Source organism: Manacus vitellinus, unplaced genomic scaffold, assembly GCF_001715985.3.
Source record: "Manacus vitellinus isolate BGI_N305 unplaced genomic scaffold, ASM171598v3 scaffold_40_pilon, whole genome shotgun sequence".
Taxonomy (NCBI): domain Eukaryota; kingdom Metazoa; phylum Chordata; class Aves; order Passeriformes; family Pipridae; genus Manacus; species Manacus vitellinus.
The window spans coordinates 6,451,925-6,524,013 of record NW_021940541.1 but is presented as its reverse complement, the minus strand read 5'-3'; the positions used below and the strand labels follow the sequence as shown (position 1 = coordinate 6,524,013).

Sequence of the window (72,089 nt, the reverse complement as noted above, 5' to 3'; positions counted from 1 at the left end):
CCCCAGCCTGAAAGACAGTGGCTTTGGTTCAGTTCCCTTCCTCATTACAGCTTTCTGCAGGATTTGTGGCAAATGGCCAAAGCCATCACCTGCCAAAGGATGCAAGCACAAAAAGGAAGAACAGAGTGAAATGCAGGCACTCAGGTACAGCACTGTGACTCCTCAGGTCACATATGCACTTACATTTTCAACAGCAAAACCCCCTCAAAGCCTATAGCCCAGCCCCACCACCCTCTGAGGGCTCAGTGCCCAGCTCTAACATTATCCTAAACATGGGTGGCATTGCCTCCAGCACTGAGCAGCCACCAACAGCTCCTGCAGCTTTATGGGATCAAATACCATCATCACTGCACTAGAGAGCTCAGACTGTGCCTCCTGCCTTCACCCCCCTGTCCTTTGTGTGCTTTCTGCAGTGCTGGCAAAGCCTCAGCCACACCAATGGAGTGTCCTTGTGGCCAGCACTGTGACAGCCAGTGGCAAAAGCATCTTCCTGGGAAGCAGATGGTTTGGACCCCAACACAGTCATGCAGAACAGGACAGAGAACCTGAATTTCCTATGGCTTGGCCAAGGCCTCTAGTCACTAACGTGCTTTTTATCCTCCTCACATTCCTCTTTCCCTTCATTAAAACAAAATTTAAAAAAGGCCAGTATCACTTCCATTTTTAAAAGAAACTACAGAAGCATTTTAATTACAGAGAAGAGTCTAGCTGAGTGGAGTCTACACCTTACTTTGGCCCAATAAATTAAAATACCAGCTTAAATATTTCCTACTGTCCTTAAATTCACTTGCATCAATGTATGGTCTGCAGTGTATTGCAAAAAAACTTTTCCACATGTCAGTGAGTGTAAAAACCTCTATAAGCACATATGAAGTGTGTGGTAACACCAAAGTGGATCTAGAGAAACAGAAGTGGTGTCATTTTCATGCAACAGACTGCATTTATTCACTGGATTATCAAAACCTTTGTTCCCTTTGCTGTAACAAAGGCTCCACAATTGGAGTGCACCCACGGGACCACTGTTTACAAGATTCATTCAGAGATGCATCAACACTTCGAGTCCTGGTACAGGAGAACATGGTAGGACATTCACAGTCCATAAACCCTCACAGAACAACTGCCAAACCCTACAATATCTTGCTTTCAGAAGAACAATTCCCTCCTTTATACATCAAACAGCAATTTTCTCAACTGCAGTAATTGTGTATGTGATGATAAATTCGGATGGAAATCTGCCCAACAGTTTCTCAGGAAATGTAACGCAAAGAACTTCTCTAAACTTACTGGTGCACCTTTTTCAATATTCATGTATTATTTAAATACTTAAATAAACTTTCATTTCTTTGGAAAAACTGGGTACCTGTGTGCTCTTGACACTGGCACAGGTCTTTCTCTCCCAGGATTAGTCTCACTGTAGTTTGCAGGATTTACCATGACTACTTATAATCACTGGTTGAAAAACTGACAGGCCGAGGGATTTTTCCCAAGAAAAGCACTTTCTAGGGCTTAAGAAAGAGATATCTTGGTAATGGAGTTCAGAAAGGGAAGGCACATCACGCAGAGGAAGGTCATTGTTGCTGCAGTGTGACAGATCTGGTCCATATCCATTTATGGTGACTGGATGGAAATCCGTGACCTCACTGAGTGTGGGACTGACCCCCAACCACTGCAGACCCCAAACACAACGAGATCTCACTGTGGGGGCTTCCAGATCGACCCATTTGGGATAATACACTTCACAAAACCCAGACTGTGAAACTTGGGAGTTCTTCCCAACTCCAGCAGCTCCAAGGAAGCAGAGCAGCTGCAGCTGGAACTCTGTTTGGTGTGAGCCCTTACCAGACCTTGCAGTACCACAGTAAATCCTCCAGTTTTTAATCACTGCACACTAAGTGCCCTAAGTCTTCCTTAGAAAAAAAAAAAAGCTAAATCCATCAAACCCAAATAATAAAGTCCATTTCAAAAGATTTGTTATTTTCTTTTTGGTTTTGCTTTTTTTGTGTGTGAAAATATGCCTTTCTGAACCAGGAGTTTTGCTTCAGCCCAGTGACTTGGGATTTCAAAGGTAAGGTACAAGTTCCAGCCTAACCCTGTATCACTTTACTTTAGGGCACTAGTTCTGATTAGTAATTAGTTCATCCTTAAAAAAAAGCTGGAAAATAATCAAACAGAAATCGAAAAATGGAAGAGATGTTATTTTCTCCTTTCTGTCTGTGTATAACAATACAGTGTAAGAGGGAGAAATTTATCATCTCTAAAATTATGAAGGATAAGGATGAATGTAAGTAAATCCATTCAATTTTCTAATTAAATACAATATTCCCTTTGTTTAGTAACTGAATTTAGATGAATTTATATTGTTTTCTTATGTATCTAGCCTACTCAAGATAATTTATTTCAGTAGCATCAAGATTAATTCCTAGATTTTTATCCATTGGAATTATAATTTCTATACAAATGAGGATACAACCATAATCCAACCCACAATAAATGCAAATAGAAACAAATCTATACAAGATCTTAAATAATAGATACAAGATAAAGTGTGGCCTATATGTAAGCAAATTTAAGACAAAGTTATGGCAGCCTTAAAGTTGTTCTCCTTGCTTATTAATATTAGTTAAATTAAATATTTATATTTGGGCTTAAATCAGCTTTGAATCTTGGTTTTATTGCAAACCTCTAATGGCACATCTCCATTCTTACCAGAGGATTGGGTTGGAGAAACCTCAGTCCTCCAGAGTGCAAAGCTCCCAGTCTTTCATTTCTGTACCTGTTGCAGAATTTCCCATTTCACCTCCTTAAACTCATTAGCTCTCACACCTTCCCTGTGCCACACAGACCTTGCTATCAATATCTGTACTTCAAATTTGGAGGCTGGTTCATAGAAATTCAATAATGTTATTCTGATATAGTTTTTATCTGACTGGGATGTTTGCCAGTTTAAGGAGTGCACTGCTAAACTCCAGAGCTTTATGGGTACCAGACCATGATTGTCCAACTTGCTTCTTGGATTTACTCATCCACTTTGGTTCAAACACACGTTATTTCAGTCCTATCAGCTCAGTTCCCTTTACTTCCTCTGACCTCTGGGTAAACACCAATGTTGTGGGAACCTCAAAACATTTTAAATTATTCCCCAAACTATTCTAATTTTGATCTCTCTAATATCAGTAGGTAAAACAATAGAGTGATTATCCCATGTTGTATTCTACAACTAAATCTATTTATAGGACCTAGGTAGTTTTTCCCTATGAGAACTTTATTTGACAGAATATTTAGATACAATTTTATCCTTTTTACAAGCTGGCCCTTTCTAACATGACCCCTGAAGAACACATAATTATACACTATTACAGTAATTTTCTATAAAGCTTGTGATTGTCCTTATTGCTACAATAATAATTTTGCTGCTAATATTGCTTGAGTATTTTTTATCATAACAAAACCATAAATCCCAATATTACTTGTTATTATAGTCCATATTAGTTTTTATTAAAGTTTGCTTTTCGATTTCTAGAAGCAGGAGTCACTTTTAACAACAGCACAGAGGCAATACTTACTTTTACACATCTCTGGGAGGTTCTGAGTTCGAATCCATTATTATCAGATCAGTCAGCTGACTAGAAGATGACCTAATCCCATTCCCATTGCTGACAAACATAGTCCTGTTAACATAAATAGGGCAATGTAGAAGAATTGTGGATTACAAGGGGCTTTTACTTGTTTGTTTTTACATCTCCAAAGATGTTACCCAGCGTAATTCTGCATTTTGAGATACAAAAACACAAGAGCTGGTTACATTCCTGTGAAGAAACTGTTTAATTACCCAGATTTCCTGGAAAGGTGATGTTGCCTGAAGGTGTTGGAAGCTGGACTAGAAGATCCAATCTGAGGACCCTTCCAACCTGAATTATTCCAGGATAGACATCCCATCCCAGTGAGTCACCAGGCATCTTTAAAATTAACTGGGAGTTTCTTTCCCCCTAGTGCTTCGGGTGTGGAGAAATAATTCAGCTTTGTTAGTTAGACTTGCTAATGCCCTTCTTGCACACACTGTTTCTGCTAGAATGGACATAAAAACCACAGGATGCTTAAATTCAACTTGTTCTCCTCTCTAAGGCTGTGTCATTCTCTTCTCAGTGGCAGCTTTTCCTGCTGCCTCCCCAGCCAGTCCCCCAGTCCAGAGGGATACACAGGTAGGAGAGGAAAGTGCTTCCAGCGTGGCAGATCCTGGAGGGGAAGGAAAAGCTTAAACCAGGAGTTCACCTGCCAGCTGTGGGAGGCAGAGGAGATGTCTTGGGGGCTAAACAACACCTGAAGATGAGAGCAGACCCTGGAGGGTGGCAGGAGGAGTCAGGGTTTGAATTTACTTCCCTTGCCAATGACTCCATGGAATTTCAGCAGTATTTCCAAATGCATCCACTCACCTTGCATCAGGAAGGGGAGGCTGTTTGGCTCAGTAGGACTCACAGAGATGCACAGGACACTCCTCCCGGGTGCCTTGGCCCTGTTCAGGAGGAAGCATCACTGTCAAAAACATTTGAACAATTACTGCAGTAAATTTGTCTGGTTTGAAACTCAGTCTCTGGGCTGCTTGAAGGAGAAATGCTCTGCAAAAGCAACACGTGGGGGTTTCTCCTCATACTTAAAGAAGATATTTACAATAACTTACTATTTGTTCAAATGGTGAAAATCCCTTTTAATTACATATATTTTCTGAAAAACTTCATGGTTACAATGGTTTTATGAGTCATTTATTAGAAAAGATTGAGGTTTTTAAGAGGATCCAGCTGTAACTTGCCCTGAGCACTGTACAAATTCTTTAGTAAGTGCTTTTTTTGTGTCTGAGTGATTGAAAAAAATACCCAGTAGTTTTGTTTATCAATGCAAAAACTTGTTTAAACATATTCAGAATTGTGTTTCTGGTTTTATTGAACATAATCTCTCTGTTTCTCTTATTAAGAATGCTTTCATACAAATGATCAAAATGATGAAACCTTACACCTCAGATTCACAGAGAATTTGAGAAAATGTAACAGTGGTAACTTTTGATGTTTTCTGAAGTAGGAAGACTACAAAATATCTCTATCTGTGTTTTGGCTTGGGGATAAGTACTTTAAAAGCGTAGCACATGATGTTCTTTTGCCCAGAAAAAGAGAAGTAAAACAGACTTTTTTGGCAAAACAATTATCCTAACTTCCACACAAATCATCCAAGCAAACCGAGTCTGATCCCTTCACTGCAGCCTTGCTGGGAGTCAACATTTGGCACCACTGCATGCTTGTGCTTTCCAATTACTGGAAGGAAAAGATAAAGAAAAAATGAAGGAAAGTTAAGATCTTATAAAAAACCACCTAGCTGTGATGGTGCTTGGTTTAAATATCAAGAACATAAACAGTAAAATCTGCTCTGCTTTCCTGGGTCACTTGCTGTGCCTCAACTGATTTTTTTGTGGATTCAGAGGTGTTGTTTAAATGTTCTACCTGTGCAGAGCAATAAAATGCAACGAGGTGCCCAATATCTCCAAAGCCTTGTGCTGGGTCTGCTGCCTTCACTGGCTAAACATCCCTGGAATGACAGTTTTCCTTCTGAGTTACCTAAAACCCACAAACACTGCCAGAATTGCATCATTCTCTGTCAAGATAAAGGGAGAAACAAAAGAAAACCCCTCCTGAAATTCCTGATATTTTTACCCAGGCAACCTCCCAGATCCCAAAGGAGACTCGAGGCTGTAACTCAACACATGATTTTGCATAATTGGACTCATCTTAAATTGCAGTCTTCTAGTGTTGCCAACCCTGGAGTCTGACCTTGGCTTTAATTTTTAAAAGTTTACTTTGCTGAAGCTTCTCCTTCTCAGCTTCAGTGATATTGAAAACAATGAGAGAGCAGCTAATAACTGCAAAGTGGGCAAACAACAGAGCAATCATCCAACTTTTCTGTACTTGGATACCATTTTAAACACAAGTGATATTAGGAACAGAGCATGATTTAAATGTGCTTTGACACGGGAGATGATACCGGGGAAGATAAATGTTTTAAATCAAACTCTATTTAAGATAAGCAGAGCATACAAAGTAGCTACTTGACTCTTGATTTAAAAGCACAGTTATTCAGATACAGGCTTAAATATACAGAACTGTATCTGGAAAATAATTTCAATGAGCTATTATATTAGTAATGAAAATACAACGTGTTTGGGCAGGATGCCATTTTACTTGTTATTATTCTACAACTAATTTTTACAACTTGCCAAAGTGCATGCTCTATACTTATTTGAAGCCAAATTTTAAGTACAGGTGCACCAGTAGGTAAGAAAGTATTTCAATAGCTGAAGAAAAAGCTTATATCCAGAACTGAAGCTGTGCAATCAATGTCTTCAATGCTTAGCTGTGTGCCAGAAGAAAAAGACTCAGAAAGAAAGAGACTGATGCTATTGCCAACTCCCCAAAATCCTGGGCTACAAACACTTCACTTTTTGTGCAACTTTAATATCAGACAAGCCAAAATATTTAATTCCCAAGGACCAGGATTTATATTTAGCCCTAATTTTTCCTCTATGTCAGCAAAGCAAATTGCTGCTTTGAAAACAGGTGGGATAAGGGTCCACTGCCCTGGATCTAAGATAGTCATTAAAACAAGGGCAGACTGGGACTAGCTGTTAATATTGGGATTTAGTAGCCTTTTAAGCTCATTTTGACCTGGTATAATGCCAAATTTTTGCATTAATTTCAAAGTTTGAAAAAAATAATTACACTTACTAGGAATTTGACAACTTGATACTTAGTAAGGGTCTGGAGACAAATAAAAAAATAAATTTGAACAGGACTGAGCCTCCTGAGTTTTGCTGCTCATGAGAAGTGGTCTGAGAAAAAGAGATTCATGTTTCTTAGCAGATATGCTGCCAGCTTTTCTCACAGGAAGCACCAGGCAGAGTAAACTCCAGGGCCACATCAAAATGAACACATTTTGGGAAGCAGGGAGGGGCAGTTTTCCAGTAGTCACAATAATTAATCTCCAGCAGTTGAGAGGGTTGATAGATGAGGTATTAGGAAGGAATTCTCTCCTGTGAGGGTGGGGAGGCCCTGGCACAGGTTGCCCAGAAAAGCTGTGGCTGCTCCATCCCTGGGAGTGTCCAAGGCCAGGTTGGATGGGACTTGGAGCCACCTGGGCTAGTGGAAAGTTGGAACAAAGTGATCTTTGAGGTCCCTTCCAACCCAAACCTTCTGTGTTTCTGTGACACAAGCTGATCTAACACACAGTGGTGCCATTAGGGACAGCAGGAAAAGGGTGACAATAACCCACATGTCATGTGAGATCTGCCACTGTGCAAACTGCAAGGGCTGAGAACTGACTGCTCCAAGGTTCTCAGGCTGTCCAAGCACCAGTCCTGGGTCAGCAACGAGAAAAGGATGAAATGCTGCAAATTTCAGGATGTGATGATCTTATCACTCAGTATCTTTGAAAGTGCTCTCATGAGAGCTCATTGCCTTCTCAGAAAAAGCACCACTTTGTATCTGGGCTGCAGTCAGGGGTTATTTCAGCTGGCCAGTAACACTTCCCAAGCTGGAATGTCAGCTGCTCCGTGTGGGGATTTATGGAGGGAAGTGTTGTCCCAGGACATGGCCAGAAGCACTCCTGGCAGAGCACCAACTTTCACTGAAAGATTTTAATTGTAAAAATAACTCCACCAGCCTGACATCCCCCCTTTATAACTGCATCGCTCTTTGCTTCTGTGTCAGTCTGAACAAACCACCAACTCTGTTACCCTTTAGTCAGATTAAAATCCACGATTTTTCTTTCCAAGACAAGTCGAAGGTAGAATCAAATAAAGAAGTTAAAAAATTTAATATTTTGTGTATCTCCCATTGCCCTTTGGGTAACAAATAAATAAATAAATAAATAAATAAATAAATAAAATCAAGAGCTTGTACTTCAAGCAATTTACTCTGGAGGGCAATTTGTGTGCTTTTTTCCAGGCACTAGGAAAACCTGATAAATCTGCTGCTGTTTGTGTTCAGAGCCTCTCACACACTCCTGACGTGTGATGCTCACCACGGCCAGGCAGTTATTGCCTCCTGGAAGGAAGCAGTTATTGCTTCTCCTGTCTGCCACTGGAAAACTCAACAAGCTCATTCTGCACCTTTTATATTCTGAGAGAGCTGCTGTTCCCTTCTCCTGCTACCTCATGTATTAGCATTTGATCAACATTAACACAGCCACTGTCTAAAAGCTGTTTTACTTCCTCTCCTTCTAAAATTCCTGTTTCTCTTTACAACTCCCAATTGCTAGAGACCATCACCGCTGGATGGTTTTCTCCAGCTATTTCTGAACAACTTAAAACCTTGTGAGTTTGAGAGATCCTGTGATTGTGAGAGAGGCTTTGGTTTTTCACAGAACTCTCTTTTCTCCAATGCCAGCTTTTTTTAACACCCCCTCAACCACAAGGTACAGCCATCCCCTCAGTTACAGCAGCTGCCTTCTGCAAGTCTACACGTTCCTCTGAAGGATTCAGGGAAAAACGTGGCCTCTTTATTCAGGTGAACTGCCTAAAACTAATGAAACGAAGCTGAATGTCCTCACAGTTTTAAGTGAGATGAGGAGGACACTGAGTGTATTTAACAGAACATATCCTCAAACTTGGCAACTTTTCAAACAACTTAATGATGCCCCACATGACGTGATCAACAAATGTCACCTTTTAGTCTGAATGCTCTTTGACTAACACACTTGTGTGCAGTGAGCCCCAACAGGAACTGCAAAGGTCTGTGAGCCTGCAGCCCCAGAACACGCTGACCAACCCCCCTGATTGATCTGCACTTGGAAATTCATCTGCTTATTGGCTTCCTCTCCCCTCAGACTGAAGGGACTGTCTGCTCTCAGAGGGACACACACCTTATTCAAGAAATCCCTTCTCCCCTCGGCGTTCCTTTCGCTGTGGTTTGCTCTGTTTAGAGTGTGGCTTTGAGTCCTCCTCCCAAAGTTCAGGATAGTTTCCCAGTGAGCTCTTCAGAAACTGGCTTTGGTGCCGGCTTTGGCAGTCGGCTCCCGGCACATATTTCATTTGTTACTTTAGACGTAATTCCCTTCCAGAGCAGCCCAAGAGCAAAGCAGAGGAACAGCCTCCAAATATGGTGAGAGCAGAGCCATCTCTGGAGCAGTTCGACACGTCGGCGTGCGTAAGAATGAAGGGAACTGGAACGAGCTCTAAATCATGCTCGAAATAGACTGTGCTGAAATGTTCAGAACTCAGAACCACACAGAAAACCCTGAGACAGATAAAAGAACAGCTCTGACCCTGTTAGCAAATAGAACTGTCGTCATCAGCTCCAGCAATAAAAAGCTGCTTAAACCCTCTGAAATCATGTCCAATGAAACAAAGGTTAAGCCCAAGTCCTTAATTCAGTATTTGGTTTAGAGAGAGCCAGTAAAGTTTATACCATGAAACACAAAGGATGAGGTTTTTTCCAAAGCAATTATACCAGAAAGTTACAATAAAAATACTTACCAGAAAAAATACAGATTAAGTATCCACCAGCTGAATCTTAATTCAGATCACACAATTCTTTTGGTTTTAATTAGGATTATTTTATTTCTCCCCACTATTGACGGATGTTCCTTTCATCAGTCTCTCAGCTTCAAATTCACACTATTTCACAGTATTCTGTGTGAGGATTATGAGGCCAATTACACGAGGGTCTCAAATAGCAGTAACATTAATCAAGTGAAATGTTACATGTGTTGTAGCCAAATATAATCTGGCCACCAACAATAAAATTTACACAAGTTTTTTTAATGTGAAAAATATAAGAAAACAGGAAGTTTTCCATATCTGACCCTGGAAACACGTGAACCTGGTATTCACATGCAATACACTTCACAAACACAAAAAAGCCAAGAGCACATCTCACACAGCAGGAACATCTTTTAACTCGGTCCTTACAAGCAGCACCCAGCACCTGCTGCAAACTGATTCCTATTCTCCTGTCCCCCAGCTATAAAGAAATCAGGCAGATTTGATGCCAGGCTGTTGGATAAAGGAGTGCCTGAGGCTGCACAGCCACAGCTCTCTGCACTGCACTTCAACTCAAAGGTTTGGACAACTTCTTAGGAAGACTTTACTTCTCCCAGAGCTCACTTTTGACTTTTACAAAACACAGAAGAGTGTATCAGATACTTTGGATTTGTGTACTTTGGAAAAGAATAATTTGGAATCACACAATTGCAATTTAAAATATGTAACTGTGGTAGCTTTTGAATCATAACTATAAAATATTGGAGCACGTATCCATAAAGGAATTAAAGCTATAAATTGCATGAACACTTCAAATTGTTTCTTGCTTTAGATGTTTAATTATTTAGTTTAAAATAGCATGTAAAAACTCCTTAAAAATAGCATATTTAAAAATGCTTATCCAAATGCAATTGCTATGCACAAGGCAAGACTTTTCGTTTAAAAAAAACCCTGACATTTTGTATTTTGTGCTTCAGTGTTCCTTAAAAATAAGCACTAAGTAATCTACAATTAGCAAAATATAAGCATGTTTAAGCTATGAATTATAAGCTAATGAAATAAGCTGCTTTAATGGGAAAACATTTTATTAGGAAATGGAAAATACTCATAGACTGAGAGTCAGCAGTTGCTTCCAAAGGATGCCATTAAGCTGCCATTATTTTGGCAAAGCTCTGGTCTCAAAGAGGCAGATTTTCTTTCTATATTGTAGAAGTCCTTGGCAAATTACATAATATTCATTAAATTTAAATGGAGACCCTTGATGTCTCCTGTAAAGATGTCCCGGGGAGTCAATTTTCAAGGAATTCATAATGTAAGCAGCAAGTTATCGGAGAAGGAGACGTTCACCACCTAAGAAGGCCCCAAATGAATGATTTAGAGAAGGAGGTGATGTGACACACTGTGGTGACTCCCGAGACAGACACCTGCCTCAAGGAACAGCAGAGCAATCTGGCCAGCCACGTGCTGCAAACCCCAATTTCCTCAGACACTTCCTGACTTTCCTAGGACAGTGGTTTGCTTAATCCCTGAAATCAATACTAATGTCAGGGGGGCTATAAAAGCAGAAGTGACAGGTGGCTGAAGCCTTATGCTCCTGCCTGACACCTGCCCCACATCCCTGGCACTTTGGGAACTCCCCCTTCTGCTAAAGAACCACCTTTGGGGGGGTTTCACCCTGACACTGATCTTGCTGGGAAAGGATGCTGGGTTAACTCTTCCTGTTACAAAAAGAACCTGGCACATGCCAGGCAAATAGATCCCCTAAAACCAGACTCCCAGCCCTACTAACTTCTTGTTGATGGTGGTTTTTATGGTTCTCAACAGTGGAATCTCCCCAGTGCTGCTTCTACTCACTCCCTGTATGTCACACAGCAGACACTGTTCAGGCTGAAACAACAAAACATCCCACAAAGTTTTCCCCCTTTTTAATATTCAGCTTCATTTAAATGTTGCATGCCCCTAAAACCTTCATAAGCAGCTTACTTTTGAAGTATAAACATGTCAGTGTTTAGCCACATAGGGTACTTTTCTGTCCTAAATCATCATCCATTTATCAGACTGATCTACATTACTAAATGCTGTTAAAACACATTATAAATACATTGCAATAATCCCCATGTAATAGCCACTGGCTTCCAGCACTGAATATACTGATATTTATATAAGCATTACACAATCAATGCCCCACAGTCTCCAGGTTGGGCTGGACTCAGTGTGGCAGCCTTCTGTTGTCATTACTCAATAAGTACAGACAAGAGAAAACAGCTCACTTTAGCAGATAGTCTTATTCCCATCTCTCATAAAATGGCACTATTACAAAACAATCCAGCAAAATAATCCAACATTTAATTCATTAATGCAGAATAAGAGATGAGATTTGTTTTTCATCATCATTATTTATAACTTTACAAGCATGCCCAGTGTTACACAAAAGGGCAATGTATCCCAAGTGAGCTGCAGTCAGAACTTGCACAACACTCCCAAAAAAACAAATTAAACAACTTAAAATATGGAAATGAAATCCTGATTTTCAGAGTAAATATTTATGGCTCCATAAGAAATATTTTTATAAATGTGACTGGAGAGAGAATTGTCTTTAATGACACATCTTAATTTCAAGAGTTTTTTAACTGCTAAACTGTATTTAAAATATCCTTGAAAACCTTTATTAGGGGAAGGGAACACATCCCTGGGAAATTCAAGGCTCCAAGTAACCAGGTGAACTATTCACAGAGTTCTTGTCTCGAGCCAGGACTATTCTCCATACCTGCTTTACCAGCCAGAAAACCTACTTTTGTCGGGGACAGACTTTGCTGGTTTGCTGCTTCACAGAAGAGGAAAAGAAGACAGGCAAAAGCCTATTTTTTCAGGGAAAAGTGTGTTGAAAAACTTGTGGGTACACTGAAAAAAATACCTATGGGGCAGGGCAGGGGTGGAGGATGGTTGAGTTTTCCGTCATTCTGGTTGGGTTTTTTCTGTCAGTATGAAGAGAAATACGTGTCATGTTTTCCATATCAAAATTTGAAGTGCTTGTCCTCATGCTAAATGCAGTTCTGGTCTGCAGAGCCAAAGATCTCCTGGTAATATTTACACACCCAGGGAATCACAGGAATAGTGCATTTAAAAGGATTGCAGACACAGTATGAAAAAAGATAATACAGATTAGTACATTTAAGAATATGGAGTTTTTTTAGTGGCTACCCTGCAAACATCTGGGATATTCATTTGGAGCTGTCCTTAAGGAAACACCCCTCTCTGTGGTCTGAGAGCCTTAACAGCATGGCTCTTACACACTTAAACACAGCTTAGGACTCACATGCTTTGCATAACACAGATTAATATCACAATTCAAGAAATACTGTGGTAGTGCATTGTGGTGCTTTATTAGTGTTAGACATGCAATATTTATTTAATGAACAAAAATTAAAATATTAAGATAACATTTTAATCAAATTAAAAGGATCTGAACTTGCAATAATGAAACAAAAATAAAGTTTTTCATGCATTCTAAGTTTATAGTTCTCATAAGTGCATATAGTTATGATTCTGTACCATTATTAAATGTAGACAAACTACCATTGATTGCACGAGACAAAATAAACCCTTAAGTCATAAGTAATGTTTTTATCTTTCACAGACTTGCTATAGAACCTGGATCTTCAGCTTTTTATAGTACATTGTAATACAGGACATCTGGAAGCTTCTGAGATGACCAGGAATGGCTCTACCACTTGTAACATACAGTGGCTTCTTCAACACAGAAATTAAAACAGACACAGCGAATGCCCCCCGTGCTTTAGGAGACCTCAAACCCTTCATAGACACACTAAAGTGCTACCTGTTGCATATTAAGTACTTCCAGTGACTGTATCTCCATTTTTAAGCTACAGATCCCTGAAAACAGGGTTTCCTACTGAAAGTGCTGACAGCCCCTTACATCCAGCATCCTCAACACAGCAGCACTAGAATCCTTCACCAAGTACTTCAAGGAGAGCAAGCTGGTCACCCTGCTTTACACATCACCCCTGGGAAAGCCTCTACCAACCCTACAGCAGCAATGGGGACAGAAAGAGCACAAAGCATGAGCTTACTTTACACAGCTGATGCAGGACAACAATCTTTCTTTAAAGCTGGAGGTGTAAATAACCCTCCAGTGCAGCAGTAAACACATTAAGACAGCAGTTCTGCTCCTGTCAAGATGCACCAAGGAAAGGGCATCCTGGGCAGAAAGAAATGCAGACCAGGAGCTAATGAGCATGATTTTCATTAGGTCCCCAAATCATGAAACCTTTCTAAATGCAAGGCAACATTTTTCACAGCTGGAAAACTACAAATAGTTCTTGACACAGAGCCAACAGCAATAAATGTAGTTGTGGATAATCTAGGGAGAATGCTACATTCATTAGTAGGTGGAAAACCAAGCTAAACATAAAATACAGCAGCAAGGGGTAACATACATAAATATAAAACAACCTTCTTGAATGGCAAAAAGTTTAAATTTCTTGCTTACAACAATAAAGTATGGCCTTCATATTTGTCCTTTAAAGTAACCAAAACACATGGCTATGAGCAGAGCTGTTTCAAAGGATAATTTCAAAGTATAGTGCATGCATGGATGAACTCCTATGCTAATTTTTGAGAGAAAATATCAAAATAATATGGAGATGCTCAAAATTTTCATTCCTACATTTTAAAGGGCAAGAAAAACTGACTATAAGTAGCAAGTTATTATGGTTTTAAAATGATGTGTAAGAAAGTTGACAATTTTACTCTATGGGAGAAACAGAACTTTCTTTGTTTTCAACATATAAATTACTCTGTATGAAATCTTTTATTTTGAAAGCTGCATGATTCAAAAAACACATGTAGGGTGAAGACGCTTTTCAAAAATAATCTCAAAATATAGAAACTAAACAGAAAATGTGTATATAATCTTTCAAGAATTCCTCCAAAAGCAGCCTATATCTTTACCTAAAAGAACTCCACAAAAATATTTTCATAGTTGTAAATGTCCCATTCTGCCTCCCTAAATAACTTTACCTTTTCCTAAATTGCATTTGTCATTCTCCCCTCTTTCTGTCAGAAACAAAAGGTGCTTTTATTCAACATGCAGATCAGATACAGACTAGGTAGTACATTGAAAGCTTCACTAAATTTCTTCACTAATGCACAAAAATTGATCTTTTCGCTACCTTTAATCTGCTTATCGTTCTTGGTATGCAAATATGTCAAATGATCTGCTTTTAGTCAATTATGCAGTTTGATATTCTACATTTACATTCTAAAAGGAGTGATTTCAGAGGTGCTAAATATAGTAGAGTTTCATTTTAATAATTATAAGTTGGCTTGCACGTGAGAAGTCATTGGAGCACATTCTGTGGTTAGTTTACTCGTTAATCCCCACTGGGGTGTCTGATTTAAGCAGAGTAGATACTAGAGATGGTCTCATACCAGTTAGCTGAAAATGACTGTGGAATTCCAAACAATTGCACAACACTTCCCCATCAACATGAGAAAACCACTTGCCAAGCATTTGAAAATGTTTGAGAATTTTTATGGAAATACTGAGTAACTGAAATACATCTTGGTGTAATTAGGAAATGAAACTCTAATTGAGTGCAAAACCTAAGTTCCAACAGCAAACGTACCATAACCCAGCACAGAACCTTTGGCACTTGGAGTACATTACAACAAATTTACAGTCATTTGGATCTTCAGTGGGTCCAAAAGAACATTCATGTGGTTTATGAGGTCCCCAGCTTGATAAATCCTCAGGCTGACAAAGTGCCTGATGTGTGAGCAGGTCTCTGCTCCACCAACTCTGAGTGCAGAGCTCTGCATGTGGGCAGGGCTGGGAACACTCAGGCTGCACACATTTCAGGGACAGCACTAGGGGGGTGGGAGGTAGCTGCTAAAGAAAAGAAGAAAATAAAGGAGAAAAAGCCCCAAACAGGTAAATGAAATCTGAGAACATTTGTACAAAGAAGCTTTTTTCCTAACAGGAATAATTCTGTGCTGCCATACAATACTAATGGCATCAAAGGCATTCAGATACAACTTTTTCACTTATGGTTATTCAAGATATTACCAATTTTTGCAGTTTTAAAAATAAAAGTATATTTAAGTCTTTTACAACAACAACAAAAAATTGGAATTTAATTTCAAGCTTTTTTGCCACCTCATCAACAATCATTTCATGGTGCTGTAAGAAAATAAAAAACAGATCAAGTAAAGAAAAAGAAAAGGAAAAGACAGTTTTCTTAAACCCAGATCTAAAATATTCTCTGCACTTTTTTGTTAATATTATCTTACTGTTTCACAGCAAGAGACAATCCAACCGAGATTCTTATTAAGGAAATTAAAATTAAAATCTCCTTCTGATAATATTTTGAGGATTCTTCTCCTCAAAGTATTTCCCCATTACATGTACATCACTATATTTTGCCAATTCATTGAATAACAGATACCATTTTCATATGTCATTCCATAAACAATTATTAAATGATCAGGAAGATATTTACTACATTCTTCTTTCATTTGCCTCAATGAAAAGTGACTTTTAGAACTATTTACATGGATGCAGATATTTTAATGAAAGGTCTAAGTACTCTATATGTGTTTAAGCAACATGGCCTATTTCTAAAGGCATATACTTCATTGTCATAAGATTTAAAAAGTTAAGACATATATAATGTAAAACTCAACTTTACATTGAGTCAGTTCTACATTTTTGAATTATCGTGTCTATTTAAGTCAGCCTCTCCATTTCTGCTACATTTTCATTGCAGTAGACTTTGACTGGACAAAAGTATTCGTATTTTTATTCCATACTTCTCTCCAGTCCTACCTCTGACTCTATTAACACTGTTCAAAGGACTTTAACACATAAAAAGGCATGCAGCAACTTCATACAAAAAGATCCTCAAAACAACCTTATGTCATGAGCTCACCACCAAAGTTCACTCATTACACACAAAATTCAGCATTTATGTGTAAAATAACTGTTTCCAGCATATGCCAGTACAGAAGTGGCACAGGTTCTTTTACATTGTTATAGAAGAAGCACATTGTATAGAATACAGCATTTACTCTGCAAAGATTGTGCATCACTGTTAGCCTTTACACTCCACTGCAATAAACCACACTTAGCTTTAGCAGAATACTACTACACTGGCCTGATAACAGTGGTCTTGGTGGCATGCTGTAATAAAAGAATAGATACATTGCCTAATACCAATAATCATTCAAGAAAACACCCATAACAGCACAGGCTTCCCAGCTGAAACTGCCACATGGGGAACACTATGTATATAAACTCATGGACATATTTAATGTGTATTATTAACTCTATTTTAAGTATTCGGTACCTAAAGGTGTTTTCAAAAAGAAAAAAAAAAGTTCCTCAGGTAATTTAACAGAGTATAACTTTTGGCGGTCCCTGCTAGTGTTTGGAGTACAAAAAACAAAAGAAAAACCCCACGCCACTGCCCCTTCTCCCTGGAAGGCGATTCCTGGAATTTCTTAGGAGAAAAGGAATGAAGAGAAGCCACAATCTTGAAGTGTGATTTCCTTCCACTACAGCATTCAGCGGGAGTACCCCCAGGTCCCGCTGGCTCAGCTTTTGGAAAACTTGCCAGCTTTGCGGGAAGGTTCGTATGGCACCCGGAGTATGCTGGGGGTCTCCTCCATCACTCGCACCAGAAGGTTGTCGATGTAGTCCTCCAGCTCCCGGATGTGGCTGTCCTTCTTCTTCAGCTGCTCTTTGTGTCTCACCAGCTCCTGCAGAACCTCCTCGTAGGTGAGGTTCCGGTATCCAGCAGTGGCATCGAAAGGGTTTCCTTCCTGCAGGGAAGGTTTGAAAAAACAGCAGATTTCATTAAATACTTCAGCAAATTGATGGGTTGTTGTTTTTCATACATTTCTCATGTGCAGCTCTTTGTAGAAGCAGCTCCTTTCAGACAACACACCTCCATTTGCTCCAGATCTTTTCCCTGCCATACCCCACTGGAGCAGACACCAGAGACAGGCTGCACAGCTCAATGGATGAATCCCACACTGTCATCTCAGAAAAATATTCTTCTCAGCGAGGTGTACACACAGTTAATGACCATATGAGCAGCAACCACAAGAATGGCAGGTCCATTTTGGGAAACCAACTCTGTGGTAACCTTTATTACTGAAGAACAAGAGAAGGGCCCTGAGAATTCCAGTCCTGCTGTAACTTCCCCGAGTTCTCGCTTCGGGAGCACATCACAGCAAAGCACTTACTCAGCCCTAAATGGCATCAGCCCTCATCTGTCTTTCATATTCTATTTTTAGTCATCAGTGGTTCTCCAGGCCTTGGCTTCTGAATCACGTAATAAAACTTCCAATTTTAAATTTCAGGTGAAGGTAAAAGGCTGCATCTTATTTTCACTGGAGCACCGAAACCAGAAATGTGTGCTTACAAAAGACCTTGCTTGCTCCTTGCTTACCATAAAGCAGGAGGGGCCCAGAATTAAGCAGCAGGGAACATTATTTCTGTAATGATTTCTGATGACTCAGTAAGTGCAGGTATTAGCAGAGATGGACAAGTCAGTCCTCTTAACAAAGGGCAACATGTGATCCAAACCACTATAAACTTGAATGTCTTATTCTGTGTCAAGAATGAGTTGTGACCTTACGTAACCAGACAATGAACAATTTTGAAATGTAGAACTGAAAAAAGATTGTGAGAGCTGGTTTACAGAAGTATTAGCACTGCTAGACATGCTAAGCAGCAAGTTTGGTCTCATCCAGAAATGGAAACATTTAGAAGATATGGAACCTAAAAAGCCCTGCAGCTCTAACCGGGCAGAAGAACACAAGACAGTTTTTATTTACAGTAGAAGCATTAAAAAATATAAAGCTTGCACAGCTAAGAAGCACAGTGCATAATAAAGTCATATCCATTCCTTTTCCATGCTCCACTCCCTTTCCTGCCATACAGCTCCATATTTGCACACTGGCATATGTCAAACCATTCAAACACGCAGATGGCCAAAGTTTTCAAATACACCCAATTAAAAGTGATGGTGCTCTGCAAATAGGCTGAAGTGCAACAGATCAGCCTCTCTCCATCAATTATATTCTAGCAACAGTTCTCAAAAATATGTGCTTCTAAAGGTTTTTCCCTCCATTTAATTCATATCACGTTTATGTACATGTATTCAGTATTTCAAACTTACCAAGTTACAGGACTGTAAGTAATCAGTAGCTCCCACTTTATTAAAATTGTTCACCTGATGAAATTTATAAATTCGTTAGGAATTGACTTCCAACAAGTATAGAAGAGAAAAATCACCTTTTGGCCATATTTTTAACAGATTTTCTTCTACAAGAAGCATGCGAAATTTTCTCCTCAGGTTACTAAATTTTTGTACACATTGGAAAAGATATCATTAACACTTACATGTCTGAAATACAAAGTTTGCCTAATTTTTTGATTTGGCAAAGGAGCAGGAATTAAGATGCAATGATGTCTTTAATTATTCTATCAAGTTTACTTGAAAAGTTTGTGTAATACATATGTTTTAAAGATATTAATGCTCCATGCACATCTTTTGGGGAGAATAACTTATCACATTAATTATGCAAAAAAATTCTATTTAAAGTACAGTAGTACCTAGAAATAAATAATTGTTCAAATTAAGAAGGTTTTAAACATTCAATGTGAGCCAATAGATGATATTTAAATGTATAAGGAACACCTATGTCCTTAAAAAAAAAAAATTTTAATGCAAAACATTAATCTTATAATGAATTATTAAGAAAAAAAAAGGATTCTAAAGAACAAGATATGCAAGTTATTGTCTCATCTACAAAGTGCTGTTGGGGTACACACTGCCAGGCAGAGGAAATGGCATTAGATAAAATGAAGGCCAGGCAATCTCTGATCATCTCTTCATTGTTCTAATGAGGAATTCTGCTCTGGGAATATCATCTAAGTTACTTTCACATCTTTTGTCCTACTTACTTCATCTTCCTTTCAGTTCTTAATTAGGCCTTAAAGAGCTCACGCTGCCCTTTCAACTGGCTACTGCTCCCATTTAAACACTGCTTTCACAGACAGGTGTTGGCATCACAGTGGAAGACATACAAACATAATTACTAAATAATATGCACAAGGAAGAAAAATAATAACTTGGTGAGGGCTATTACTGCAGAACCTAATAATAAATTACTTCAAACACCTTAGAAAGCAATCTTGAATATTTTTTAAAAATCAAATGGTTTCATTCAAAACTATGGTTGAGATATAATTTCTTCCCCACCTCATTTGTATTTTGTATTAAATGAGTGCCACCTCATAATCCTGCAACTGACATTTAGGATAGCTGGTATTCCAAAGGAAAAATCATCAAGGATTTCTTTTATCACCTTTAAATCCTTTAAATAAAACAATTCACATCTTATTTCTTAAAAGAATTCAACTGATGCTTTTACCAGCAATAAATTACGTGATTTGCAGTCGTACATTTGCAAGCACATAGAAACTGTAATTATGGTTACTTTACAGACAATGGCTGCTAAGTCAAATCAATTTTTTTGATGTCGCTTTTTGTCAGAGATTAAGTAACTGCCTGGTAGAATTCAGTTTACTATCTGATCAAAGGCAGCCTTCAAATACTCTGACATCTCCCACCAGTAACTCACATTATAAAAACTTGGGCATTTACAATAACATCAATTGTTATGACAAATCATTTACATAAACCAGTGAAAAACAAACAGTACAAAGCCATATTTGCTTGTGAACCTTGTTTTCTATATATTTTAAAGATTGAAAACAAACCCACTTATAAAGATTTCATCTATTCAGAGAACAAACCCCAGTAAGACCACATTTTCCTTCAAACAAAGACATTGCCTATGCCTTTTTTCTTTGTACACAATTTATTCTTGGTACTTTGAGAACGAAGAGCATTTGGAATAATATCTTTTAGTATTTCTATTTTTTAATGCTTTCTGAGAGGCTGTTCATGTATTATGTGTATTATTAATCCTATCATATATCAGCTCATTATTTCCATTTTGATTTGCCATCTACAGACTGTCCTCAAGTCTCTGATCAAAGTGACAGTAAATTCCTGTTTGGTCAATCAACACACCACTGCTTAATGCAGAGTTCCTCACCTGACTATTACTTCTCTAGATTAGTCACCTAAAGCACCCCCAAAGAAACAGTTTTGTTCCTGTTTTTCCTACTTTTTGTGCAAAGACCTAAATTTTTCCTTCCTCATCATCACATCACAGGTACACTGTGTATTGAGTGTAAAATTCTTCTTTATTCCCAAATTTCCATTAAGTCTGTGATTTTCTAATTAGATTTTCAGGGTATGTCAAAAGAGAAAGAAAAAATTCTAACATTTCCACATAGGAGGTTAAAAAAGAATATAAGGTTATATTGTGTCAAACACCATTTAGTTGGCATTTACTGATGTCTTTCCATAACATTCATAACTCACCGATTTTTTCCTGAGATCCTCAATGCCAGAAGGATTCATATGAAAACTGTGAGGAAAAAAACCCCAAACAAACAAATATTAGTAGTGCACACTTATTTGACCAAAACATCTACTAGAAGACAGTACTGAATTACATATATAGCTATAAAATATTTAATATGATTTATGTTCTTGATTTGTTGAACTCAGGAAGAGAAAATATTCAAAATGAAAGGAAATTTTAATGTACTCCTTGTTCAAAATTTTTTGTATTTTTCAAGTTCTTTTTGTCATAAAATCTGAATAAATAATTAAGAAATGCTAGAAAGGCTATCAGGAATTGGGCTCCCCTGTCTCTCCTCTTGTATCTAGACTTAGCTTAAGGTTCTAAGCAAAAAGTGATACTTTAAATGAAATATCCCAGAAACAGGTCCCTGGGATGAGACTGTTGAAAAACAACCACCAAACCCTGCAGACTAACATGTATTCCCAGCTTTCATGGCAGCTCCTAGAGGAGAAAGGTCCCATGGAAATTCCAGTGAGATCACCAGCTTAAGTCAGAGCTGAAAAGCAACCCTCTGTCAGCAACACCTAAAACTGAGTAAATAATCAGTTCTTTTTATCCTACATATCCAAAAAGCAAAGCTATTTCCTGGGGTTGTTGATACTGATAAAAGCAGCCACTGTCTAAGTGTCAGGGTTAAGAAACTGTCCACTGGTCTCTCAGGTTGGTGTCATTATTAGCAAGTATCTTCAAAAATGAGTGTTGCTATGTTCTGATGGACTTGCTGCAGAAAGTTTGGACAGAAAACATGCTCTGAAAGTGTGTTCAAAATCTGGATATGGCTCACAAACACTATTAACTTGGTAGCAACAGAGCAGACATCATTCTTTCACCTCACAGAATCTACTATTTCGTTAGACTGCATGTACTGGTTGTGAGGGTGATATTTATTGACTGAGAGTAACAAAAATATGTCCAGACTTTTTTAAAATAAATTTTAAAGATGGGTTAAAGTACAGAACGTGAATTTTGTGACTGCTCATCACTCTTTGTTATCTGAATTTATAAGCCATATATTTCACAGTGTAGAAGTGGAAGGGACAAAAATTTACAAACTGAAACGATGTCAAATATAAAACATGATTTGTTTCTGTAAAGAATTTTTGTTTATATTATGACTTCCTTTTTTTTTTTTTTTTTTTTACATTTCTTTTATTCTGTACAATACTTTTCATTTCCAAAGCAGGCAGTCTTTTGCTCATACAGAAATCCCGTGAACCATGTGCTGGGCTGAGGGCTCAGACAGGGACTGGATTACAAGAACAGTCGCAACCAGAAATCAAGAGGTGTCTGACGAGTCAAGTCGTGGCTAATTCCCATTGTACCTGTTTGTACCAGTGCTCCCCAGCAGTCTGCCTCCTTTGCTGGAGCCCAGTTGTGAATGAGGGGCCTCTTTCCCGGGGTATTGTCTCAAGCCCAAAGGCAGGGCCCTCCCTCCCAGCCCTCCTTTCAGCCCCTCACCGAGGTGTCAAACCGGGATGAACTCCCTCCATTGAGGGCTGCCTTCCCTGATCCCAGCACAAAGCACTGCCCGAGCTGAACTGCACTGAATTAGCCTGCTGAAAACCAAGAATGTCTCTATTTAACCAAGTGTGGCGTTAATTTGGGATATCTTTCTTTGGGGACTGTTTCCTCATGTTAGACAAGATATACAATAATACGGCCTGACTGCTCAACTGAGTGACTTTCTGAAAGGTCAAAAAAGCAAGATCTTTCACTGCCTTGAATGACTTTATAGTTTCTGTGAAATAAGTCCTAGGACTCTTTTGCATAGCAGCAGCTTAAAAGGAAAGCATTGGTTCTGATTATGAAAAGGTACTGTTTGAAAATTACAAATATAAATCACTGGCAATATGGACTAAATTTCTTTTTTAAGCAGTAAAAAGCCTGCAATCATTTCTGTAACATTGTGGACATCACAACTGCAGTTACAAGAGAGCACATCTGCGTATTTTACATGAAGAAATTTGAATACGCTTGCAAAAAATGAAAAACTATTAAAATATTCCCCAATAAAACCCCCAAACCCCATGAATACTCTTACTCATATTTTAAAGAGATATGTGGAAAATATAACGCTTCTCAAGGAAGAAACAGGTGCTGAGATTGCACAGAACATTTTTTTAAATCAAAGTGTCTGTTCAGTAAGGTGGGAGCTCGTTGGCCTCGCTGAGCCCTGTGGGGTTTCCTGCCAGTGCTCCCTGCCTGAGGTGAGTGTGAGCAGATGCAGACTCCCACCACTGCACCCATATTTCACTGTCCCCTCAAAAGAAATCACTGCAAAATTACGAATGCATTTAAGTTGGGGGAGTTGTCTGCTTGGTGCACTGAAATTAATGAGAGTGTTTATTTTTTAATTTCAATTTCATCATAATAATACACCCCTGAAGTTACCATTCTCACTCGATTACTGGCAATAATTACAGAAAACATGTCTCTAGGACTACAGCCCACATGCTGTACAACCATCACAAGCCTCCTTCAAGCAGCCATTATCTTAACTTCCCAAGAGCATTCTGAAATCACTGATCTAAGCAACTATAAAAAACAACATCAGTTTTCCCTGTGTTACAGTCCTAGTTCATAGTGATAGTACCAGTTATAGTCCCATTCCTCTTTTTTCCCCCACGGGTTGATAAACTGGTGGGGAACCTCTGCTATGGAAGAAGTTCATATGTTCACAGCTTGGGAAAAAGTATCTTTTTGTTTTTGGGGTTCTTCTGAGTGCAGCTTAATGTGAATGGGGATTGTAAAAATCTAGCATTGCAGGATTCCGTCATTATTTTTTCTCAATTATGCCCAAACTAAATTTGCTCAGTTTACAAGTAAAATAATGTTTCTTTCCCAAGAAATAGCCTTTCTGCCAACTCACTCTGAGAACTGCAGTCAGCCTGGCTTTCCCTGGCTCATCCCCTGTAACCCTGTGTGTAACTCCAGGTGTTGGTACATCCAACACCTCCTCCCTGGACATACCTGCTAACCCACACACACTGACTGAACTACTCCTCTTCCAGCTCCCTGAATAGAGATCATCCACCCTCTTGCTCCTGTAGCCTTCCTCAAGGAATCAAGTAATTTTCCACCCTTCCACCTGCCCAGACAGAGCACTGAACTCCCCCTCTCCCCCCGGGGAGTCTCATGTGCCCCAAGGTGATGGCCCAGGCCCCTGAACCATTTTTAACACAATAAACTTTCATACACTTGGATCACCCTCGAGACAACCAGAAACTACTAAAAGGGATGTAAATCCCACGGGCACAGATTAAACATCAGCTCCAGTGGGATCATGGAAGTGACAGCAACCAAGCAAGACACCCAACTTCTACACCAGCCTTACCCCACTACAGGTAGAACAGACTTCTCCAGTCTAGTACAGCAATTAGTCCCATCTCATTCATTTGGGAAATCCATTAATTTCCTTAGCAGTTATTTTATAACACATATTTTTACCAGATTAAATCATATCCATTATTTTATTGCTTTGGATATAACTTTTTCTTTACATTTTTTCCCCGAATAGTAAAGTTTGTTTGAATTTCTAGGGTTTTATTAGTTTGGATGTCAATTTTAGCCCATCTGAGATGAGAATCCTTTCCTATCACCATGTTCCTGAGGGGTGAAAGCAATGAGAAATAAAAATAGTATAAGCTAATAATGGAGACAGACATAGTGCAGTGCTGATTCTGTAGAGTGTTTTGGATTACTCTTTCATAACCATAGCAAGCATATTGTTTTATACTTTATTGCTGTTTTCCCTATTTAAATACATTTCATTAGAATTACATGAAACTTTACTTTTTTTTTAATAACACCTATTTTTACTGGTAGTTAAATACTCACACTGCCTGTTGATAATTTACAGTTTGTATAGAAACTGCAACTCAGTGGAGTTGAGTTTGGGATGTATCACAAGTTCAGGTTTATGAGTGCAGCTTGTAATTTTGTCTTTTGAAGTTTAATGGTAGTTAAAAATTCAAACATTAGGTCTAGTGGTTGCTTAAATATTTAGCTTCTGAATGCCTAGAGATTAAAACAATCTTTATGAAATCTTTCCTATAACTGAATCAAACATTTTAGTGCCTGAACCATTTACTCTGACAACATAATGAATGGGAATCAGACTCCTAAATTATGCTCCATGGAAAGTGTATTTTCTTAAGGAGCAAAAGCTTTTTACTTATCTTTTTCTATTCCTATTAGTTATGTGATCGTTGCACTGTATACTATTAGAAATTAAAATTAGGATATTTACATTAATCATCACTATTCAAAGTATTGAAATCTATGTTAATACTCTGTAAAATACCCATAATAAGCCCAGGTTTCAGGTTTTTTCCTTTAATATGGAATGTCTGCACACAGGTAATTAACAAAGCTCTACCATATTCATTTTCCATTAGAGTTGAAATATGTTCCTATTCCTACTTCTTGGTCTTTGGACTGATTCTTAACTACAGTGCCTATGTATTTTTCTTTGGATTCTCACAACATATATCAAACCCTTAAATTATTAGGATGGCATTTAAGTTATTACCAATGCACTAAAAAAAAAAACCAAACCAAAAGAAACGAATAAAATCAGCTACAGTTAATGAAATTCAGAAACTTAGCCTTCCACAGAATATTGTTGGCCTGCTGTGCCTGGCACTGCAGACCTCACTTTATATTCTGAGATGGAATGACTGTCATGTCTGGCAGCCAAGTAAGTACAGAATAAGCATATTACCACTTATTTTGCAATTAGATTCTGGGGAACATCACTTCACAGACTGCACTCCATAAATTGTTCTGCTGTCAAGCCACGTTCCATGGCCTTTTGGAGCTTGTGTCCAGAGGAACACAAGAAGAGTATCAGGTTTTGTTGCTGTCACTCTGTTTTCTTAATATTCCTATAAAGCCTGATGCCAAGAGTGAAGAAAACGGACTGAAAAACCTGAACTCTGCTTACTTTTCTTGCAAATCATTTGTTTTCAAGCTACATGTTCTTTCCATAGACTCCTTTGGAAACGGTCTGTTCAGGAGCACACTGCTGCCCTTCAAAGGGGGCAGAAGGTTCCACGAGATGAAGAAGTTCCATGAGATAAAGAAGTCCCACGAGACGAAGTTCCAGTCTCAGAACACAACGCTCCATCCTGGCCCTGAACAACACACCCTTCAGGGGAGCAGCCTCTTCTCTTGGGGCTCACATGTATTTCAAATTTACAGCAGCAAAAACACAATGCAGCTACACAGAAGCACAAAAACTTTCAGTTAAATCAACTCGAAGAATTTAACAGAATTTTGCCTTTGTTCTGAAAACACACATGGACTGGGATCCACAACAGGCTGGTGACCAAATCTGAGCTGTCTGGCACTGCTGCCTGCATGAGCCCTACCAGAATGCTGGACTTCTCCTGCCAAAAAACAAGTAGTATTTTAAAACAATAACACTTGCACACTGCTGGACACATTACTAGTGCAAATTCATTTGTTATTCAGGACTCACAAGACATTCTAAAATTAAAAGTGATCTCATAAAGTGTACTCAGCTGACTTATAATTACAGTTTCAGGAAACAAGCAACAACAGTTTTACATTAAAAGTTATTATTTTTAAATACATAAAAATTCTTTCTTTTACGAAGCAGTTGTGCTATGGTTAAAAAAGCTAATGAAATTTTATTCTCTAGAGACCACTAAAGAACTGTCATACTAAAAGTTGTGCCAGCATCTTCACTAGAAGACACTATTATTGGAGATCTGTAAGTCAACAAAAAGAAAAAAAAAACAAAAACAAAAAACCAAACAACCCTAAAGTAAAATTTTATACTGAAACTTCCAGAACCATTTTTAAATTATTAAAAAAATAGAACTAATTTTTAGCTCTTATAATGAAACAGAAAAAAAAATTGCCCATCATCTCTACACTTATTAATAAACTGAGTATAACTATTAGATTATTCTTTTGTAAAATAAGATAGAACAGGCCATGCATTTTCCCTTGGGAAAGATAATGTGGCTCATGTGTGCTCTCAAAAAAGATTTCATATGCCTTAATGTGCACCAACAGACAGTGAAAGCTTGAAAAAATCTCTTCATGCAGCCAGCAGGATGAACTTTCCTAGGAGTATTCCCAAAACAGTCAACTAATTAGGAGTGATTTCTGATGAAGACTCTGAAAAGTCAAGATTAATACTAAGTATTTCTACAATATCTCTGCAAGAATTGATTGCTCCAACTCCCCTTAGTAATGCCCCAAATGCTGTGCCCATTGCTTTGTAGGAGCTCTGCAAAAGATTTCATTATTCTCTCATCACATGCAGTGATCTTTCTAAACCAGATGGTAACAGACCTGGCAGGACAGACCAAGAATCCCTGCATGGCTTCTGCTTGCTTTGTAATATCCCTTTACCTCTCATGTACCAGCAAGGTATTTCTTTTGTTGAAATAATACTCTACTGACAGCTTTACCATGCTGAATTAACAAATATTAACAGTCTACAGTACAGTTAAAGCACTGGCATCGTCCATCAATATTTTACCTTGACTAGAGATCAGACTGACTAAAGTCTAGTCTAACTTCCACAGAGAACTGAAAAAAATATACTCATTTCAAGAAAAGCAATGCAGAAGTGCATTGCTCTTAAAATAAGACATGCTACCACTGACAGAGGAAACAAAATTCTGAAAATAGCATAATTCACCTGATGTTGTTTTTTGACCAACAGAGACATAAATATGCCAAAATGTCAGAACAGACTTTATTACTCCAGTAAGCACAGTAATAAACTCGTGAGAGAAGAACATTTCCCAAAAAGGCATGTGAAAATTAGAAATAGTGAACTGTACTGTACACTGGATGATCTATTTGGCAAATAAATATACAACCATTACAACCCTGTGCTCTGATCAGGCAACTTTTGGGGGTCATTCCAATGGAGCTGTGGCCAGTAACTACATAGGATTGAACCCATTTAACAGTCACTTCTCTTTGATGATGTTGGAGTTATTGCACTAATAACTGACCTTCAGTGTGGTTTAAGGGAACAGGTTTTACTTTACAGTTGAGTAGGGACAGGTACCTGCTAATTCAGCTCAAGCAGTGACCCAGGCAGGGGAACACCACGGTTTGGCAAAGCTTCTGTGGCTGGCTGACCATCACACACACAAAATGTGAATGTCTGTGGAAATGGAGCAGACACCAGCTGTTCTTTAAACTCAACAGGATCCAAACACACTGCTCTTACCAAGAGCCCCGTGTTTTCATGGCACCTCATTTGTTTTTTAACCAGCCTAATAATGAACTTGTCCCAGTGCAGCGACATTGCTGATTTCAAATATTCCTCCATGAGGAAGAATGAAACTGTTTGGCACAGGTGCCACTGGAGAGGCAGGCAGCTCCAACAGCCACATGTGAGGAGAGCACAGGGCTGAAGAAAATAACCACATTCACAAATGACAAAGCAGAAACAGTTTAAGGGTTGGGTTGCTGGTTTTTTTCTTTTTGAGCTGCAAATTTTAAAAAACGCTCAAGCAGTAAGAGAACACAGAAAAAAATATTAAGTAGTATTTTTATAATTTATGCTCCAATTGACCAGGGACTGTTATAAGTATGAGCATGGTTCATAATTGTTACAGTGAATCCCAGCAAGACAGAGGTTTCTTTCTCCTCCACTATCCCATCTTCCACACTGGTTAGAATGTAACATCCTACTGTCAGAACTTGAGATAAACTGCAATTTGTACGTAGGCACAAGCTTTATCTTCTTTTCTCTGAAGTTTAACAGAAGTCATATTTTAGAAGGGGTTTTTTAATGCTTCTCCCTATATGTGCATACATATATATGTATATACAGACACACACTTACCTTGTTTGTATATGTGTATGTATTTTATATACATAATTATGTATAACATTATATACAATGTTTAGTAGAAAGCTCCCAAACACCTATCAATCCAGTTTCCCAGATCTGCAATTGGATCAGACGAGTAACAACCTGTCAGCTTTAAATATTGGCCTGTTTGTCTCCCTGTGTCCAGTGCCTAAGATCTCATTAATTACCTAAACTCTCTTTCTGTAGGTCTTGTTAATTACCCGTCTCCTGTCTCAGAGGACCTTGTTAATAACTTGTACAATCTCTCTAAAAAGGTCCTAATAACACATTAAAATTAAAGATGCTTTTCTTTTAGCACTTGTCAAGTGGTGTAAATTGAGAAATTTGCACATCAGTTTATTAGCCTGTAGTGTGGTGTCATGTATTTTCCTAAACAAAAACAATTTCAGAAAAATGATGCACCAGGTTTGGTTATGGCACAAAACAACCTTCAGTTTCTTTAACTGTGTTCAATACAAAATCCACGTGGCTTCTGACTGCAAATTAACCTCTTGAGAGCCATGACAATAGCAGTGATTGTAAGAACAAATTCAATTTAAGGCAATATTAGGTCAAAGTTTCAAAGCAGTGGATTAAGAAGTAGGAAGACAAAGCTGTCCTTGGTAAATGCTGGCCTGAAGAACACTGGACATATTGTTTGCTTAAAAATTCTTCACTGGCTGTATGATATAAAACCTCTGGAACCAACAGATTTTGTAATATTTGCTAAAATAGCATTTTTTGTTTCACTATGAGACTCCTGCATTTTTAAATTGTCAGGAAGTCAGCTCATAAATATCTGTATTACGCCTACACCCAACAATATAACCCCTCAATCTTAACACTTATGTAATACTGCAATACAATACCTATAAAAATGTTAAAAAATACTAATTTATCCACTCAGCATTTCCAGGGGGTAACAAAATATCATCCCCATTTTACAGATCTAGGTGATTTTGCCAAAGCCAAAGAAAAAGCCTTTGCCAGGTCAGAGATTAATAGAAATCAGAGGTCCATATTTTGTGATTTCCTGATAACTAGTATTATATACAAAGCAAGCAGGTTTTCTTTTGCTTTTCCAAAATACTTCTTAAACCTCCTTGAAAGAAAAATAATAAATAATAGTAACAAAAATAAATAATGATTTTCAAATAATCCTGAGACACTTGCTTTTAGAAAAAAATAAATCCCGTAACTGTTGCTGAACCACTTCTACATTTTCTGTATCATCAGCTGAGAAACACGTGGCAGATTTACTAATGAAAAGAATGAAGATTAGTACATCAGAGTAATTAGTGACAGAGCATGCATACGCTCAGCTAGAAGGAAGGATGGGCTGGGTGAAGGGCTATTCAGCAGCTCTGTCTGCAGCTCACCCGCCCAGCACTGATGTTCTCCACAATTTACTGCTCAGTAACTTACCAACCACAGTTCATTAGGATGGACTTTGGTAATTAGGACCCGACCCAAAGCCCCCCAAAGTCACTGCAGAGCCTCCCACCAAGTTCCCAGGCACAGCCCCATCACTGCTGAGAGGTCACACCCACACCACACACGGGGGGAGCTGGTTTGGGTCAGGGGGTTTTCTTTGGAGGAAGAGTTGTTGTGGTTTGTTTATTGTCGTTTTTTTTTTTCCTTCCACTTTGCTTTATCTCCAGCCTGGTCCCCCAGACTGGCTGTCCTTCTGTGGTTACAGTGTGCTCCTGGGACCCACCTTCCAGCTGAATTTCGTCAGACAGGAGCCCAGCTCACAGCCCCAGGACTGTTCCATCCCTCACACCAAGGCTGAGCTAACTGGGTTAATTGGGAGATCCAAGTGCCGAGCAAACACCTCCCCACAGCAGAACACTCATCTGGGACACACCTTAATAACAACACACTGCCTGATTCGCTTGCAGAAATGGGATCCATCCAAAAGAGCTTAATAGCATGTTGAGTAAATAAAAACCAACTCAGGGTCTAAATTCCCTGTCCATGCTTTCTGCATACTGAATTCATTACCCAGCCTCATGTATTTTGTGCCCACAGATTCATGCAATTCTTTCTTACAGTATTACTAGTTCAAAAAAATTAAAAATGGGACTCTCTTCGACAAATCCTCCACAGATAAAAGGTAAACTCAAACTGTAAACTTATTAAATATGCACATTTTGTATTAGTTTCTACTTCAAAAGAAAATAATTGTACAAGATACATTTGAAAGAAAGTAAACTAAGTCTAAAAGGTTTGCACAGAACATAATAATGGAACACATAAAAATCAAGAGCTTCTAACTCAACTTATTGCACGCTAGATACTATTCCATAATAGCTGCCTGATAGAAAAGGTCAAAACGTTTATTTTTTTTCTTTTTGAAAATAAAATAATATCTATTTGTTTTATCAAAAGTTTATGTTTACATAAAAGTCAAGAACTAGTAAAAGAGACTCTCATACAAAGAGGGAAACAAATGACTGGAGTCCTTCTGAATGGGCACTCTGATGAGCTTTTTAATTACAAAATAAAGAAAAAGAAGTCCATCATGATTACCATTAAAGATTTATATTTATCAAGATTTGCTGCATTCAAGAACTTCAAAAGATTTCACTGCTTATATCTAGCATCTGCCTGAATACAGTGTTTCATTTTAAAAAAATTAAATGCTATGTAGTTTTAATTGTTATTTAAATTATTTCTCTTTAAAGCAGCTTATTTAAACGGAAGTTTAACTTCTGACAAACCAAGCTACAACCTAACCTTCCTCTAATCCAGAGAAAGCCTTTATTAAATAACTAATATTCCAGGACTGCCTGTAAACATGTTATTGCAGACACTAGGAACTGACCTGACTCACAGAAGACACTAAGAAGATAATTCATTGAAGTCTGTGTGAGCTTCTAACAACTGAATCTTTTCTACAGCAGTTCCAGTTCAGTCCATTTATGTAATTAACATCCACCATTACTTTTGTTAAGAAAATTACTCTAAGGTTAAATCAGGAGTGCATGCATTCTAACTATGAATAAAACTGAGTTCAGATACAATAAGATCACCCTGTTCTAAAATCTTAAAGAATAAGATAACAAAAAACAAGTTTTTATTTCTTTTTAAGAAACTACTCCCATGTCATTAATTAAGGAATTAATACACAGGAGAAGGAAAATTTGTTAGAACATGTTTTCCATTTAAAACAGTGATTTATTTTCCAATCTTAAGATTACAGTTTGGAGCATTTTAATTTTAAATGCATTTTCTACCAAATTTAAGTCCTTAAATAGAAATTAATCATTACCTTGAAAAAACAAGGACATTAATATACAATATACCATTAAAAAAAATGCAAATGAATAAAAGTTAATTATTTAACTTCTTAAACATTTATCTATTGGGAACAGTATATGTGAGGGTGTGTGGACAGAGAGACAGAGAGTGTATCTTCCTCACTAGTAAACAAAGGCCAGAAAGAAATCTAACTGTGGGTTACACTTTTTTTTTTCTTAAGGACAACAGGTAAAGTGTTGATAGACAAAGATTAAAGTGGATTATTTAAATCAAAGTTTCTTATCAGCCCTGGGGACTTAATTCATTCTGCTCAACCCCTAAACTGCTGCCTTGTGCAAGGATTTCCATCCACAGAAAGCCAAAGGAATTCAAGAGAGGTGGGTGGCCATGTGGATGTCCCCAATTAGAAATAAAATGGTATTTAATTCTTGTACTCTAACATATAGAACCTAAATACTCTTTTTTCCCCTCACACAGTGACATCCACAGGACTTGTTTTCACTACTCACATTTTCTTTGCTCTTTTATTTATTTCATTTTATTCTTCCCTTAGATTTGAAATTTTTCCCTCTAAAAGCCTGACTTTGGGCAATGCAATAATTAGCAGTAAGTGTTCAGTGAAAGCAGAAGACTTTCAGGAAGGAAGAAGCCATTCTGAAGCACAAACAAGGTCTTCCACAGATGCAAGTACCCAAGAACATTCACAGTACATATAAAATAAATAGTAATAAAAACAGTAATAAATAGTAATAAAAAGGTCACTTCAAAATGAAGAAAATGATATAAAAAGTTTATAACTTTTACTCAGAAACAGACAAGCAATGATATAAAGGCATATGAAGCACAAAGATGGTGTTCCTCAACACTTCACATTTTCATTTATATCACATGTTGAAGATATCAGACTGAAGCCTACCTTGAAGATGGCAACATGCTTGTGGGCTTGAAGTTCGTCACAAAGGGATTAGTTGGCTCATAATCAAAACTCTCCTGATGAGCTTCCCCGACCACCCCGGGCGATTTCAGGTCAGTGGAACTGTCTGATCCCCCATTGCTGAGTTTATCTGACCTCTTGCCATCTTTTTTTCCAGTCACTCTCTCAAAAAGACTAACTTTCTCCTTTTTCTCTTTCTTCAGTTCTCTCCTGATTTCCCCGGGTTTGGAGAACAGACTTATGTTCTGATCCCACGTTGCTGGGCTCTCTTCAAACGGGTTCTTCTGTCTTGGCAGTGTGGCAAATTTTTGGGGTAACGAAGCACTCACATTGGTAAATGGGTCATTTTGTGCTTCAAGTGCAGCTTCATCAACCGTGCTGTCAAGCTGGTTCATTTTAGAAGTATCAACACTTAATGTCCTTCTGTGTGGAGATTTTAGACTCCCTGCAAACAATCTGTCATTAGTATATTATCAATAGACACAGTACCACAGTTTATGACATGCAGAAAACCCAGTTTAGCTCAGATCTAGGACCTCTGCAAGGGAGTGTCAGTTCAAAATTCTGATGAGTAACTAAGCTATTTAAAAAAAAAATAAATTAACAGCTTGGCTTTGTGGTTCAGAAATGTTTATAGATAGATACTACAGGAAATTTTTGTTTCCTGTGTGAAAACTAAGTTCTACAGAAAAGACAGCTATGACTAGTGAGCCATTCCAGAAAGAGATAGTAGTCTGTTGCTGCATAATAACTTTGAACACAGCAAAGTATTTTCAGTTCTTTGTATAAATCACATTTAAAAATTGGTGATAGTTTTCAACTTTTTAATTAAACTTTTTTCTCACAAGGTGCTATTTTGCCTATAGTCCCAGAATGCAATGCTTCACTACAATATACTCTCGAATGAGAACATAAGAAAAGCTAAATTATCATATATTTTCACAAAATAAGTAATTTCTTATGCTCAGAAGTAGGAATGATGAGCTACCACCAACTAAAGGAAGTAAAAAAAACTAGGTCAGCAATATTTATTTACTTTTTGGCCTTGTATTGCTTCATGAACTGAAGAAACAGATTTTGAATGCCCTACTAGCAGGGAACTGTGTTTGTAGTGGCCATGAGTTTTACTCACCCCCTTCATCCACGGAGCCAAAGGACTCCAGCTGGCGCCTGAAGAGGTGGGAGTAGCCAACGGTGCCGGATTTCACCCTCTCGGAGGAGACGTGCGGGCCCGTCAGATCCGACATCGAGTGAGCTGAGGACAACCTCTGAGGTCCCAAAAGGAAAGGTTTTTTTGGTTTGGATTTCATCTGTACTTCCCCACTACCCAGCTCTATGTTTGCATCAGGTATGTGAGTACTTGGGATGATTGCAGAGGATGTGTCCGAAAACGTCCCATCGTTTTTCCGACCCTTCATTTTGTCTTTTAGTTTAGCAAAAGGGGATTTGGTTTTGTCCTTCATTGACAAATCAAACATACTTGCTGTCATGTTATTCCTCATAAACTGAATATTGACCTTTATTTCTCCTCTGTCTTTAGTTCTCTTCCCTTGTCTGGACTCTAGAGGAAACCACCTTAAAGGAGAAAAAGAGCAAATTCAGTTGTGTTTTCTGGAGGTTACTCATTAAACTCTGGTTAGTGGGTTAATGCATCGGGTCAGTATAATCTGAAAGATGAAAACCCAAATCCTGTATCAAAGATTCAATTATTCCTGTACTGAAAAGCTTCTTTGTTTATATTCGTTTTTGCAACAGAAAATAACTAAGCAAGTAGGGAGCTCTTCACAGTGTTCACCTGCTTTGAAAACCAACAGCAAACCCTGGAAGCTTACTAAACTTCATCAAAGCTAATGGGCTCACATCTGCTTGTGAAGGAGAATTTGTACCTCATGTGAATGATAAATACAGCTACATTTTATTTTGCTATTTTAAAGAACACTTGATAGCTTTCAAGTGCTCTATATTTATCAGTGATGTGTATTAATGTACATTAATATAACGTATATTAATGTGGCAACTCCCTAATCTGGTAACCTTTTCTCCTTTGGTTTTGCTCAGGTTTACACACTAGCAAACATTTTCCCCTCTACCCCTTCCTTCTGACCGCTGGTTAAGATTTGTGTCAACTGCATGAGCAAAGAGATGTCTGAGACCTCTGAACAGCCAACTACCATTTCAGTTCTGCAACTGCATCCCCAGGGATGCTGACAGCAACTCCAGGAGCATGAGGTGCAGAGCTGTGAGCACAGAGGTGCATCTACAGCCATCCTCTCCTTTGCAGGTCACCAGCAGGATTAACTTCAGAAATATTTCCACAGGCTTTGGAACTGTGATGTAAATCCCCACTCCTTGAAAAGAGATCAAAGGTGTGATCATCTGCTTCAAAAAGCCAAGTGTGCTTCCTTGCCAGGTCCAACTAAAGCTTTATCATTATCCAAGTGTCTTATTCATCCCCTATTGTGCTCCATTGTCCCATGGAAGCATCTGCAGAATTTTGGCTCAGTCTTCCCTCCACAGCTTCACCCAAATGAATGACCCAGATGATCCCTTCTCCACAACCATCACCAACAGCCCTTCCCTATTTCAAAAGGGGCACGAGGGCACATTTCAGATCCAGCAGCTCCAAAGGAATGCTCTAAACCCACTGCCAGCAGAATTGTATGCACACAGATTAACAGAGCAGCTCATCACCATGAGGAAGTAACTCCTGAATTGGAGACCAAGAAATTAAATTGCCTATCGGCACAGATGCAAAACTGATTGCAGAGTTATTCATACATTATTCAGTCCTGTCAAATACAGAAAACAAGGTCAGGAAAGGAGAAAAATAACCCTCCATTTCCTTTCAGATTTCATAAATATTTTTAAAGGTGACAGCTGAAACCAAATTTTCAGGCAGAGATACTGTTATTTGAGTTGAGAAAATACTTCTAAAAATGACACACTAAAGAAATAACATGAGGATAGAGAGTATTAAGCCTTTTTTTGTTGCTTTGTGATGTCCACAAGATTTTATGTTTCATACTGAACCAGAATAATTAAGATATATCAGACCTCCTCTGTCCTGGCACTGAACAACATGAATCCAGACCAGTAGACCCAGAAGTTCAAACCAGTAGGAGGATAATTAAACCTTTAGGAAGAAAGTTTTTCTTCTGTTGTGAGGTAACTTCATTTATGTATTTTAAATGAAATGCAAAACCTGAAATATGTGTCTGAAGAAGATGGATCGTTTTTCCTTTTAGTTAATAACGTTTCACTTCTTTGGTAACTGATTCCAGAAACACTCTAAGTCATCTATAGACTCATTACAGAAAACACACACAACAGAACCACAAGGAAGTTTTTTGTGCTATATAATACTGCAAAAATGGGAAGACAAGACAGCCTACTTTCTTTAAAACTCTCCTTTAAAAGAAAATCTGTTCACATTTTTTCTTAAAAAAATATGAAAAAATACACAGCCATAATGGGCAAGCCCTTGCTCAGAGAGATCCTGTCTGTGCAGAGAAAAGCTCAAACCCAAAATCACCCTGTAACTGAGAAAGTGCTCCCATGATTCCTTAGACAGACATTAAATATACACATAACTACAAATAAGGCTCATGAGTATTTCAAGAGACTTAATAGGCAGAGAGGACCTCACTTTTTGACATTTAAATGTAATGGCTCGGCCTACACTGTAACACAACATTCCCTTATTCCCTCTTCCCCTCTCCTCACGGGTCTTAAACATTAATACTGTACCTCTGATCAGACTGCTGAATTTTCCTATGTTCCTACTTAGGAACTACCAAAGCTTGAAACTGGTGTATGACACTTGTTAACTTGTTTTAGAACAATATCAAGACACAAATTCTTAAGTTTTTGCTGTGTGGAAGAAAGTATCTTATTTTAAAAATTAATTTAACTCAATTATTGGCATTCTTATCATCAATCACCAAACACTCTGTGCCACTGCCAGTACTCACCTGCTAACAGCAATACCTCCACTTAATATTTTGAAATTCACCTCTTCTTCACCACTAAAAATAAGTTGGGAAAACAAAGGAACTCCCCTTACCCAGGGAAGACACCAGAAGAGCACACGGGACTGAGCCTCGTACCTGCTGGGACCAGGTTCAACACTGCTGCTGACTCCAACAGAATTCAGTCACAAACTCTGTTACTCCAGCAAAATTCCTCTGGACTTCAGTGGAATTTCTATTTGAATAACGATTGCTGGATCAGATCATTGTATAAAAGACAGATATTTAATTTTCATAGGCATTTCAAGGAGGTTTCTTTGTTACCTTGGAGAGTTTATCTTGTTTTAGTTATAATGAAGGTCCCATATGCTTCAGCTCATAACGAGACAATACGAGAAGCAGACTTGAATCATGATTTCCCTCAAATTCAAAGGCAACTAATTACTTTTTTGAACAGATGAGAACAAATGCAGGCAATGCATTTGTGTGGAGCCGCACGTGAACGAGCAACTGAGCCTGTAAATGTTTCTTATTAGAATCTGTTTTGACAACACATGGGCGTGAGCAACAAACACAAAAAGCAGCACTGTGTGTAACAGAAAAAAGAGCTGGAAAATGAAGTCCGCTGCTTGCAGATAACAACATTTCGGTCCTAAAATACCAAATTCCACTATACCACTGCCAATTTAAGAAATTGTAATGTATTATAAAAGCCAATAAAACTTGCTATTTTGGTTTTGTTTACAGTACTTTTAGCCACAGTAAATGCTCCATTTGTCAGGCTGCCACGAGCTGATTCTATAGAAAGTCTGTACAAAGTAGGAAAATAGCCAATAACACACATGAACAAAACAGGGTGGCTTTTATGAGAGCAGATGCCCTTTTATTTAATAACCAAATATTACATCCAGTCTTGCAGACAGTCTTTATTTAAACAGACCTTGTACAAAGTCTGGCAAATTTTCCCAACTTCAAAGGAAGCCCTATTGCCTTCTGAATCACATTCATACTTCTTGCTCTCACCTTCCAATGTTCTGTAGGGCAACGTCCTCCATACACCCCCTAATTTCGGATTTTTCCCTATGGCTTCCATCAGAACAACCCTTGCTGCTTTCTCTCATCTGTTTTTGAGTGTGCTGATGGGCTTTGCCTGCCTTGCACGGGGTTCTGATCATTTTTACTTTTACATAATTGCCACTCTGTATGCTGACAATTTTTGAACATGCAAAGAGATGATCAACATTCAAGGCTGAATAGGAAAAATCCTGCTGACCAGGCAGTCCTGAAAAGCTAAACTTTTAACTGAAGAAACATGGCTACTTTCTAATCATGATAAAACCCCCTGGGTTTGGCCATATCTACAATCAGGGGTGGAAAAAGCAAACTCCCTTTTTTTCTAGCAAAGACAATAACCACCTTCTGCATACCATAAAGTAAATTGTGCAGTATTAGCAGCAATGAACCCTTTACCTTACTAAAGACAGGCAGGAAGAGTGAAGGAGAAAACTGAAATAAGCTACTATAAATGAGCAAGTTACAAAATTCTGGCCTGCCTATTCCATTTAAATAGTTAGTGATCTACAAATGTACTGACATTTCCAACACATTTTCTTCAACTGGTTTTTTGCCTCCCCCTTTTTAATTTAATTTGTCCCCCAAATCTGCCATGGAATTTGACAGTTCCAAGTCACATCCCTCTCTTTCCTTTGAAGAAGCATCACTCAGCCTATTCTGCTCACCATGTAACAGGGACCAGCACTGGCTGACTGTGGGTAAGAAAAACAGTAACAGCATGGGTAAGAAAAACCACTACATAATTTCAATTACATTTTAATTATATAGTTTAACTGCCTCCAAAATCACTGGGTAACTTGTCTACCAATTCCAACAGGAATCATAAGTCTTCCAGCCAGAACATTCAACCTGTGCATGACAGATGATCTCCTGACTCCGTCTTCTTGCCAGTGCCAAAGCTGGAAAGTATTGAAGGAATTTTCTCACTCATTTCCCTGCTTCTCAAATACACTGCTCTGCCTTCACTCTACTCAATAATTATCTGTTGAGCTGATGTAGTTTTGTTTTGCTGGAAGCATTAGTTTGCACCCAAAGAATTTTTCAAAGTCTGTATTTTAATTCACAAATTACTGAAGGAGTATTTCAAAAAGCCCCATAATCGTCACAGCATCTGCAAGGCTTCTAACCTTGATTTTACACGTAGAAATCAGCATCCTGACCTAAACACCCTTCATCTGCTACACAGGAACGAGGGGTATTTTCTATAGCAGCAAATACTTCTAAACCTATAAAAGATCATCAGAATGCCAGTGGCAGAACATGTCCATTACTGTCACAGGCAAGAAGTACTTCTCCATCTAAGATGACTACTACCAACCCAGACACACTGAAGAAACTTGCTTCAGAAAACCCCACTAACACAAATGTCCACAGCTAATTGATAAAAAAAACAGCACCCACAGCCCACAACTGACATTTTCATTAGCAGCATATGCACTTTGAAAAATGCAGAAGTATGTTTTGTGATAAATCATTCTGATACCACACTGAGAGACAGCCCCAAAAGTCAGCAAGTAGGAAAATTAAGGCAAGGGGCTGAGCACAGACATTGTGCATGAGGGGAAATTAAGAAGAAAACAGATTATTTATTAAAATAAGTGATGACACTCACAAAGATGAATACTATTACTTTCTGGAAGCCAAGTGAAATGACATATTCAAAGTAAGAGTTTAAAATAAATATTACAGAGTGACATTGTAACACCACAAAACATATGGGAACTGACAGACATCACAACACCCTCACTATGGAGTCAGCCAACATTGACTGCAATCACAGTAATGAAAGTGGTCTTAGTTTACTTCTGATTTTGGCTAAAGGCTACATGCAAATATTTTTATTTTAGAAACAAAATAACTGCAGGTATGAGAGTTAAGGCCAGCTATTTCAGTGTGTGTGTGCACAGACAACGGAGAAGCATTTCAATCCAGATGGCACTTAGACTCTGACTCAGAACTATGACTTACTCAGAGGATCTGCATGCATTTGTTGTCAAAATGTAAATGCTGGGAATATTACCAGATAATTGGAAAATATCACTATAATTCCATAAAGCTACAACTGGGCAGAAGTTTATTTTCTCCCATAACCATTTTCTCTTCTGTTCCTCACTACTAACCTTCCTTCATTTTTTTTACATTTACTGACTGGTGCCACAAAACTACTCATATGGAATCTCCAGGCTCCTCTTTATTTCTGTGCCTTTAACAAATTTCTCAGTCACTACTTTTCCCACTTTTGACTCGAGTGGAACAAGATTCTTCTCTTGCTTCAATGACAACATTTTGACATTTTCTGTTACAGCCTGCTAATTCCACTGCTACTGAGATTTATCACTTAAAATGCATTTTTCTGGTTTTACCTAAATTTAAGACTAAAAATTAGTACATAATAGTATGCTATATTTTGTAGAAATATTATTAACATACTAACAATTTACCAGTTGTTTGCTTGTTCATAATTCAAGCTGTATTTGAAGCCACCTACTCCAGTGCCTCCTCTTGCCTGTGCTGCTACAGGTGAGAGAGAGGACAGAGAAGAGGCAGCTGAAGATGGAACCTGTTCATATCCAAGCAGGAGGCTGCCAGGAAAGAATTCACATCAATCTGGAGGAAGACACACAATGTGCACATCTTCCAGGAAGCTCAGCAGCACTGGGGCAGTGACTGTGGTCAGTCATTAGTTCTTTCTATTTGCTTGCTGAGAAGCTGGTTCTGACTATTTTTTATGATCAATGTAAGTAGAGAAGTCTCTTAGATGAGGCCAAGATTCCTTCACTGTGCTCAAATAAGCATTGTTTTTAACAAGAGTGCTGCAATTTGTGAGTGTGTGTGTAGGGGGGTGTTGTTGAGGTATTACAGACGCCGGGGAGAAGAGGAATTAAATCACAAATAAAGATGTCTCCTCCGACATTTCCATAAGAAATAGTAACTCTGCATCTCCTGCCTCCTCAAATTTATAACATTCCAGACAAGAGCTGCATCTTAAATCAGCTGAACATACAATAAAATTAGCTGTCCAGGAAAGCTAATAAAGGAATGGACAATAAACAGAGTGGAATTAGTAACAAGGATGAAGCAAAAGCTGATGAAATAAGTAACATCATGGTGAAAGCTAACAGAAATTTGTTCTTCTCTTGCTGTGTTCTTTTAGCCCACAGGTGAAAAAAACCTAAGCACAGTCATTATGAAAAACAACTGGAAAATACTTCAATAAATTAAGACATGTCAGTAAATGAGTATTTTTTTATTCCACGGTAATTCAAAAATTTGTTTTGATGCTGTGCAGTCAGATTATCAGCAGCATTAAGGCAACCATGAATTATAACTGAACTGAAATTACTACAAAAAAGCACACATGCTTTAAAACAGCACATTTGTTGCTCATAATTTACATTTCAAATGCAAGAGTAGAAGAGGTATATTTATTTTGCAAGAGCAGACCACAAAACCTGTCATGTATTTCTCAGGATGAATTAAAAAACTCACACGACGCCACTGCAAGAAATAAAAGTCATGTCAGAAATGTAACATTCGGAAACTTATGCTAAATATGCTTCCAGTCAAGCAGTATCTCCCAAGCTTTCTGAACTGCTGACAAACCTCACTAAAATCTCTCCACATCTGCAGCCTAGTTTTCAGCTCTGAGAAAAGAGCAGAAGTGGGAAGTCCCTGTCCATTTCCAATTACAACCTCACAACCTTGCACAGGGTGATGGGCATCTCTGCACTGAGAGGGCAAGAACACGACCTGGGATCCTGCAGATGCTTTGGATGAAGTCCCTGGAACAGACCTGGTCAGGGACCATCTGAGCCGCAGCTGGATCTCACTGTTCCAGGAATACTTATTTTTAATACTTCCCAAAATCACCAGTTTCAGCAGGAAAAGGACACTGCACCACTGCACTGTGGTGCACACAAAACTTTCACTAGGAGTTGTAGTAAATAGAGGGCTTTGTTTCATTAGCTCTTGAGCCAGAGCAAGTTTATTAGAACACAAGATGTGCAAATCCTATCATGAGGCCTCTGCCTGAAAACTTTAATGCAGCGAGTATGTTTCTTAAGATGTGACGAATAGCAAAAAAAAGTTATACAGGCAAAAAAAAGGATTATTTTTCCCTAACATAATGTTCCCGAATCCGCAGTGACTTTTGAAATTTATTTCTTCCAAATTATAAAATATTAAATCAAAAAAATATACAAAAAGCCAAATGTCACACACTCCATGGTCTTCCTAGGAATTCGAAATCAGCTGGTAGCCTTCACTTCTCATACCTCCTTACTAAAAAAGCACTAGGGAATTGCTGACAGGGTTCAGCATTGTGCAGAATATTAAATATCTTTTTTGCAATACCCTGGTGACTCTTGAGTCTGTCTCCTACAGCACCATATGTACAGCTGTGTTGGAAAGAGGAAGCTATTAAATATATTAAAAAGTAGAAATATTACCAATAGACACTTCATCAAATAACTGGATCTCATTCATCCCCAAACAAAGCAAGAAATGTTAAGGTTACATCAACATAAGAAAATAACTCTGGATTTAATAACAGCACAAGCCTGTTGAACATATTTGAAAGTAAAAACATTGCTTAATAAAACAGATTAGTGTTTCTGAAACAATGAATATAGCTTTCAACCCTCAGAAAACTTTGGTAACAAAGGCTCTGGACTTGGTTGGGAAAGGCACTGGGTGTCTCAGTTCCCACACCACAGTCACAGCTAGAAGGCCTTCAGGTCCAAATATATTACCCTCAGTTTACTGCCAACACAGGACTAGAAATATTTTGTATCAAAAAGCATTTAATAAAAGGAAAACAAAAAAAGAGTGCTTTGTTTGAGATCACATTTGCAAATATATTCATGTAAGTTTGCCCTCCTGCACACACGTCCCAACCCTGCACCCACATGCCCAAGTAACGCTTAGAGGGGACAGCAACAGCACGAGCACACAGCCGTGAAAACTTCCAAAGCATCCACGCACTTCAGGGCTCAGAGTTATTTTTATTTTCAAAAGCGAGTTTCAGAAAGGACATTCTTGAGGTTTCTAAGCACCTAAAGACACCAACGGGAGAACTGGACTTTCAGTGGCTCATAAGAATTTAAATCGGCACTAAGCGAGTACGCGCTGCCAAAAACCCCACCAGCCACACTTTTACACTTACATAAGACTTTTACAAGTACGGCTGTTCGGCTCTAGAAGCCTAACACACATCAACTTTTAATAAGATTTGCAATCTTAAATGCCCAAGGAACTCCTGAAGAAAGGACTCAGGCTGTTTGTAAAAATCCCCCCCCCCGGCCCCACATTGCACAGCCCAGCTCGAGGAACGTGCGGGTGTCCCGGGGAGCCCTGGGGATCCCAGCTCTGGGAGAACTGCTGCACCTTCCCATAGCAGGAGCTCCTCTCTCACACTTACAGAAAGGAATGAAAAAATAAAGAACACCTAGGAAGCCCTGCATAACTTCATATATGAGTAGTGCAGAGATCTGAATGTTTTGTTTAACTATCACAAGGACTATGTTAATGATCCCACTCAAAAATTTCTGGAATAATTTTGTAAGTCTCCAATACTATTTTTGCCAAAATTGGTGCAAGAGCCTATGGTTCTTTTTCTAGGTTTTGTTACTCACAGTAACACACGAATAATTACATATTTCCCTCCAATTTCTGAATATATATTTCTACCTATATTTATAGCCTTTACATTTAGTAGCATTCCTTCCTCATTCATTCCCCTTTTTTTCTGTAGAGCATTTAGGTGTTGCAACTAAGGCAGTCACCTACTGACTTGCAAGATAATTACAACTAATGACTAAAGAATTTTTAAGATGCATGTCTGAAGAGCACTGAAACTTCTTGAATCAAGTATAAACAGAAATTAAGACCCCAAGGCTACAGGCATTACCACGTATTGCATCAAGATAACTGGTTTGTCCCTAAAGTGATAAGCAATTAAAAAGCATAATACTCCAGACAATGAAGTCACAAGATATTCAGCACGAGCCTCTTCTTTCCTATTATATGGTTTGTTAACATCCTGTTTTGGTAAATATGTAGTTTACAAATGCAAACAAACACCAGGGCAAAGACAGCTTTGACTTGTCTTTGGTGCTCCTTCAGCCTCAGCCACTGCACAGAAGCAGGACCAGGGTTTGAGGTGGTCTCTGCAGAAACAGTTGTCTGATGAACAAGACCTGGCTGGTGTTGCTGCATGGATTTCCACCTTTCCATCCTCCTGTAAGTTCACACCCCAGCACAGTCAGTGACAGACAAGTGATGCCAATCTTTTAGTCACTTTGATGCCAAGCCCAGCACCTCACCGTAGACCCACCACCATTATGAATACCAGGCTTTAACAGCTGAGATTTTTCTACAGAGCCTTTCTGTTCTACTGAAGATACACTGGAGGAGGAAAACCATCTGGAGAAGGAAGCTCTGAACCCCTGCAGAAAGATCTGTCAGTGTTCATACACCGCTGCCTACACAGACCTCACCTGGAGGTCTCCACGTGTTCCTAGACAACTTCTGTGGGACAAGCACAACTAGAACAAACCCAAACCGTGCAGTCCCAGCCACGCCTGCAGGACACTCATACCTACAGTTTATTCCCATAGACTTTGGAGGATAAATTACACAGGTACCAGACATCTTTGTCCTTACTAGGAATTATAACAACTTTCCTATTTAGTTGAAAAACCCAGAGAATTAGATAAGTTTACAGTTCAGCTTAACTGCTATGATGCTTTTTTTTAAATTTTTTTTTTTTTTTGCATTCCAGTGCCTGAATTTGCTGGCAAACAGCAACTTCATTTGACAAAGGCTTATGTAGGTACTGATGGAAGCTACCACAACAGCTGACATTTCTCTTCAGTCTTCTCTGTTGAGGCCTGCTGTACAGTGCAGCCTGCACGATCACGGCCTAAGATTAATCAGGATCAGCAAAGCACTGTGCTGTTGTGGTAAGCCTTCATTAAGTCACAGTTCATTGACCACTAAAACATAAATATAAAATATTTATAAAGACGCTTGGTTGCAGCAACTGAAAGCAAACAATTTTAAAGAGAACAACACAAGGCTTTGAGGACATCTGAGCCTCATGCATGGCCCAGACTGAGGTAGGAGCTGAATGGGGATATGGCCCTGTGCAGAATAAAGAAAAATCCTTAGAAAAACAGGCTGTGATGAGTTCACGTTACACACAAGAATTTGTCAAAAAAGTTAATGTTATTGACACTCCCTCCCTGTACAGGGTAACCACTGTGATTACAGTAAACTTCTCTGGAAGAGGTCAGGCCATAATGACATAACTGTGGACGTTAAGGAGTTTGACCACAACATTTCACAGAGAACTGTTCTGATTTAATTTCAAAGTACGTTGAGGGTCAGGTTATTTCCCACCCTCCCCAAGTGCAACCGTACAAGGCATACAAATTACAATGAAAGAAAGCCAACCATCACTTACTCTGTTTTCCGCCTTTGCTTGTCTTCAAATATATCATTCAGGCTTATGGCCACCTGTCCCAAAAACCTGTCCAGCCCCACCAGCGACCTGTGCATGACGATCAGGTACAGGATGTATTTTTCTGGATTCTCCTGCATGAGCAATCCAGGGAGCTCGAAGGAGGCCTCTTCCTTCCAGACGGGGTCCAGGGTCTTCTCTGCCACCGAGGTGGAGTACTTCTCCTTGCCCAGCTGGATGATGGTGTAGGCATCGTTGCTGCCATTTTTACCTTTTGGCTTCAGACCTTTGGCTTGAAGGACCGTAACTTGCACGTGAGTTGGGAACCACTTCTGGGCTTGCTCCGCCAGCATCATCGCTGAAGATCGCAGCAGCAGCAACAAGCAGAGCCGCCCCTCGAGCGGCCGCCTAGGGGCACTTACGGCCGGGGACACCTGTCAGGGGCTCTGCGGCCTCCCTAGCGCTGCTGGCCGCGGCTGTCCCTGCCCAGCCCGCGGGTGCCCCCTTGCCCCGCAGCCCCCCCCGCGGCTCCATGGCCGGGGTTCCCCCGCAGCCGCTCCGGGCCGCCCGCGGCTCGCCCCTGCCGCCTCTGCCTCTGCCGCTGCCGCTGCCGCCGGCCCGGCCCGGCCCCCCAGGGCATCCCCCGGGCGCGGCCGCTCCGCCGCCGGCGGGGCCGGCGGCGCCGCTGTCCCTGCCCGTCGCGGCTCGGGGCCGGCGGGGGGCTCGGGGCCGGGCTGCCTCCTCCCGTCCGTCCCTCTGTCCCTCCGTCCGTCGCGTCCCTCCGTCCGTCCGCGCTCAGCCGCTCGCCGCGCTGCCCCCCGCCGCCGCCCGGCCTGCCGGGCCGGCTCCGCCGCTTCCGCCTTCCCCATGCTGCGGGCGGCGGTCAGAGGGCAGAGGGCAGGGTTCGCCCCCTCCTCGCTCCCCTCCCTCCTGCCTGCCCCTCCCCGCCGCGCCCCGGGCACCGCTGGCACCGAGCACTGAGCACCGAGCACCGGGCACCGAGCACCGGGCCCCGGCACCGGGCCCCGGCACCGCCCGCGGCCGGGCCGGGCTCCCCCCCGGAGGCAGCGCTGGGCTCCGGGGCCCCTCCCGGCTCACAGCCCGGCCCGGTAATTAATGCATCGCTTATTTCTGTTTCTGGAGCGGGCAGAGAGCCCTGCAGGCGGGGAGGGAGCCTGAATGAAGACATCTAGTTTTGTTATTATTTAATAGCAGCGGCTCGGGGGCGGCCACGGCCCGGGGGTTTTGGTGAGCCCATCCTGCTGCCAGCCGCTCCGGGGTGTCTGCATTTTCCATCCCGTCCACCCACCCTGGCGATTATCATGGATTTCAACGAGAAAGTGAAAATAATAAACTACGAAAATATATTAATGAAGATTAATATAAAATACAATAATATATTAATGAAGATTAATATAAAATACAATAATAAAAGATAAAAAATGCAATAATAAAATATTAAAAATACAGCAATAAAAGGTAAAAAAATACAATAAAAGATGTTTTGAGAACACATAATTTTGGTGATGGAGAGGATGGAGACTTGTGTGTTTACATGCACACCTGAAAGTGGAGTCACTGGTATTAACTTTGTTTCTACAAAAAAAAAAAAAAAAAAGGAGAGCATTAGGGTTGCAAGGCTGTGTATCCCACCCCTGCAAACCATAACAAGCAGGGAAACCAGCAGCCAAGTCAGATAATACTTCATCTGCCACCCCTCACTCATGAGTCCCCAGTCCACAACTCACAGGTTAGCGAGCAACGAAAAGCTTGGGAGACCACCTTGTACTGCTGAGACCTACAGGAAATTAAAAAGTTAAAGCTGAAGGCCATTAGAGAAAGTAAAGTATGATGCTGCCCACGATTCTTAATACTGAGCGAGTTATTGTGCAGGGTCAGAACAGGCAGGGGATCACCAGTCAACACACAGTCATCAGCCTGGGTCCCAGCTCACGTTACCTCTGTGCACAGTTTCAATAACAGCTTCATGGGCCCTTGGATTTTGGCTGGGAATGACAGCTGTGCACGCTGGGACACCTGAGACAGTGCTGGCAATTTTTTTCCGTGTTGTATGTGATTTTTGTTGATATTGGAAAATAGATGGTCCAGTTGGAAATAGTAGCTTCAGAACATGTCTTGGGACTATTTAGACAAAAACATGTAAATGGGTTATCTGGGGTAGTAATTTCTGAAAGTTATAAATGCTATGGTTATCTGCCTTGGTTTGTAATGCTAATGGCCAATTAGGGCAGCACAGCAGTTCCCTGGGATAAATCACCATCCTCCTCACCTGAAAATCCCTTTCCCTACTCTACAGCTGCCACTCTCCCCCGTCCTCAGGTATCTTTCCCAAATGTTTCACTGCCAAGCTTCCAGGGTGAGCTGCTGTGCTTGGGAAAAGAGCAGCAGCATTTCAGGGTGGAAGAACCAGAAGGGATTATGGTGACAGTGCTCTGCAGGAAACTTAGGCCATGGGGGAAAGCCACGGGGTTCTTGTTGGAAACTAGAGAGACATAAGTACATCAGAATATTTCTTAAATGAATTTTACCACATACAAGTTCTGTTTTAATACGACATTCTTCATTGCACTAAATAGAAACCAAGCATGATGCACTCAACAAATCAAAACAAGAAATGAATTTTAGGTAGGCAGAATGTATTTCTTTAATCAGAAATTTAAGTCAAACATCATGTCTTGCATGCTGTGTCTTAGGAAAATTTTATGAGATTTTATAACAGGCAGGATTTGTGCTTTATTAGTGTTCTCTAATTTCATACGATTGTCTTCTTCCTAAACAGCAGCTGACTGCAAAACATACGCAGGCAGCTGAAGAGGGGAAGGTGGAAGAACTTTTGCACCTCTGCAGGCAATATATCAATACAATACCCAATCTTCCTTTTCTGCTTTCAAAAATAAACAGATTAATAGTTCTCTACTCCTTGTGCGCAATCTGCCATGTGAGAAGAGGAATGTGGAGCCTTTCTCATGTCTCTCCTCCCTGCTCAGGTGGTGGAGCAGGCATTGGGGAAATGCCCTTTCAACTCCTCCACCATTCTACTTCATAAAAAATTCTGCTCAAAGGTGCACCAGATATATTTTATTCCCTCCTAAACCCCTCCAGGGTCAAGCTGTAAGCTGGCCTTTTGGTTTTGTCCTCTTTGGAATAGAGTAATTGTCATCTTCTGGAATGAAACATGCAATATAAATGACAAAATATCTCGGAGAAATAATGATATCTCCAGCAACACAGTGTCCCCTGGCACTATGTTAGAGCATTAATCCAGAAATGACTCAGACTCCCATTCACTAAGCCACCACCACTGCTCAGTGCCTGCATGCGCTGTAGGTTTTGCTCATCATTGTCCATGATTTAGGGAATATCACATTAGAAAATCCATTTTATTTTCTATGCAACACTTTGGTTACAAGACTGCACCATTCCTTCATTACACCATAGATATCCACTGTTGGTCTGTAATAATAATCTCTTAAACTCACTCTTATTGCTGTATCTTGTTTTCTGTCCAAGCCCACTCACTCTGGGGATGCCCTGTCACGAATTTTCTAGTCCTTGGTTTCTTCTGGAGGATTTTGAGCTCAAAACATTACATTTGGAATTTGCACTCATATGTAGCTCCCTCGAATGGTACATTGTGGTAAAAAGGATTTCTCCCTAGGGGTGGTTGGAAGCTCCTGTACTGTTCTCTGCCTCGTCCCTTTTCTTTGTTCTGCCACTACCTGTGTAGCTGGGGGAAGCCGGGGGAGAAAAGCAAGCCCAGAATTCTTGCTGAGGAAGAGAAAGCCATCCAAGCTGGAGTCTCTAGGAAAACTGTTTTCTCTCTAGGAAAACTGTTTCTGCATTTCTAATTTGCAATAGCTGTCCTTTGCTCCTGGTGTCTACTCCAGCACTACATCTGCTTGTAGGTAATGATGAGAGTGAGTTTGAAAACTGATTGTTTATTGCAGAACAGTGGGTATCTGTGCTATGTCTGTGCTGTATGCTTGATACAAAGCCTGAAACCTCACGTGTGCTGTCTGTCTCTATTACATGTTCTTCCAGTCAGTTCTGACCCAGGAGATCAACATTGTTTTTTAAAGAGGGAATTCCAAGAATTATGGTGGATTTTTTTCAATTTCAGCAATTTGTAATAAGCTCTCAGTTCTCCCTCCTGAGCCCCCAGTATATCTGATAGGCTTTGATACTGTGCCTGCCCTTGCGAAAGAAAATGCAAGAAAATATTTTGGTTCCGCGTTCTGCTTCTCATTTCCAGTTGTGGACTTGCTAAAGAGGATCAGAGCAGTTGTTCTTCCAGTGGTAAACTGTAGCAGATAATTTGGTGATTTAATTTCTCCCTGGTTTCTGTTTATGAAGTAGGAAACATTTTGTTATTTTTTTTTAATGAAAATGCTATCTTTTCTTTGAAATTATTTGCTGACTAATTCTTTGTTGGCAGATCCCAGGCGATGTGTCTGCTTTGAACGTTACATCGTTGGGAGGAACAGGCTGGTTTTGTCTAGACATGTGACAAACTTCTGCTTTCTGCCTGGCTGACTGACTTTCACTAGCTGTTGCAACTGTCCAGGCTGCATGTTTTCCAGAAAGACTATGAAATTTTTGAGACTGCACATTGTTGCCTGTTAGCTTGCTTTATCTCAGCTGTCGTTATTTTTTCAATTAGTGATTTCTTCAGGAATTCACCAGCATTAATTGACTGCAGAAATCAAATAGCTGGGCTCAAACCCACCACTGTGAATTAGGAGGTTTTTCCCAAGCTACTGTTTTTGTCTGCTCTCTTGGTTGGAGAAACATTCATTAAGTTGGGAGCATTTGGATGTAAAAAGCTGGATTGATATTCATTAAATTTTTGTTATGAGCCCAAATGTTACATCCCAAAATGTTCCAGGTTTTCTGAGGCTGGGTGACTTAGGCCACTGTCCTGCTCTGGGGGCTTTCTTTTAACTTTCACATTCACTCTTAGGGGACATCTCCTCAGAGGGAGCAGACCTTTGGCCTCATCACTAGGGCTGAATTTTCTCTGATAGCTTTTGAAAGTCCTATGCACACCTCAGTGGCCCTGAGCTCTCAGGTCCTGCCAGCATCATTTCTGGTGTGCCACTGTTCTCTCTAGCCAGCTATGGGATCATCCTACCCTCTGCTTAGCAAGCAATTTTTGTCTCTTCTGCCTCACTCTTCACCTGTCTGTCTTGCATTACTGCAATGAACAGGGTCAAACAAGAAACAGCAAAGGAAATACATCTTTGAAGATCAGAGTGAGGGCTTGAAATCAGGACAAAACCCACAGAATTATCCATTGTTCTAATAGAAATCCAGTGCTTTTCGACCGGAAACCTGGAGTCAAAGATAGGGGAGTACTCTGTGCAATATCAGACTTCAAATAAATGCCAGGTACCACTGAGAGTGTTGGAAGCATCATCTTTTTTGTTCATTTTTAGCTGAACGTGTTTCACAGCCTTTCAACGCCCTCATCCATTGTGAAGTTCAAAGAGGCTTAAATGCTGTAAAACAGTCATCAAATGCTGTAATTAAACTTGCCAGTCATCCAGATTTGACCCAAACTGCCTGTGTCTCAAGATGTTAGTCAGCTGTCTGGGTTAGATTTCAATTGAGTCTTCTAAAAACATGAAAACACCTAGTTCTCAGCAACTTTTGCACAAACTGCAAGCAGGCAAACCACTGTGCTCTTCTGTCAAAGCCCTTGAGCACTTCTAACCTGCCATGGCCATCCCTCAGGCACACTGAAGGGCCATCACCCTGCCCTACACCGTAGGATCCAGACTGTCATCAGCAACACCTCCCCAGGGGACAGCCCCAGCCACACCAAGCTCTTCCAAAGCTGAACTCCAAGGGCTGGATTCAGGTTTGCCCTTGGCTCTCCTAAAACTTCATGGAAACCTCCAGGCTGACCCATAGAGAAGTACCAAAAAGTTCAAAAATCACAGAAACACAAATTTGGGGCTCACACTGAAGAGTTACATTGAAATGGAAATCAGCTATATCACATCTATTTTTAGACTTAAATATGCACATTCTCTTCTTGTTTTCGGTCCATGTCCAGTGCTTGAAGGTCACAAATAACTTCTATGCATTGGAAAGGGACATGAGTAATAGAGGGAGAGCTGAGGATAATTTTGTCATCTCTGCAGAGAATAATATTTTTTTGTGCTTGACAGAACCTCAGAAACATTAATAATAGAAACAAACAATATCAAAATTATGACCTTCTTTCTGGTTTCCTAATGAACCAGGAGGGGAAAAATAGAGATTTTTATCAATGTCTGAGTATAAGGCTTCTTCAGAGGTGTTTTTTCCTGGGTTTAAATAACTCCTGAATTTATTCTCTAGGTCATTTATTCTTTATGGGGTCTCCAAGGATCTCAGAGACCATTACCTCACAAATTCTCCAAAGTTACCAACTCTATTAAGGAAAATCTCAGCAAATAACATAAAATTATGTCCTAAAAGAAATTCTTTCAGTGGAAGTTCTGAACTTCTCTGCTGGTTCTCTCTCTCTGGGACCTCAAAGGGCTTTACAGGACCTACACATTCAACATCAGTAGGCTGCCTATGAAGACAGACAAAAGGGAATTATCTTTAAAAAGATTAAATTCTTGTATTTATATCACTGGTTTATGTAATAAGTTAGCAGCAAGTGGGTAAAATACCTACCCATCCTAAAGCACAGTGTATGCCTTGAAATGAGCAAAAAGTCCTCCCTGAAGTTTGGTCTTCTTAACTAAAACAACACACTTAAACTTCCTGCTCGTTCCCAAGACTTTTTCCCAGGCATAGCTGCCCCCAAACTTTATTCCCAGGGATTTTTCTTCTAACAGAGGACTACTCTGTGTCTCTTCTGCTGTTGAAGGGTCTAATGGAACCCACCTGCAGCCCTGAGCCAGCCGTGATTAATCTGCAGCTCACTGCAGGGTCTCAACACCTCCTGCCTGTTTGTAACAGGAGAACTCTTCTTCCCTGATGATACAGAGAAAAACCCCAACCAACCAACCAATTAAATAACATAAAATAAAATATTTAATGAATGAAGGAAGAAGGATTGATGTGTTTGTTGCACATGTCTCCTTTCAAGCCCTGATGAACCAAGACATGGATTTTCTAACCCTTCACCCCACATTGCAAAGCTGATATAAAACCCCAGAACAATATTTTGTATTTTGGTAGAATTTTTTTCTCTTGCCCAGTTGCTTTATAATTCAGCTTTTTATATCATATTTGCCTCCTAGCAATATAAATTTGAATTTGGCTTCATCAAGGTCTTAAGATAAATATGTGATTACTGAAGGAATCTCAATTAAATCACTGTAGTTAAGTTTTATGTGTGTTAAATGTATGTACTCCAAGCACTCTTCTCCAATGTTACTTAAAACCTTCCTTTCATTGAAGTGTGGTTTATTCTTAGAAAACTCAAGCTGCTCCTAGAATTCTGCTCCCAGTAAGAGACAAATTAGATAAAAACAACTTTTTGAGAGGAGAGAGCTTGCAGAGCAAATAGACATGGAGTGCTGCTTGACAGCCTTCTATGGCCTTTTGGTAAGAATTATCCAATAACTAGTAATGTAGCAGATAGAATTTCACTTTTCCAAAATATCTGTAGTGCATCTTCTTCCCAACACCATAAGTTGGAAGGATTGTGAGGGCTATGGGAATACTGCAGATTTATTTTGGCACTGCCTAGTGCTTCAAGCATCCTGGAAATCAGCACTGGATATGTTCTCATACTCTGGATGTAAATTAGCCATATGTGCATTAGAGGCATTATTTACAGATTGAATTGTGCAGCTAACTATACTTAGGGCCTTAGATAAATTATCTCTATACTGGGTCCAATTTTTGCTGTCATTTACAGTAATATAAATCTAGGATCACTCCACTGCAGTCAGTGGGGTAATTGCTTTGAATTTTCTCCAGTGTGACAGAGAGCAGAATTTCGTCTCTGATTATTATTTGCAGCTCTGAAGGCCTTTCCCCTACACTGGTAATCTACTGAGGCTCCTCTGTCACTTTGGCCACAGTTGCTTTAGGATTGTGCTCAGGAAGTGCACGTGCACACGGAAGCAAAGCGAGGCGTCAGATTTAGGTGGGTTTGGAGTCTGAGTAAATGAAAATGAGAACAGTTACCTGGTGTCACAACCTCTTTTTGCTTTGTTTTTCACGCTCCTTTGTCTTTGCTTCCAAAAGTTTGCAGCTGGAGCTCTTTCTGGTTAAACCTTATTAAAAAAGTCAACACTGACAGTGTTGTAATACAGACATCACCCTCTGAGCTTCTTCACCCACCACTTTAAATGGACCTTAAAAAAAGTGATTTGTCCCTACCTTGGGGTTTTCACTGCAGCTTCATGGCTTAAACCAATGTCCCTCTCGCTTTTTCCATCAGTGTTTGACAGCACTGTCTGTCTAACTGTGAAAAAGCAGTAAATAACAGTAAAAGCTCTCTACAGCAGCTCTTTTGAAATTCCCATCTGCTAGAAAAATTAAGAACTCAAGGATGGAGCATACTAACCTCAATAGAAAGATAGAAACCATGCTAACACATCAGAATTGTTCTGTAGGAACACTCTCGCTGATGTTGGGGTGAATGGGATTGTCCATGTCAGAACACAGATGTCTCATCATCCAGCAACATATGATATTAAGGCATATCAGTGTTGGATTCAGCTTCGTAGCTGTGGTTCAAAAGCTCATGTTAGAGGAACACACTGGGATACTGGTTATATCTTTTTCAACTCAGTATTTCTAATGAGAAGAAGATGTCTGAATGTATTTTCTGTAAGTCATAATCATTTGAAAAAATGCATTAGCAGGCACAGGTCTCACAAGTGATTTTAAATCATCTCCATATTTTGTTTTCCTTCAGCTTCTCCTTTGTTTCTTTGCTGCTGCTCAGTCTCATTTTTTCTCTCCCCCTATTGCTGTAACAGCACGTCCACCTTCATTTCCAGTGATAGAAAAGGCTGTGGGATTGAATGCTTCACTTTGGCAATCAGATATTCTTGCTATTTATTTATCTATGGGTCTTTTGTGCAATGTCCTGCCACTACCCGAGTCCTTCCATTGCTAGTGACAATATCAGGATATCACAGGAACTGATAATTGCACCATTGCTGAGTTTGAGCAGCATGGTAATGCCTGGAGAGTGCTGACTGAACAGGCCCAAGAGTAACATTACTGTGCAAGTAACCTTTACTCAGCAAAACTCACAGGCAGTTGTAGGTACTGACTTAAATATCACCCCAGCCAAGACATGACTTCTTGGGGTCATCACTGGAATTACTTCAATTACAGAAACAGAGATTCACTTCAACATTTAAGTATCCAGTATATGTTCCCAAAGAAGACATTGTTTCAGACTTTTCTATCCAGTAGCAAGTCTGGAATTTTGAGTGTCCGTGAGAAAAAAAAAAAGAGGTAAAGAGGCAGAAGAAAGATTAGAGCAGTTGGTTCATGCATGGCACTAGTGGAATTGGACCAAGCAGATTACCTGGCTCCATTTTTGTATTTTCTACAGGAAAGCATGGACATGGAGGGTACCAGGAAAGAGGGAGCTGTTCACCAAGCCAAGTGCAGGTGGCAGGGCTTCCCAGAGATCAGTGTGGCTGTGCAGGCAGGACTCCTCAGGTAGTTCTGACTGTGGTTCCTGTACCCATGTGGATTTTGCCAGTTAGCTCAGCTGAATAAGACCTGCCCCAGCACATCCATGGCCACAGGGATCCCATGATTAACAGATTTGCCCTGGCTGGGATGCCTTGCCTGGGAAACCTGCACCCAGCCCAGTTCACAGCTCCCCTTGTGTCCAAGAGCCATCCAGTCTGGACTGAAAAGCTTCTGGGGTGAGGAACCCACAATCCTTTTGTAGAAGTTTTCCTGATGACTACTTAACCACACTGTTAATAATTCTATCTACTTTATCTATAATCAGAACTTGACCATTTCCAGCTTCTCTGTCTTGATTAATTTTTATATGCTAAATACGGAGCCATTACAAATCTGCTGCACATGTAGATATTAATATATCGATCAAGTCTCTTAAGCTTTCTTTTGATAAAGTAAACAGATTAGGTTGCAAACATCTATCCCTAAAAGGCAGATACTCCAGATCTTGAAATCATTCTTTTCTGATCTATTTTCAATTTTCCATGGCTTCTTTGAAGTGTGAACACCAAGACTAGTCATGATATTCCAGTAGTTTTCCCACCAGCTCACACACAGCTGTACTTCTTGTGCCAGAATCCCTGGCCCAGTAATTCTGCTGCTAGCTTAGGTTTAGGAAATTCAATCTAGGGTATTAAAACCTTACTATATATTTTTCCTGCATAATTGGAAAGCAGCGAGAGATCAAGCAAAGGATCAAATCTGGGAGGGGAAAAAAAAAAGTTTCCAATTCTCAAGTTAATTGTCCTGAAAAGTTTGGAGAAATTTACTGCAGAGATACTCTCCCATAGAGCAATCAAGTGCTGACTGTAAGTCTGTTTATGCTTTGGACACATCTGTATGGCAGCAGCATAAAGAGTGTGGCATGCTGTTTAATATCTGTCAGGCTTCTTTTTTAAACCACTTAATAAGCATGTATGTAAATTCTGCGCAATAAAAAAGTTCTAACAACGAGAACAAGAATAACCTTTTATGTGGTGGCTCCCACCCTTAATCCCAGCTTCTACATGCCAGTTCCTCCCCCCACTTTCACATCCCCATTTCTTGACAGGTGCCAGGAGGTTTCAGAGTGTTCTTGCAGCTTCCCCATGGGAACTGCCGTTTCACCAGGGATGAATTTGACCCGCTGAGCAATAAAGCTGAGGCCAAACACTAACACTGCAGCCAGGCTGGGGGGATTGCTTGTTTTGCTGTTGGCATGTTCTCCTCTGGCAAGTTTTTTTCACCAGGGAGAGTTCCATGTTCATTCACCCTTCCTCTAACTTCACCTTGAGAAAGAAACAGGGCTTTCAAAGTGTCGTTTTCCCAGGAACAGCTGCTGCTTTTAGCATCCAACAGTCTTTAAATCCATAGAAGGCTAGTTTATTTGGACAGGGAAGCATTAAATGCTAGGAAATGAGGGTCTTTAGGTAACTATTCCAGATCTGCTATATCTGCAGTTACAGCAATAGGTGGTGTTCTTTTACTGGCTTTTAATGAGACACATTTATTACTGCCTTGTGATAAACCGAAGTAAAGCCATAAAAGTGACTTTCATTGAACATTTGTTTGAGTTCTGCCTGGGTCTTATAAAGCTCCATTTGTTCAAGAGTTCGGTTTTTGCTTTACATGCCTGCCACCTTTTTGGTAACAGCTGTTATCTCCTTGGATAGTTGAATACAATAGGCTCACCTTCCAGGACACAACAGAACCTTGGTTCATGACTTGTGTGAGACAGAGCTGGGATCTGATCCTTCCCAATCTGCTGAATCAGCAGAGTATCCCAACTGCTCCAACGACCAGGCAGAATTTGGGTTTGAAACTGCTCATGTTTATTTGTTAAAATTTCACAACAGTTGAAAACAGTGACTGTGCAGGTTGGTAACAGAACTGAAATTTTAAAAGAGCATCTAATCCAGCAGTCTTTGTTCAGAGGACTGAAGACCTAAGGACTTGAGAGATCCTTGACAGACCCAAACCTTCAACCATAGCATGGTGATAAAAATAAATATGCTTTTTTAAACTCCAGCAGTGAATTCAAGGCTTATGCATTTTCTTCTTCTGTAGGGCTGGTTCACATTTCACTAAATATGAGTTCCAATATTGCAGCTAAACTCTCTGGAAATATTGTTCAAGAAATGTGCTTAACAATTCACCTCCGTAAGTTAATACCTATTAAAACCTAAAAATGAATTAGATTTGGAATTTCCTGGATTCTTGCGTTTGTCATGCAAATTTTCAGTGCTGTTCTTTTTATGATAATATGAAATAAAGTAGTTTCTTATAGTAACATTGTAAATCATTTGCTTTCTATTACCCGCAGCTGGTTTTGTTACAGTAATGATTTTGTATGGGTGCACACTGCAGTGCGTATTAAAGGCAATGAAACGTTCTTTTTCAGGGCTCACATGCCATTGATGTTTGTGCAAATAGAACCAGATAATGACAAAACAGTAATTTATTATAATATATTAACGAGGTTGGTTTTTCTCTCTTCTCCCAAAACACACCTTCTCATAGGCTGCCCCTCCTCCCTGCAGCAAATCCTTATTTTCCCTGTTTACAAAAGCCCCTCCCCACCCTTGCAGATGCAGATTACAGTTTTTCAGCTCACTAGAGATCCAGAATCCAAATCTAAACCAGCTGGTGTTTTTATGCGGGTGTCTTACTTTAGCTTACTCAAAAGAACACAAGATGAACGGTAAGAATTAAATAAACCACAAATTATTTTGGGGACTGTCTGGTTTACATTAGAAGTAAACTTTTCACTGCTGGCTGTTGTTTCAAAACTATTGCCTCTATTTTTGATATTCATCCTTGGGATCTAACACAAACTATGTCTTACTAGTTTAATCCATTGTTAGGCCATGTTTAAATATCTTTTATTATAGTCATGTGCTATAAAATAGTTCTCACTGGAGTTTGCTGGCTCAAAGCCAGAGGGTAATACTCCTTCAAGTGGCACAGTGCAGTATTAAAAGAATTTTTTTCCTTTGGTGTTGGTACTTACCAATTTCACACCTTGAAAAGAGCCTGACTACATCAAAATGAGATGTATCTACTTTGAGTGCAGGGACTAGAAAAATATTATGGCACAAAACAAGAGCAAAGAAAACATTTCAACTGTATCAACGGTGTATTCATTTTGGTGCCTGATTAGCAATTGGTGTAATTCCTTGCTGGAGAGCCTAGAAATTATATACATATGTTTTTCAGGCTTCTGTTTTTAAAAGTAAGTTTGTTTTTAACTTCCTGCAGCAGAACCACCTACAGGACTGCAACGACCATTATTTGGCTCACAGTTAGCATTAAATTAGTTCATCTGTATTTAGAAAGATTTTTTTTTCTCCTCTGAAATGGTAATGGAGTGAAGAGTGTAACATCTCCAGTTCAGACTCTGACAGCGGTTTTTTTTCTCATGGAGAGCCACAATCATGCAAACACTATCAATAAAGTGAATAAGGAATGATAATAGTGCTTAATAATGTGCACCTTCAATTCTGCAAGCATTTTGACAAAAGTAGGTTCCTTCCCTGATACATTTCAAAATACTTCCAGGTATGGACTGAGTTCCATTGGGGTGATCAAGGACTAGGACAAAAAAATTGCTACCATTATTTCCTTGCTGTGGTCTGTACCAGCACCTTCATTCTGGGGTATTGTGACATTCAGTTCTGGTTTTTCTATTATTCCTGGGGAAAACATGGCCAGAAAGGAAGGAAAGGGCCTGTTAGGAGCAGTTAACCTCTGCAGCTTCCACGGAGAGCGCTAACATTCAATATATGCCAAAGCAGCCCCATTAGGGTGAATAATGAGGGAGTAGATCTGAAACTTTGTACAAGACAAGATGAAAACAGATTGGGCAGGCTATTGTACCACACTTTATTACCTAGTGAAATGTAATTTGATCCATTTGCAGGAGGAAGAAGCAGAGATGCTTGTTTCAGAATTCAATTGTTCCAGAAAGATGTAAGTACCCCGGTGTTGTTATTTTTATATCGATTTTTATGAAACACGTGTAGCTCCATTTTTACAAGGCAGTAGGTTCTCTTAACGATGTCAGCAAGACAGGCAGTGCAAATGTTAGGGGGCTCAGCACATTCCTCTGTCAAATGACAGAGGGCAAGAATATACAGTCTGACTTCAGTCTCAGAGAAGTAAAACCAGAACCAGCCCCCAGACGAGTTGCAGCCAGTTTGGTTCCTGGAGAGGTGACTTTCTGCTGTCGCTTCATTCTTCCAGTCCCCAGGTGGGGATGTTTGATAAAGTGAATTTACAGACAAAAGCTTGGGCTAGTTTGACCACACAGCCTTTAGAGGTGGAATTTCAGCTCTATATGAACTCAGCTGTTGGTTTCAAGGTGTGGTGTTCTCTGCTGTGACAGAAATCTGTGTTCTAGAGATTTTTACATATTTGTTTTAATTTTGAAAGTGAAAATTATTTTGAATTTTGATCCTGCATGCCTGAATTTGCAACAGGCATGTTAGTAAAAGATTATACCTGTATCTTTAAAAGGGAATCAGACAATTTCGTTAGCATAACTTCCTTTTCTTTTTTTTCCTTTTTCCCTGAGAGCCTCTTTAGTTGAAATAAAGAAAAAAAAAAGGACAAGAAAGTATTGTCAGAGAAAGAATAAAGAAGAAGAAATGGCCCTGAACTTGACTGTTAGATAAATCACAGTAGAAATGCTGTTGAGCTGGGCCTTGTTGTATTTGGGAAAGTAGCCACTAAGCCAATATCAAATGAGACACATACATTTGGATACAAAACTCAGCTTGCTGCATACCTTTAGGACACAAGAAGAAAAAAAGTCCAAACATAACACTCCATTATTATTATGGAAATACTTAACATGAAACAATAGACTTTAAATAAATTAACCCAGGAAGTGAGACAGTAGCCCAGGCATCTTAGACTATTGCTTTGTTTTGAAACTGTGTGTTTTGAAACTGTGTGGAGATTCAGTCATAGCTATTGGTGCTTTTATTTGTGTTTCTCTTTCAACATCAGAAGACACTCTACTTCTTAGGAAGCCCTTCTGAGCATGTGGAAAGGATCACTAACTTCACAGATCTTGAAGCTGATTTATTCACTTTTCTACCTTGTTTTATTTTTTTTTTCCAACAGTGTTGACCCTTTTTTTGCCGTGCAGACTCTCCAGAAACTCCTGAAATGTCTAAACTCATACCAACTGACACACACCTTTTTTTCTTTTTTTCCTTCTTCATCAGTCTGGTATGTGGACCATCTCTTACAGCAACTCTTTCTGACAGTGATCTCAGCATCTGCTGTCCCTCTAGTAGGCTTAACCTCTTCTCACAATATATTTCTGATTTTGTGTAGTCCTGTCTTGTCCCTAAGTGAAAAATCCCCATCTTAATTTCTTTGTCTTTACTTTTACATAATTTTAATACTTTAAATGATGCCTTACGTGTGTTACAGGAATATTTAGTCCTGGCCATAACAGGGAGGGACCTCAGCTGCAAAATTCAGGTTGTGATGCAGAGCCACAAACTGGAAGAGGCACATCCAAAGCAGGACTTTGGTTCACACCCATTCCCAATGCACAGCATCTGTATGAAGAAAGACTCTTTAAAGGTCTTTGAAATACGTCTGACTGCATAAATAGATTCCAATGGTTTAAACATGTTTGAAAATCCCAAATGCAAAGCAATTGGGGTGCATTATACCTATCACTTCCTCACTTTTTTTTCCAGTCTGCTTCTAAACGAAGAAGCATCTGAAATCCATAAATTTTATTTCTTTATACTAATTTAAACACTACTGTAGATGCCATTAAAATATCCATACGTTTGAAACCTCAAGAAACATAGCTGTATAATATGTTTAAAGATTTATCATATTGGAATAGTAGATAGAGGCAGAAAAGCCTGCAAATCATTATTTAGGAGTCTGTGGTCATAATGAAGAACTTTACCTGTGGTGAAGTAGTTGTGCAGTTTTTTATCTCATTTGCACAAACATGTTAGCTAACTATGTAAATTAAATCAAAGTTGGTTTGAACCAGCACATCTGTCCTATTTTTATTATCTTTTTATTTAGAAGATATCAACCGTCTTTGCACAAGGGTTGTTTTATTTGTACTGTCACCAGAAGCTGGGTGTTCCTGTGAACTGACCTTTCCAGAGTATTTCTGTGTGTAGACTCTTCATCACAGGTACTGAAGTCAGGCATAAAAACACTATTAACCTAAGAGGGATACAGAGATCTGAGTCTGCTAACTTGTGCCATCCAAGGATTAAAAAAAAGATATCTGAGGGTGTCTTTCCCCTGTATTTCCTGAGTGGAAGTACTTCAGAGACAACAGAAAGGTGATATTACACCCTAGAGCCAGATCTGGGGTCACGTGTCAAGCTAAATTAATCCTTAGCTCACACAATCATCTCAGTTTGTTCTGTCCTGAGGGAGAAAGAATTCAAAGAAGTAATCATGGGATCTTTACTCAATAATCTATCTTTTACAGTGATACAGAATTTGTAGGGCAAGTGTTGAGTGGCAAATAAAAGCTTAGAGTTTCCATCCTATTAGACTCTGCTGTAGCCATTAATGCTCCCTGGGGCAGAGGAACCTTCCCTGGGAAGCACAGGCTGCTGTCCCTCTGGACAGAGCACCACAGGAGGCTCTGGGAAGCAGAGGTCAGACCTGTAGATGGTATCTGAGCTTGATCTGAGCAGCAGATAACTTTGCACCTCACCTGCAGCAGTCCTTGCTCAGGTCAGATAAGCTCATAGTGGGGAGAAAACCCACCCCCCCTGCCCAAGCCAGCACAAGAACACATCTGAGGGACACGTGGATAGGGCGTGATCTGGGAGTTAGTTCCTCACAGCATGAGGACAAAAAACAATTTCCAGATGAAATCACAGGTGTTCATCAAGCTCTTTCTAAAAACACCCCAAAATCTAAAAAAGTCCTAAAGAGAGGTTCTTAGCCCTTATTCAAAATAAGGAAAAACATCTAGTGATGTGATGACAGTGAAGCATGGCAGGAGGGCACTGTGGAGTGAGCGAGACTAATGGGTTAATTAATGATTATCCCAGCTGTCTGCAGTGGAGAGCTCCTCTCTTTACTGAAACAATGCTGGAGATCAATGGAATGGCAGCAGGGCTCAATCTGATGCATCTTCCAGGACAGTGTTAGAGGCTGGCAAAGTCACTGCTCCATTCCAGGCTCTGCTGTGGAACAGTGATTTGGTGGCTGTTCTGGGAATGGCTGGATTTTCCCCTGCCCACAAACTCTGCCTGGTTATCCTGGCAGTACCACTCTGTGGATTCCATTTTACTGGGAGAGGATATCAAGGTGCTTTAGAGCAGATGATTTCCCAACTGGTGGGACTAATGAAACCACTGGTGGGGCAGACTAGTGTTAGTGCTGAGGGGACAGTGTGGAGTGCTGGGTTTGCTGCTTTAGCTGTTATGGCACTGTCAACATGGATAACTTGAAGCTTGAACTCATTTTACAGTAGGTTTTGCTCTGCCATCTCTGAGGAGCAGAACAGGGCAGCCTGAGGACAATGATACCTTTCCCTCAGCCCTCTTCCTGCTTCCCATTCCATTCAAACAGTTTCACTGAGCAATTGCCTCACCTGACTTTTGTTTCTGAGGAGCTGCTGGTGGTTTGGAGGTGGTTTAGAAGTGATCAGGTGATGGTTGCCCTGCAGTCCATTTCCAACCCCCAGCTCATCGATGACTCTGTAAGCACTCTCTCTGCTTTGCAGTTCCCTGTCCCATCAGTGTGCTTGTCCCTCCACAAATGGCAGAGCTCCTGCTCGCTGACCTTTGCTGCAGAACTTTGCAGTAGATCAAAAAGATTAATGGTGCAAGTTGGTAGTTTCAAGACCCAGCTCTCCAAATAAAAGATATTTTTTAATTACTGTCCAACCCCATTAGGCAGAGGATTGTATAACATGTGTTTCCTTTTAGAGATGAACTGCCCCAATGGCAGTCACAGAGCACTTTTGCATAACTCTTCCCCCTCCCCCTGGCCCTATCTCTGTGCTGATGTGTTAACGTGCAGACATCCTGCTAATGGCTTGGATATGCTTAATCTTAAAAAGTTATTTTCAGGGGGGTTGGGTCTCTGCTGCATCCCTGGGGGGCCTGTTTCTCGGGCAGCACTGCCAAATGGCTTTGGGATCTTAACTCCTTACTGCCAGGTCTTGCTTTCCCTTCAAAGACAAATCTCTCTCCCTTTGCCTCCCCAAATACCATCCCCGTTCTGACACAAAGGCTTGGTTTATATTCTGGTTGGATTCTCACCAGCTTTACCCACGTTTTTTGTCATTTGGTGGGGGTTTAACCACTGCAGAGATGTCAGTAGAAGGGGTTCACAGGGATCTGCAGCAGCAGATTGGCATTTGGCCCAAGGTGCTTTAGGGCACTTTGCAGTTCTACCTGAGGTCACAGTGTTAGGACAGTGAAATCCATTTCTTTTGCCCAGTGTGTTGTTTCTTGGATTCAAACAGTAGTTTGCATGTGGACAGAAACATTTGAAAAGGTCTCTGCCAGGCAAGGCTCCCTTCACTGGCTTTTGGCCACTCCTTGGCCAAAAGGATCCGTTTTTGGATCCTCCAGCCTTTACCTGTCTGAGTAATTTGGGACCTCGAGGAGACTTGGATTCCCTGCTAATTACAGGGGTTTCCACGAGAGCTGGGTCAGGATCAGGGCCATGGTTTCCAGAGTGTGAGGTTTGCAGGATGAAATCTTCAGCTGTACTTCTGAAATGATCTAGTCTTGCTTTCTTTGCTGTCTACCCCCATTGCTGGTCAAGCCAAAACATTCCAGTGTTCAAATACCTGGCAACAACTATTTAATTTGACAATTTGTAGATGGTATTCCTGTATTACCCTTTAGGACCTTAATAATAGGTTTTTCTTTAGTGAAGCATTAAAACATTAAAGGCCATAAATTCCACAGTCACCTGTATCCATTTATTGCTAATTTATTATGGAACATATCATAAAACTTTGCTTGACATATAGGCCTCTTCATAACTATAAATCTTTTTTCAACTGTTTAGATAACTTACGCTTAAGTTCAAGGAAAGACCTCTATGAACAAATATTTAAAACATCTATTTATTATGCAACATTAATGAGTACAAACTGCATGGCAAATCCTGAGAAATATTACTCTATATTCAGATTTATCACTTCAAACTTTTGGGAGATACAAATATTATGAAGATAAAATAAAAACTTTGTGTCAAGTGTCTGCTTTGTTAAAAGGTTTAAGAGCTCTGACTGAATAGAGTTGTTATTACAGTTAACATCAAACATATAAATGTTTCTCTTCAGCTTGAGTTTCTCATTTGTAACCTGGAACCAGAGGAAGGACTGTAAGTGTGATTCAGACAGGGGAGCTCACCAGAGTGAACCCAAAAGTTATCAGACTTGGTAATTCCAGCTCAAAATAGTGTCTGTAATATCACTGTTACTACAGACAATGCTCTCATGAAGTCAATTTTAAAATCCCAGTGACACTGGATCAAAGAGAGAGAAATAAGCTGGGAATTTCATTTACTTGACCTCAAATAATTGCTTGGGGTTTGACACTGTTTATATTTGTTGCTTTTAAATTACCTGCTGTTTTTTCATATGAGGAAAATACAATTTTTTCTCCCTCATGGTGTATAAACTCAAGTTGCTGGGATAATTGAAACCAGCATTCTACAGAATACTATTTTTTTTTTATTAATTTAGTATTTTTGTCCTGGCTTAATTATTAGCACATCTAGTTGCTAATAATACATATTTATTTGCATATGTAGTAAACTAATTAGTTTTACCAGCAATGCATGTGCATACACCCAGCCAGCCTCTTTAGCAACAAGTTGGTTTGTAAAAATATTGTTTGGATGCCTCATTAAAGGTTCTGTTTTATAAATTCTTTTTCTGAAAATCAGTTTTCTCGCACATGGAAGGTCATTTTTCATTCTTGAAACAAATTTCCCTGGTGGTGCTGTCCCCATCAGTGCAGCTGGAGGTGGGTTTGCTTGAGCTCTGTGGCCTCGGGGTTTTCTTATACATTGTTAAACTGTGATGACCAAAGTCACAGTGTGAGGCCAGGGCAGCACAGTGAGCACAACTCTCACATTTGTGTGTTAAAGTCAGAGAAAAGGGATGGGAGTCTTCTGAAACCTTCTACTACTCTTTAAAGTGAGCCCTTTTACGGTAAAATAATTAAAACTGTATGGATTTTTTTTGTAGGTAAGAGAACCAAAAACTCGACACAGTCACATCATTGACATCCAAACGAAGGCAAAGCAACTGCTTCTTCCAAACTATGCAGGAGTTATTCACCAATTTTCTGCTGACTTCATCACAGGCTTTTTTTACCAAGGCTTGTTTCCTGGGACAGGAGGATTCATCCCAAACCACTGTATCCATCCTCCAGGCTGTGGGGAACGGGGGCAGTTTTCTGCTGATGCTCTGGCCCTGTCTGGACCCCCACTGCACTTGCTGTGTTCTGCTCTCAGAACACCTCTGGATCTGCCCCTCCCTCATTTCCCCCCTGCTCTCTGCTTTGTCTCTTTTCCTTGTCCTTTTTGCCAGTCCTTTCCCCCAGTGTCCTTCCACTCACCCCAGTGCCCCTGCTCCAAATACAACATATGGGGAGAGCTCTTACAGCCAAATTCATGCTCTATACTTAGAGCAGTGTCATATGAAAAAAGGCAGCTACTGGTTTTGGTAGGGCTGTTTGTGCCCCAGACTCTTTTTCTGGGGTTTGTATGTTCCTAAAAATATTGATTTTTTGGTACTTGCTGAGAAAAATAATCCCTATAAAAATAATGAATTAATATATAAACCTGGTCAAGAGAAGAATGCCAGCAATTTGTAAGCTTAAACAAACCAATTATCTCTTGATTAAATTATCTATAGCAGAAAAATTTTTAATATTACTTAGGGAGTCTGTGTGTCTTTGCAGCAGGCTCCCAGCACATCTTTAAATTCTGCAGTTCCATGGTAAACAACTTTTTATATTACTTCCTGAAAGTTGACCCTGATGGATTGTAATTAATTATATTGCTGATAACTGACAAAATAAGCAACTTTCCCAGTTATTTATGGTCTTAGATTTCACTCAACTGCATAATACAATGTCTCTTTAAACGTTGTCAGGTGCTGTGAAAATTATCAGCCTCAAGCAGCAAAGCCTGGGGAACAAGACAAGGTTTAAAGCTAATACCAGGAGTTTCAGTTGCTGATACAATCTTACCAAAATAAAAGAATTACCTTTAATAAATATATTCCAGGACAGTCTGCGATGGGACTCAACAAGCCAATTAAGTGTTGTATTCAAATGCTGTTTTTCTCTGCAGAGAAACTCCTGGGCCAGGCTCCCTTCTGGCACAAGTCTGCTTAAGTCAACAAATGGAGTTACACCCGAGATGAATTTGCCATGCTATGTTTTTCTAAATAGATTAGGGGTCATTTGAAAAGCTGTAAATAAACCTTTCAAATTCTTTAAGGCAAAAGAAACAAATCTCCAAGAGGAAGAGAAAAGGGGGGGGAGGGAGGGGAGGGAAAAAAAAAAAAAGATTTATTCTGCTTTCCCAGAACTGCAAGTTTCCAGGTGTTCACCTTTTGATCTGGCTACAGGCAATGATTTTCTGAAGTGGTTTCTGATGGTGCCTGACATCATTTATGGCACTCCTGAACAATCTTGTAATGTGCTAAACTACACAAAATTAAGTGAGTTAGTGGCTAGCTAAGAGCAGCAAAAGGGCCGTGGATATCATGTGCACTTTGCTGCTTGCAACAGCATGTGCAGCTTCGAAGCAGCCTTATTGCTTTGATTTGATAGTGAGGATACAATAATTACTGTTGTTAATTTTTAATAGTAGAGGAGGGTGACAGGCCCTTGGATTCTCAATGTTCAGTGCTGTATAAATACAGAAAAAAAAAAAAACACATTTTTCCTAATAACTTACAGCCCAACTGAAGGCAAAACACAGCAATGGAGGCAGCAAACAATAGGAAGGAAAAAACTGGGTGGTGTGAACCTGCCTGAAGCCAGCACGGCCATGTGCATGGCTGGACAGCCCATGTTCCTCGTGTTTGATTAAGGGGTTTATATATCTTATTCATAGCTGGTAATTAAAAGATAGAAGACATGAGCTGAAGGCACGGCAGAGCTGGACTTGGCTGGTGGGTGCAGCCCCACTGAGCCAGAGGGAATTCTGCCAGTTCTTTGCAGGGGTGACAGCACAAGGATTGCTGCTGAGCGTCAGACAAGCAGGTGAGCAGCTCCCTGTGTGCTCCTGGTGTGCAGGATCAAACCCAGGATGGCTCAGGAGTCAGAGCTGGCACAGCCAGTCACCTGTGGCGAGTCAAAGGCACTCACTCAGCTTCACTTCTTCCCACCTGAGCTCACTTAAATACCTTCTTCTCCAACAAACTGCTGTCAGAGGTGAAATTTTCCATTGTGCCCAAGGAGGGGAACTGTTGGCAGTAGGTTTAACCTCTGCATCTCAGTGTTTTCTTAATTGCTTTAGCTCTGCTGGGCTCAGCGAGCTCGGTGGAGGAGGGAACTGAACACCTGAGTGGTGGTGTGTGCTGGGAGCAGAGGGCAGATGGGATCTGGAAAACCTGAGGGTATGATCTATAACTTCTTTTAGCTGGAATTTGCTCAGAGCTAAAGGCTTCTTGTGCAGATTTGTTGTTATCCAGGCAAAGGGTGATAAATGTGATTATCTGCTTGTCTCCCAGTGTGGTTGTCAACATGTGGGACGTGTCTCTGCTGAGTGCTCTTGTGAGACACAGAAATGTGTGCAGTGCTTCAGGACCCAGCATGGAAACGAGAGTGAAGTACTGCGGTTTTGTCTTTGAAAAATATTTAATCTATAAATGACTAATTAGGAGTCTTGCAGAATTTGTCATTACCAATGTTGATTCTAAGGGTTGAATTTGTTAATGACATTTTAAATTCTTATTTTATACCAACACAGACTGTGAACACTTGGCCAAATTAATAGAATTTGCATTGACAATGAAATCTCTTACCCCACTGAAAAAAATCTAAGAGGAGAAATGTATCTTTGAGATCCTACCGTGATTTTGGTAAGTCTTTTCCAAGTGCTTATTCTGCAAATCACTAGATTAATACCATTTAGAAAGATCAGGCAAATGAAGCTGCAATTAAGAGAATTAGTTAAATCCATTATAGGCTGCTGGCCTTACTCTCCAACTCAGGAAGGATTAAACACCACACCCAAAGTCTGTTTGATCCTATCTTCAGGGCACTATTTATTAATTACACTTAATTATTCATGGCAAACCCCAAAATGAAGCAGTTGAACATTAATCCAGTTGTTACCTTTCCCTCAATTCAGGGGCTTCTTTGGGATGCTTTTCTCATCTTCTTGACTTGTCTACCCTGACTGAGTTTTAGGGAGTGTTTGTCCCAGAGCCCCTTGCTGCAGGAGCAGGCTCATGTCTGTGAGGTGACAGGTCACTGCTGGTCTCTCATCAGTGCTAAATCCAAAAGCCCACTGTCAAGCATTATAGAAACAGGATATTTGTGCTGACTGGTGGGTGCTACTCCTGGTACTTGTGGAGAAGTAGCATCCTAAGGAGAGGATTCAGAGCAGCCAAGGCAGCTAAAGCAGCCCCTCAGAAACACAACTAGAAGGAGTGGCAGTTCCACAGGATTCACTTCTAACCAAAATCTGTACTTCAGAGAGCAACTTTTCCATAGTCCCTCCCTGCCACAGTCCAATGGCATATGCAGCTTGAACCAGCCCACGACTGAAATCTTCTCTCCTGTTAGGAGCAGGACTATGAGATCACTGACCCTTCCAGGAATAAAGGCAGAGTGCCCCAGAGGTGATCTCTGCTCTCCCTTTTCTCCCCAAGGTTTGCATCCCTCAGGAGCAAAGCAAAGCACAGGGGAGGTGCCCTGTGCCCTTCAGGAGACACAACACCCCAGTGCAACCTTCCATTAATCACCAATAACACATTTACTAGAGTTACAGAGTAACTCTAGTTAGACTCTTTAACTAGAACGATATAAAATAGATCATATGTCATTACTGATGTAGAGTTCTGGCTTAGGTGCTGTTCAGTGCTAAAAGGATAAGGAGGTCATTCAATAACTGTGACCACACAGGGCTTTTAGCTTGTCAAAAACAAGGGCAGTTTCGTGGCTGCTGTTTTACAGTGAAAGTCCTTCTGTATGGCAAACTGAACCGAGAAGATCAAAACATTATAGGTAGAAAGGGTAAACAACTTAAAAAATCAGCGAACAATGACTTTAAATTCCAAACATCCTGGTCTGGGGGCAAAACAATGAAGGAAAACACGACATACTTATCTGCTTCCTATTTCCACCCTGTGATCAAAGCTTTTAACTTCAGTTTGTTTAATTCTCACTGATTTTCAGCCACTTTTGTTTACTTCATAGCACCAACAGACAAGGAGTAGAAAGTGAAATGCAGATCCTTCCCATGTTCTTGCACACCAAGTCTCTCTTTTGAACTCCAGCTCTCCTGCAACCAGATTTAAAGCTGATTTAAAAACAAGAATTATAATGTACCCTCACCTAAAACCATAATAATCTCTATTCCTGCCTCTGGATTTGCTGGTGTACCATGGCTTTTAAGCATTTACCTTCTAGATATGAAGATCCTTAGGGCTGCATAATGCCTTATTATTATTATTATTATTATTACCAGTCCCTCAAGTCATAATGAACTCTGGATTATAGCATATTCTATATTTAAGTTTCCAGGAGCAATAATTATTATATGTTCTTTGTTCTGAAATTAAAAATAAAAAAAGTCATATAATTAGTTCTTTTCTGCTCACTACACAATGAGAATTGATTGGCAAGATCATCACTGCAAATGCTTGGGAAAGCCCTAAAACTATTTCTTTTTGTTATTATTTTCTTGATGGTAGGAAGATATTTCACAATTTCATTATTTCAATTTACTAATCCAGAGACCTGGCATGAGCTACAACCACTAAAAGATGTGATTGTGAATTTTAAAATGAGGGCGTGTTACTAGTGTTTTTTTTAAAAAAAAAGCACAAGGAGGACTAATACCCACCTAGGTTTTCTACAACATAAACTATCTGGTTTTTCTGCTTGGAAATGCTATCTAAGACTTTTGCCATTTGCCTGGATCCTGAGTCAGTGGTGTGTGGTTGGACAAAGGATGCCAGTCTGATCAAGAACTGCCTAAAGAAGAGCTTGACTGCCTTGGTTTAACCTCCAGAGCTCACAAAGGAACCTCTGAGTTGGATTTTGTAAGAGAAAAGCAGATTTATGGCACAGGTTGTTTTGTTCTTTCCCTCCTGCTCTGAGTCCTTCTGTCTTGCCTAAAAAAGTCATACTGACTGAACTGGGCAAGAGTGGAAAGCAACCTACCCCATATACCTAAATTGGCTGAAATTACCTTTTACACAGAGTTCTGATTCATTCTTGGTAGGAATTTGCTCGCAGACATTTTCTTTATGGTCTCATGGAGCCCATGTACCCAGCCTGGTCAGCTCCCAGAGCTTTAATGATGGGAATGGCTTACCCTGCTTTTGCCATTATGGCCACCTAGAAAAACATGTCTGATAATAGCTAAAACAGGGTATTTTTTACTTATGAGCTGTTTAATAAGAAAAAAAAGTCAAATACCTTTGTAGGCACCTGTGTGGTTCCAGTGATATGAAAAAGGTTTGAGCTGCTGAAACAGATTTTGGAATCAGCCAATGGGATATTTGGCAGCAGCTTTTAGTTTGGTTTCAGATTAGAAGGGTTTCCTTTAGACAAATATAAGGGATATACTGCCATTGTCCTCTATCTCTCTGACATTGCTTTTTCTAAGCTCCCTTTTGCTAGGGACTGAATCTTCCTTAGTACATCTTTTCTTAATGATAAAGTAGATTTATGTAAGAATATGAGGCTTTTGGCCAATTTGTTCAATTAATATTTGAGTGGAGCTTGTTTTGTTGTTTTGTTGGTTTTTCTTCAAACATTTGACACACATCCTATCAAGTTTCTGTAGCACAGTTTATCTCATTGGCAGGCAGCAGCACTTGCTCACCAGTCCTCTGCTTTTCATGAACTCTGCATTCTGCACATGGTGAAGGCTGACAAATATAAATGAGGGAGTTGATTGTGGAGTTGCAGTACTGGCATAAATAATATATATGGAGGGAGGGAGGAACTAAGAATGTGTGCTCTATGGAAGTAAAAGGCATGATTTTCTCTTGAAAGCAAGAAATGGAAATATGTTCATGTACCTGCTGCATCAACAGAAGAGTGAGTGGCAGGTGGAGGGGGGTGACTGTGCCCCTCCACTCTGCTCCAGGGAGATCCTGCCTGGAATGCTGCATCCAGGGCTGGGGCCCAAAATAGGAAGGAGCCACCAAGGCCACACAGATGCTCCTATGAAGACAGGCTGAGAGCTGGGCTTGTTCAGCCTGGAGAAGAGAAGGCTGTGGGGAGACCTTGGAGCCCCTTCCAAACCCAAAGGAGCTCCAAGAGAGCTGGAGAGGGAGTTCTGACAGGCCATGTTGTGATGGGACAAGGGGGAATGGCTTCAAACTGTCAGAGGGCAGGTATAAATTAGATATTAGGGAGAAATTATTCCCTGTGAGGGAAGGGAGGCCCTGGCACAGGTTGCCCAGAGAAGCTGTGGCTGCCCCATCCCTGGCAGTGTCCAAGGCCAGGTTGGACAGGGCTTGGAGCAACCTGGGCTAGTGGAAGGTGTCCCTGCCCATGGCAGGGGGTTGGAACTGGATGATCCTTAAGGTCCCTTTCAGCCCAAACCATTCTATGATTCTCTGATTGTGCATATATTGTAAC

At 39.9% G+C, this 72,089-nt stretch overlaps 1 protein-coding gene across 1 annotated transcript; it reads right to left on the bottom strand.

The window, feature by feature from the left end:
- Positions 1-12,879: 12,879 nt before the first annotated feature.
- On the bottom strand, positions 12,880-46,060 carry RAB11FIP2 (RAB11 family interacting protein 2). Its single transcript, XM_008922413.4, has 5 exons — positions 45,607-46,060; positions 34,232-34,674; positions 33,082-33,544; positions 21,004-21,049; positions 12,880-17,359 (listed from the first exon to the last, which is right to left on the bottom strand). The coding sequence occupies exons 1-5, from the start codon at positions 45,957-45,959 to the stop codon at positions 17,132-17,134; spliced, it is 1,533 nt and encodes a 510-aa protein (XP_008920661.1). The 5' UTR covers positions 45,960-46,060; the 3' UTR covers positions 12,880-17,131.
- Between the last annotated feature and the right edge of the window lie 26,029 nt (positions 46,061-72,089).

Bases quoted from the DNA above. Each gene is read 5' to 3' on its own strand.
- RAB11FIP2 (XM_008922413.4), bottom strand. From the start codon at position 45,959: ATGATGCTGGCGGAGCAAGCCCAGAAGTGGTTCCCAACTCACGTGCAA. The intron at 34,675-45,606 runs GTAAGTGATGGT...TTCTCCTTTAAG, and splicing joins AAGCAAAGGCGGAAAACAGA to GTGGTTTCCTCTAGAGTCCA. The intron at 33,545-34,231 runs GTGAGTAAAACT...GATTGTTTGCAG, and splicing joins TGGCTCCGTGGATGAAGGGG to GGAGTCTAAAATCTCCACAC.